At 52.4% G+C, this 70,150-nt stretch overlaps 1 protein-coding gene across 3 annotated transcripts; it reads left to right on the top strand.

The window, feature by feature from the left end:
- The first annotated feature begins 6,802 nt into the window (after positions 1-6,802).
- On the top strand, positions 6,803-32,352 carry TRIM29 (tripartite motif containing 29). Of its 3 annotated transcripts, none has more exons than XM_081153194.1 (10): positions 6,803-7,773; positions 16,517-16,612; positions 17,298-17,531; positions 18,139-18,337; positions 20,827-20,934; positions 23,294-23,386; positions 25,422-25,517; positions 26,889-26,990; positions 28,394-28,470; positions 31,210-32,335. In XM_081153194.1, exons 1-10 carry the CDS (start codon positions 6,958-6,960, stop codon positions 31,270-31,272), a joined length of 1,884 nt encoding a protein of 627 aa, XP_081009320.1. In that variant the 5' UTR covers positions 6,803-6,957; the 3' UTR covers positions 31,273-32,335. The 3 variants fall into 3 exon arrangements, with proteins under 3 accessions (XP_081009320.1, XP_081009321.1, XP_081009322.1); XM_081153195.1 differs by having other exon boundaries at positions 26,892-26,990; XM_081153196.1 differs by lacking the exon at positions 26,889-26,990 and having other exon boundaries at positions 31,210-32,352.
- Positions 32,353-70,150: the final 37,798 nt, after the last annotated feature.

Raw genomic sequence — 70,150 nt, forward strand, 5'->3', positions numbered from 1 at the left:
TATCTGATTGAATCTCGAGGTGCTGCAGCACTGCCTGACACACAAAGCTACCATCACACGTCCCTTATGGGTGCTGACGGGCAGCCCCAGGAGTCAGCCTGACCTACTGGATATGTTCCCCAGAGGCCTAGGTCAGGGTCAGGAAAGTGCCAGGCCAGGGGCTGCAGAGCCTCTGCTGACCTCTCCTAGAAGATGTCCTGGGTCAGGGTTGTCCCACCAGATCCAGATCTGATTACTGTTCGCTGGGGAGGCTCCACCTTTCTTCTGTTTACTGAGAGTTAGGGTTCAGACCTCATGCCTTTCTGGAGGCAGGAAGCTTGGAGAGATCAGAGGGCACCCCTTAGAAGAAGCGTATGAGAACTGTTGCTTGAATCTGGAGGGACCCAGGAGGATGAGAGCCCTTGAGGGTGGAGACTGTGTCTATCTTCTCTGTAGCCAAGGGCTGGGACTGTGGCCCACTGGAGATTTGCTAAAAATGTTTGTTCCTCTCCTTTCCATTGCCCTCCCAGGCAGGTGCCTAAAACCTTCTAGGCAGGTAGAAATCAGTCCTGTTTTAAAAGTTCTTCCAAGAAGGGAATTTAGCAGGAACAGAACTTCTCAATTTAGAGAGTTCTTTTTAATATGTAATTGAAACCCCTCTAATTTCAGGATAAACTCTGTAATATTAGAATAACAGAAATGAGAAAATTGGACTTCAGAAATTTTATTATTGCTATAAGGTTTTGAACCACCATGGCCTTCTTGCTGCTGTCCATATCTAGAAGCACATCAAATAGGCAAAAATACCCAGAAGTCAAAAGAACCATTTAAGTGTTAAGATTGGGCCAGAGCCCTCCCCTCCCCTTTGCAGGACCAAAGCCTCAGTTCCCCAACTCCAGCTCCATCATTTACAGTGTTTAACTCAGACCCAAAGAAGACCTTACTGCAGTGAAGTGTCCTAAAGCTTAAACTGGAGAAGGGATGGGGGGGGGGGGGAGAAGGGATCTTTTTCTTTACAAGTATTTTATTTAAGCTTTAAAAATACATTTTGCTGAATCTTAAAAGTAAGGAAAGATTCCTTTTTGTTTTTTTTTTTTAAGGCTGAGAAAGATTTCATTGTATACCACTTCTTTTTTATCCAATTGTTTATTGATGGACACTGAGGTTGCTTCCGTATCTTGGATATTGTAAACAATGCTGCAATGAACATAGGGTGCATATATCTTTTTGATGTAGTGTTTTGGATTTCTTTGGATAAATACCCAAAAGTAGGGTTGCTGGGTCATATGCAGTTGTATTTTTAATTTTTTGAGGAAACTGTATACTGTTTTCCACAGTGGCTGCACCAATCTGCAATCCCACCAATGGCGCACAGGAATATAACCCGTGTTTTGAACCCTGCACCCGGTAGGTCGCTTGTCTCCATTTTGTACAATTCCTTTCCTGGAGTTTTGTCCTGTCTTTCCTTTGGGACTTGCTTCTTTGTCTCCTCATTTCGGCAGCCTCCCTGTGTGTTTCTGTGTATTAGCTGGAGCTGCCACACCTCCCAGGATTGGCGGGGTGGTCGTGCGGGGCCAGCGGTGCAGTTTCCCTGGTCACCCGAGCTGGATGCTCCAGGGATATCCCTTATGTGGGTTGTGTGCCCTTCTGTTATAGTTGAGCCTTGATTGCTGTTGGCACATCAGTGGGTGGGACTGACCCTCATATTGACTGGCTGTGAGGATTGCCTGTGGACAAGCTATTGTGTGTGGGCTGACCCCACAGAGCAGGATTTGCTTCAGCGGGCTCTCGTGCCCACCGAATTCATCCTTTGTGAGTAGCATTTGTGGAGCTAATTTGGTGGTTGTATTGGTTCTGAGGCCTGTTGGGAGGGTCTCTGATGCAGGCCCAGGTCAGTCTCTGCCTGTGCCTTACCTAGGGGCCCCTGGTAGGAGCTATGAAGTGGTTGGTAGCTGCTGTGCTGGCCTTGGAGGGCCCTGGGAAAGGCTATGCTAGGAACTGAGGCTGGCTGACACTAGTGCCAGGCTTGAGGACACTTAGCAAGAGGTATGGGTCATGCCAAGGCCAGCTGCTGCTTGTTGGGGGTTTGTAGACCTTTGAGAGATTTTAGGAAAGACCACAGTGCAGGCAAGATCTGTGGCTTATGTGGAACAGCCACTGAAAATGCTTGGACCAGGCAGGTGAGTTGGGTGGGGCCAGGTCTTAAGGGATCAGCAGGGCGGGGGCGAGCGGCGTTAACCAGGTTAATGGAGACTCAGGTTTGGCCCCTGCCTGCACCTGCTGGCTGTGTGGGGGAGGGCTCAACAAAGGGACAAGGGTGCCAGCCAGCCAGGACTTCAGTCCTGCCCCTCCAGCCCTTGCCCTGAAGCCAGAGGATTTGGTTTCTGTCCGTGTGTCCCTGGCACTTTTTGAGCTGCTGCCCCTTCACTGGAGCCTATGGCCAGTGTTTGGGAGCGAGTGAGCCTATGCTCGGGCCCTTTAAGAGAGGCCTGGGTCGACTGCAGCCCTCCCATCACCTGGGAGGAATCCGCAGGGTTTTCACAGCCAGGTAATGTGGAACTCCTCCTCTCGGCTCCGGTGCTCCAGGCTGGGGAGCCTGGTGTGGTGTGGGGCTGGAGCCTTGCTCTGAAGTGGAGACATCCCTCCTGATTCCTCGCTGCCAGGGGTGGAGCGGTTTCCAGCCTCCATCCCTCCTGCCAGTCTCGACATGGTGTCTTGTGTATCCTTAGTTTGGGGAACTCTGTCCAGCTAGACCGTGGGTGGTTCTCAGTGATGGTTGTTCTATAATTTAGTTGAAATTTGATGTGGGCATGGAGGAGGTAAGCACTGCACTTACTCTGCCGTCTTCACCCCAAGTCTAACCTCTTTGCAAGTCTGTTAAAAGACATTTGTAAATGTAGTCCAGCTAGGAGGCACGGGGTGGACTGGCAGCTGTGCCCCCAACCCTAGATTCCAAGGAAGCTAAGGCGTTTTCTCTTTTCAAGGGGTTTCCTCTTTCATCTGAAGGTGATTGGTGGGAGAATCACCAGGCCACAGCAGAGGGTGGGTGAGGCTACTGCACCTGCCGGGTCAGGAGGGAACTGCTTTCAGGTGCTTCAGGAGAGAAGCCTGGGAGGAGGCTTGAGGTTGGCTGACAGGTGGGCGGCTAGCCGGCAGGCAAGCCTCATCTAAAGAGGAAGAATTCACCCAGATCCATAAGGATCCTTCTCTTCAAGTCACACTGCCAGATCTCCTCACCTCCTAAACCTTGCAAGGGATGGGGCAGGGACTACAGTAAGTCAAACCCACCATCACCTTGGGTAGGGAGCAGTGCTGCAGGAGGAAGGCTTAAAGCTGCACTAGGAGAACAGGATGAGATAGAAGGTGAGTGACTGAGGGGTCCCTGGGATCCCTTTCTTTCAAGGCCTTTAAAATTGACGAGGTTCCTCTGCTTCCAGGCACCATCCCCCTCCCAGCCACAGTGCTGGATGGATGGCCTTTGGGGTCTTTTTGCCAGTTAGTGTGTGACACATAGGCTCTGCAGATCATCAGGGAATGTCCTTTTGTGGAACCTGTGCAACTGGATTTGGGGTTGGAGAGGGCCAGGCCCAAGTTGATGGGATTGAGCGTAGTTAGGCCCTTGGATGGCCACAAGTGGCAGGGCTGGAGCAAGCTGCCTGGAGGAGCCCTTGGAGCAACCACTTTCCCATAGATGGTCCTCAGTGCCCTCAGTATTAGAGCAGGTAGAAACCTTGCTCTTCGGTTCAGCCCCAGGGCTGTGAGGCTGCAGCCATCCTCAAAGAACAATTATTCTGTGGCTTCCCCTGAGAGGGTCTTCTCAGGCCTTGCGCTCTGAGGATCCCTAGGAGCTCTACCATCCACCGGGCATTTGGAAGGATCAGTGTGCCCCCAAGGGAGGAAGGGGTCTGGGACCCCTGCCCCGGAAGATCAAAGACCAGTGAACCAGCGTTCAACCAAATAAATATCTGCTGAGTCAAATCCCAGGTCACCTTTGTCTGGCTGGGGAGGATGCTTCTGTGCCTGGGAAGGGAGCCCTGCTCAGCCTGGCTGGAGGGAGAGGCCTCTCTCAGCCTGCCCCGGGCTCTTTCTCCTCTAGGCAGCCCAAGCCCCTCACATAGGGGTCTCTCCTTCACTGTTCACGCCAAATTCAAATAATTGACTCACTGGTTTGTTTTCCCACTGGACTGTGAGCTCTCCAGCTCATTCATGCCTGTGCGATCTGTCCCTTGTTTAGAGCCTGGCACACAGTAAATCTGTGTCAACAAGTAATCACACAACAATATTGAGTGGTCTGAGCTCAATGCCTCTGAGTGGGACAGGCAGGGATGCTAGAGGGGTTCAAAGGAAGGTGCCCTCACGGCCGGCTTGGGTCAGAGGGACAGCCTTGTGGAAGACCAAGATTCGCCTTGATTTTGCTGCCTTGAAATCACTTAAACCTGTTTTCCTCCCTCAGGACAACTGAGGGCAGCGTTTTCCAGAATCCATATGTCTGTTCTCCCCCTACAATCTATTAATCTACCTCAGTTACCCGCCAGTCTTCTGTGATATGCTGGAGCTGGCTCCCAGTGGCTCCAGAGAGCCAATTGTGTGCATCTCTTCCCCACACATCTTGCATTGGCAGCTTGAAGTTGGCACGCTACAAACCAGTGCTTTTTCACCCTGGAAGAGCCAGTTGCTAAACTTGTATCAGCACACTCACCTCCTGCTACCTATTCATCTCCTTCCATCCTTTCTCTTCCCTCCTCTTAACTCTCACCTTCCCACTTATTTCTTCCTCTCTCCATTCTTGCCTTTTCTCATCCTTTTTTCAGTTATTTTTCCATTTGCCAACTATGTACTCACCATCCATCCATCCATCCATCCATCTGTCCATCCGTCCATTTGTCCATCTATCATTTCTCATGTCTATTATCTATCCATTTCCCCACTCAGATTCATCTACCTTTTATTTATTTCTCCCACCCACCCTTCCACCCATCCACAAGTGTTTCCTGAGTATCTGCTCTGTGTCGGCCTACTCCCAAGGCTCAGACTCGTTCCCCAGACCTCTGGAAGACAGGTGCATGATCTCTGAGGATTTGCAGAGGCCCCCCAGTGCAGCACCTCGGGCTCAGCCAGCATTGACACTGGATCCATAACCAGGACCCTTTGGTTTCCCTCTTCTGCTCCTCCTTGGCTTCCCTGCTCTTTTCTCCTTATAGCCTGTTCTCACAGGTTTGGGGAGACACTATCAGAAGAGGGGGCATACCCCTACCCAGCAGACCAGCACAGCACTGCTCTTCCTCTCCCTCTCCCTCCATGCCCAGTGGAACTGTGCCTGGGTTTTGGAGAAAGTGTTCCCCACCCTAGGAGGCCCCATGAGCTCTTGGCCAACTTACCAGTAAGTTCAAACAAGAGGTGGCTCCTGTGGGGTCTGAGAACAGAGGCATCAGGTAAGAGGGAATTCCCATTATTAAGCCAGCACTCTCCACCCCAACACCACCCCACACCTCTTAAAACTCTGGCTGATTTGTGAACTGCTTGTCTCTGCTGTTGTTCCCAAGGATGTTATTGCAAAAGATTAGCTGCTTAGCCTGGTGAGCCAAAGGGGTGGAGACTCGAGCTTGACCTGGATTCAAGGGGAGGGAGGGAAACCCACTCTCCTCCATGCACACCACCCAGAACCTGCCACCCCAGCCATACCCATCTTCTGTCTGTCCCACCCAGCCCAGCCTGGGAGAGGCACAGTTATGTACTCGATGGGGGAGGCTCCCAGGACCATGGCCATGGGTCATGGCTTTGAAATGACCAGGTGGCATATCCTGGCAAGTGTTCCTGCAGGTGGTCCAAAAGGGGCCTTGGCTGGAGTAGTTTTTCTCACTTTCTTCCTGAACTCTGTACTTAATGATAATCACACTTGAACACTCACTTCTGAAATAATCTTATTTCCACACTTCACTGGCCTCCTTTTGGAGGCCTGGCTCAGAGAAGGTGGGCAGATTTTTCTTTCAGTCACGAGCAAACCTACTGTGGAGACAGATGAGAATTAAGTGTTTGGGCCCAGCCACCTGGCCTGGCATTGCTTGCATTCCCCTCATTACTGTTTTTCTGTCTTTTAGATCCAAGCAAGTTCTGACCTGCTCTTATAGAAATAATGTAAGGTCTGTATGCATCTTGTTAGGGCCACTGGGACAGCCATGATTTTCAGAAGCCATATCCCATTGAGATATTTAGGTGGCTCTATGACACCTTAGCTGGAGAAAGAACTTGAGCATCTCAAAGGCCTCGGGTTCAAATGTCGGTTCTCTCAGTTGGCTTAGGTCAGTGAGTTATCTTCTTAGAGCTTCAGTTTTCTTATCTATTAAATGGGGATCATCGAACAGGTTGTTGTATTGATGATGTACGGAGGACAGAGCCTGGAAGTTGGCAAGGTGAGTTAAATAATTGGTAGCCGCTTTGTTCCAAATCCTAAAATCCCTGGAACCCATTCCTTAAGATGAGAAACTTCACTGTCCCAGGCAGGGAGTCTCTCTCCTGAAACTCAGGCCCACAGATCACAAGGCTGTTTGGCTTGTACGACCCAATTAATAGCCCTCTATCCTGTGGGCCTCTTTGGACACCTAAGCTTTTGCCCCACCTGTGAGGACAAAGGCTCCCCACTTTCCTGATGAGAAAAAAGGTGCATCAAAAGGAAGCAGCCCAACTGGTTGCTGAGCTGTAGAAAATGATTAAACTGGGGGAGAAAAAAACGCTTCTTTAAAAAATGAGGTTAGGTATGAATGTGCAGGGTGTGGCCCCGTATAATTAGCGGCTCTGCTGGGAAGGCTGCCTAGTGTCAGGCTCGCGCCGGCTGTCCCTCCCCTCTGCGCCGCCTCCTCCCTGCGCCCACAGGTGTGTCCCAGGCCGGCAGCTGCCTGTCCCACTCCTAGCTCAGACGGCCACCGGAGAGGTCACCACCCTGCAGCCCAGGGAGCCGAGACAGCCAGCCCAGTGCCTGCCATGGAAGCCGCAGATGCCCCCCAGAGCAACGGGGCTGGCCCTGAAGCCAGGGAAGCTGGTAGCCCTCCAGGCCCCGCAAGCAGCCTGGAGAACGGGGCCAAGGCTGACGGCAGAGAGGCCCAGACCACCAACGGGCATGCTGGGGAGGTAGCTGAGGGCAAGAGCCTGGGCGGCGGCGCGAAACTGGCTGAGGGGAAGAGCTCCCTGTTCCTGGGGGGCGACTGGCGGCGGCCCATCATCCAGTTTGTGGAGTCCGTGGACGACAAGGGCCCCAACTACTTCAGCATGGACTCCGGGGAAGGCAGGAGGTCCCCCTACGCCGGCCTCCAGCTGGGGGCTGCCAAGAAGCCACCCGTCACCTTTGCGGAGAAGGGGGAGCTGCGCAAGACCGTCTTCTCGGAGCCCCGGAGGCCCGCCGCGCCCGTGCCCGCGCCCGCTCCGGAGCCCGGCGACAGCCGCAGGGCCAGCTACCCCCGGGCGGACCTGGGCCCCCTCCTGCGGGCCAGGCCAGGCTCTGAGGAGGTCCTGTGCGACTCCTGCATCGGCAACAAGCAGAAGGCTGTCAAGTCCTGCCTGGTGTGCCAGGCCTCCTTCTGCGAGCTGCACCTCAAGCCCCACCTGGAGGGCGCTGCCTTCCGTGATCACCAGCTGCTGGAGCCCATCGGGGACTTCGAGGCCCGCAAGTGCCCCCTGCATGGCAAGACGATGGAGCTCTTCTGCCAGACGGACCAGACCTGCATCTGCTACCTTTGCATGTTCCAGGAGCACAAGAATCACAGCACCGTGACCGTGGAGGAGGCCAAGGCGGAGAAGGAGGTAACTTACGGGGCCTCTGCAGGCCCCCAGGCCTTCCCGCCCTCACGGGTGTCGCCCCACCTGATCTCCACTGGGGGTTTCTAAGATTTGGGGCTTAAATCTCCTCTGTCTCTGACTCTCCTTTGCCCCTGCACACCTCCAGGCTGGGGTCAGAAGCAGCTCCCCAATCCTACAAGGCCTCAGGAGATGAGCAAATAGAGGCTCAGAAAAGATTGGGAGCTTGGCGGGGATCTGGGGATAAATTCAAGTCAGATCAGAGAATCAGCTGGGCTCTGTGACTGGGCTGTTTCTTCTTTTTTTATTTAAGGGAGAGAGAATTCTTAAATTCTCTCTAAGCAGGACTGGCCCCTGGGGAATGGGTCATGGGTGAGGAGGGAATTTGGACCTTTAAATGTCCTTTATTTCTGGCTTTAGAGTTTACATTTGCAGACGGTGACTTCTTGGTGCTCTGCCTGATCCCCTCAGCCCATCTCTTGCCTCCCTCGCTGGCCTCCCTTACTTCCTCCCAGTTGGGCCTGTGCGCCCTGTGTGTGGTTGCATGTGTAACGTGCCCGTGCCTATAGGTGGACTGGTAGTAAGGGTTGGCGTCTGTGTGTGGGTAGGTATCCATACATGTGTGCATGTTTTATGTGCATGCGGGTGCCTGTGTGCATACGTGGGTGTTTGCATACATTGGTGTATGTGATGTGTGCATGTGTTTGCATGAGTTCCGCTTGTGATTGCACCTGTGCTTCTATGGGCAGAGCAGAGGCGTGTGAGGCTTGTGAGTGTGTAAACTTAGAGAAGGTTCTCTGGTTTAAGGCTCAGCTTCAGCAGGGGCTCCTTGCCCCGCAGATGCTGGGCCTGCTCTGCAGCAGCCACACAGCTTCCTGCCATGGGCGCCTCCTGCTGGGGGCACCTCCTGGTGGTCACAGCAGGGGCTGGCTCTCCTCAGAGCTCCTTCACCCCTTAGGACCCCTCCATGCCCAGCCTCCCTGGCCAGGTTGACTACTCTCTCCCCACACCCCTTGCCCATACCCCTGGGCAGGGAGGGACACACGAGATGGGAAATCCTCAAAGATGCTTTCCAGAAGCCTCATTTGGCCCAGGAAGAAAGTGTTCCCAGTCCCCCCTACTTTCCCACCCCAGCCTGACTTCAAGCTTCACATGGGAGACAGAGATGGGACAGGGCCATGGAACCCATCTTCAGGCTCTTACTTGGGAAATAGAACAGAATAAGGGGCTTCATCTTCATCCAGGGCAACCAAAATATTGCAGACCCTCTGACTGGGGTTAGGAGACCTGACTGAGTTCTGTTCTGGTTTTGACTCTAATCAGCTGTGGCCGGCTCCCTTCCACTCTCTCAGTCTTGGTTTTCCTATATGTGAAACCAAGGGCTTGGACTAGATTGGTTTTCAAATTACCCCATGGAGTCCTAGGAGTGTTGAAAATGTCTTCAGGCCTTGGGACAAGGAGGGAGGAAGGTGCTGCCAAGAAGCCAAGGCTCCAGGCTCCCCCCACATCTACTACACGCAGCACACACTCTTATTGATCAGTTTTATATGCAGGGCTTGGCCCTAAATCTCATCTGAAACAAAGGTGTCACCACTGAAGAAAAGCCCTGGCGCCCTGAGGACAGAATGGTCCCAGGCAGCTCTCCCTGGAAGCACCAGGAGTTCAGAGTTCACGTTCTGGTCCTGGGGCCTCTGGAGCACTCAGAGGTGCAGTCTTGGTCCTGGAGGGCTCATGGTGTAGGTCAGGAGGCAGAGCTCAAACACACCAACAAGTCTGGGGAGCATCTGCCCAGCTACACAGCAGCTGCTGTAGGTGAACATCAAGTTACAGATCACAGAGTGAGTGCCAATCTCGTCCTCTCCTCTTCTCCTTGCAGGTGAGGAACAGGCCAGAGAAAGGAGGGGGTCTGTCCAAGCCTGTAGAGTTTGGGGAACAATCCCCATAAGTTCTCTTCCAGGATTTGAAAGCAACTTAGAAGAAAAGCTTTGCGGGGGTAGGATTCAGGCTACGTGTGCTTCATGGGAGCTTCAGGGAAAGTGTCTAATCCCCTGAAGTGACTTTGATGGTGTGAGCTTCATGTAGCGTGTGTGCAGTCAAGTCATGTGTGTGTGTGGTGTGCCAGCAGGCATGGGGTAGGCAGGAAGGCATGGTGGCCACCAGCCAGGAGACTGAGGGGGAGCAGAGCAGCTTGTCTAGGCCTGACTCTGCTGAAACCTCAGACGGGGGGGACATTGGCACAGAGTGGAGTTAATGAATCAAAATGAAGCACATCAATCCTGGCATCTTTCGGAAGCATCCCCTTCAGACCCAAACACCAGCCCCCACACAGCTTTTTACAAGGACTCTGCCCAGAACCTGTTATACAGGCTGGCTGGTGAAAGCCCAGGTGAGGTCATCTCAGACTGATCTCAGGCTAGCTCCAGGAGGCTGTAGACAGCACAGCTGTGGGCGTTCACAGGCTGGGCCTCAGCTCTATCCACAGACTCCGAGCAGAGGCAGTGCTGGGCAGGCACACTTGGTATGGCAACATGACAGTCCTGGGGGACCAGAGTCAGAATGCTTTCAGTTCCACTCTAAATGTCATAGGGGTCACACAGATACCCACCACCTCTGCCTCTGGACACTCCCAGGCTAGGTGGGGCTGATGGGATTACAGTGTGCATGTGCATCTTTCCTGTGTCTCAATGCCCTTCCTTCTGTCTATCCCAAGTCCCACTGGCTCTGGGGCAGCCTACCTGGCTTCTGCACCCACCTGTTTTGGGCCCGGTGGGGCTCTGGGTTGGCAGCACAGTGGGCTTGTGCAGAGGAGCACTCAGCTGGCGTCACTCTGGAGGCATGAGCTCCGAGGTCCTCAGAGCAGACCAGACTCCGCATCTCAGGGCCTCAGCACCTTGGCCACTCTTCCAACTCAGTCATTCGGCTCAGTTTGTTTCCCTCACCATGCCTCATAGCTTTGCTTCTCACCTCATTGCCCAATTCTTACGTGAAGGCTGAGCTGCCAGGCTGCTAGGCATGGGCAGTCACAGGTCTCAGCCGGGAACACTGAGGTGGAGGCGAGAGCTCTCTGGGTAGGTAATGGTGACTGGGCTTCAGGAAGAGAAGCCAGGCTCAAGGCCTGGGGCGTGATGGAGGGGCTGGGACCACTGTCCAGGAGATCTTGGGGGAACTCCTGCTCTGGGACAGGGTGGGTAAGAAAAGGAGGTAGGGTAATCTCTGTGGGTGCTGAGGGGGAAACTACAAAATAAAAGAGGTTTAGAGACAGGAGGCAGGGAGGAAAGTAACAGGCAAAAGGGCAGGGACACACCAGTCTTTATGGAGCACATCTACGTGCCAGGCACCGGCCTTGGCACTTACATGGTTACTCCTGACAACAGTCCCACCTGGTGGGGGTTACTGCACTGATTTTATAGACAAAGAAATAGGCTTGCCTTGGCCAGTGTTGCTCAGTGGTAGAGCATCAGCACACACACCTAAGGGTCCTGTGTTCAATTCCTGTGCATGTGTGGGAATTGGTGTGTCCCTCTCACATCAATGTTTTTCCCTCTCTCTTTCCCCCTCCCTCTCTTCCACACTCTCTAAAAATCAATGGAAAAAATATCCTCCAGTGAGGATCAACAAAACAAAACAAAAAAGAAATAGGCCCAGAGATGTCAAGAGACTTGCCCAGTGCTACAGTCCTGGGGAGTGGCAGTGCTGGGCCTGACCCCAGTGGGCTGCAGCCCAGGCTGCTTCCTCCCCACTTTAAGCTTTGTTTTTGTAGGACTGGCGGGCTCTCCTCGGCGTCGGGAGTCCAGTGGCTTCTAAATGCCGGCCTCTGACCTGAATTGCCTGAGGAGTCGTTAAGACAGATTCCTGGGCTTTGCCTCAAGAGGTTCTGAGTCAGGGGGTCAGAGCCTGGGGTCTTTATTTTTAAGATTCCCATAAACATTCTAATATGTTGCCAGGCTGGGAATCAGGGATCTAGTTCAATTTTGCCAGGAGGAAACCAAGGCCCGGGGAAGTGGGGTGACTTGCTCAAGGACCAAAGCTGGTCATCTAGAGATGACCTGGGGGGTGTTCTTCCCACCCCACCTGCACCCTCCCCTGTCCTAACACTGAGGAAGCAGAGGGAAGGGTGAGCCCCAGTCAAGAAGACTAATGATGGGCCATTGACACGTGAGTGGAAATGGGGAGCTCTATCTAGCATTTCAGATTCTTATCCAGATAATTAACCATTTGTCTGACAGTACAAATTTGGCAATTAACTGGTTCATTTGGCAAATGTCACAGCCAATGTCCCGTGTGGTTAATTCGGCCAGAGGAAGACTATGGCCTGATCTCCACTCTCCCTTCCCTGAGGGCAGTGTTCAGGTGTGTCTGCTCCTGGAGGCCCCATCCAGGCTGAGGTGCCACCAGCTGCTGTGCCACTCTGCTCTCAAGGAAACCTCTGCTCCCCAGGCTGGGAAGATTTCAAGGCCAGGTGGCCTCTGCAGGCCCATCCCAGGCATCAGAGCAAGAGGCAGCTGGAGGGTGTGGAAGGGGGAACGAAGGAGGCGTCGAGGGCAGGCCTGGGCAGGGCAGAGGATGAAAGGGGGTAGGAGGGAGTGGGGGAGGGGTACCGGGGAGCCCTGGGGAGAGGGGCCGCAGACGTCTGGGACTTTGATCACCTACCGAGGGGCGAGGGAGGGAGGAGAGAGAAAGCCGGGGCCTTGGCAACAAGGAGGGGAGAAAAGGGCAGGCAAGAGAGAGCAGGGCCACCACACTGCCCACCCCTGAGGTGCAAACGCCTGGTGGGCTGAGGTAGCAGGGGTGAAGGGGAGACCACGCCCTGGAAGACACGGACACTAGCCTAGAGGTTAAGAGGTCACGCAATAGCCACCGGCCTGGCTCAGTGGTTGAGCATCGACCCATAAACCAGGAGATCACAGTTCGATTCTGTCCGGGCTCGATCCCCAGCAGGGAGCGTGCAGGAGGCAGCCGATCAATGGCTCTCATCATTGGTGTTTCTCTCTCGCTTTCCCTTTCCTTTCCTCTCTCTGAAATCAATAAAAACTTTTTTTTTTAAGAGAGCACAGGACGGACTCTGAGTGTTGTTGCCTCTTGGCTTTGCCACTTTCCAGCTGTGAGAACCCAGGCGAACTGCACCAGCTTTCTAGGCCTTGGTTTCTGCATCTTTAAAATGGAGACGACGCCACTTGCCTTCATGACGGGCTTGCAGATTAAGGAAGGGAGAGATGCCTGGCATGCAGTAGGTGCTCAGTAATACATTTAGGGTCCCTTCTTCCCAGTGTCGCAGGAGAACCCAGTGTCTTTGGAGCCTCCTATGTTATCCTGTTTTCCACATCCTGCCTTTCACAGAAGGGGTATTGACAAGAGGTAAACAGATCTGAATACATCTCCAGAGGTCTCACGAACCCTCCTCATCCCAGAGGTGTGAAAGGATTGTTCTAGCAGCAGTTTGCAGTAAGGGAGCAGTAAGGTCCCTTCCAAGGTCCCACTGTGTCCTGCGAGTCTGCCCTTCCAGGATGTGCTGGGAGCAAAGCCCTCCCAGCCCATGTCCAAAGAAACAGGACTAGTCCTACACAACGGATTCTCTGCCCACTGCTGCAGACCGTATGTCCCTACCTTTGACTCTGCCCTCACATGGTTCTGGCCCCTCTCCTCCTCCCCTGGTCACTGGCAGACGCCTCTCCACCCCTCAGCTAGCCGCGCAGTCCTCCTGTCTCCCTTGTTCACAGAATGGGCTCCCAGGGGCTGACTCCCTCTGCCCTTGGCCTAGGCTTTCTAAAAATTTTCTAAGCCTCATTGGATTCTCCTTCCTCTGTGCTCAGTGCCTTTTTCCTTCCTCTTGGCCAGTGGATCCTGCTCATCTGGGTAAGACCTTTCCTTCACCTGCAGGCTCATCCCCCATCACTCCCAGGAGGCCCCCCGAGCACCTCTGCTTACTCCAGACACTGGACTCCGGGCCTTTACCTTCTCTGGTCAAATCTCCCACTCACAGGTGGTTAGTCCACCCTCACCCCCCTTTCCTACCTCCACTTGGTTTCCCCAATACCCTCCAAGCTTCAATTATCCACGATGAGAGCCTCTATTTTGCATCTTTCATCTAGTCTTGACCTCCCCGGCCTTTCTGTGCACACTTCACTATGTATCCTGTGTACACACTATAGCCGGACCCCAAACAACGACACACACTGTGCTCACCACTAAACGAGATTTGAGCTGCTCTCACTGGCCCACTCTCCTCTCTTGCCTGTGCCCTGCTGGCTTGCCTGGCACTCTGCACTCACCCGCCAAGCCTGGTCCATGGAAGGTGCCGCAGTAGTGACACCGCGACCACCAGCCAGCTCTTTCTCTGTGCCAAGCACCTTCTGAAAGCTTCACTTTCCTGGTCCCAGCTAATCCAATGACCTCCCTGAGAGGCAGGTGGAGTGAATGAGGCACAGAGAATCGCGGAGGCCACCTGCCTGGAGGAGATGGTGACAGGATGGTGATTAGATTCCCTGTCCTGTGCTCTGGGCGGGCTCCTGGATCCCCCACTCATTTTGTTGAAGGGCTATCCTTCCCCTACCCCCCAGGCACGAGGGGGAGTGTGCACTGCATGCGCTTTTACCCTCCGCTTTCCTCTCTGTCAGACCTTCTTTGGGGGATGGTAGGTGGGGGAGAGAAACTCAAGTGCTGGTTCTTCCATTCCGCAGCCAGGTGAGGAAGTCACAGCTGCAGCGGGGGAGGCCTCAGCTGTCCCATCAAACCGAGGCCAAGCAAGAGATCTCTAGGGGTGGAGAAGCTGGGACAGAACCACTGTCCAGCCTCTGGTCCCTTCCTCACAGCTCAGAGCTACCTTTCAGGCCCAGACTTCTTGGGGCCTCACAGGCCACTGGCTCTGCCAGCCTCTGTTCTGGGCCCCCGAGCTCCGCGTGCTCAGAGCGTGGGAGGGCTGGGCCTCTGCTGCCCACTGTGGGCTCTGTCTCCCACTGCGGAGCCTGCTGGCAGCTGGCCTCTCCTCCGCCCTTCCCCAGGGACCAGGCCAACCCCGCCCCCCTTTGTTCTCTTCTCCCAATGCCCATTTTCTACCGCTGGTGACACCGCTTTCCGTGGTGTGGGGTTTCTGGCCCATTGCTGGTAGGTGGTGAGGGCGATGCTTTCTGAGAAGAACCTAGTCTCCCGGCTGGAAAGCCCAGAAGTGTGGGTGGGGCTGGGGAGGGGAAGCAGGGGCTCCTGTTGGGGGCTCTGCAGCCCCTGCCCCAGCTCGTGCCCACCTTCTCCACTCGCTCCACAGCTCTCCGGGCACCTTTCCCAGACAATCCAGGGCCACTCTCTCCACCATCAAGCCACTTCCCTGGGTGTCTGCAGCAGCTCCCCAGCAGCACCCGCCAGGCTAGGTGAAGTGGTGAGAAGGTGTGACGTGTGGTGAGGTGTGTGCCCAGCTGCCCAGCACCCCTTGCCAACCGAGCTTTCGTTCCTGGTTGTGGCTTCCTCAGCCTGACTTTTGTGGGTTCCTAGCAGAGATGGCTGGTGAAAGGACTGGGCTCTGCATTTAAAGCCCCATGTAGCAGGGAGACCGGTCGCCCCAAGGCTCTCTCAGATGCCTGCTCTCTCTGCCTGCCAGGTGGAGACCACCCACCTGTCTTCCAAGCTGGAAGGTGCTTTGAGAGCATCAATGGGGAGCCCAGCAGAACCAAAGAGATACCCCTTTGTTTGCCTGAATTGGATTGGCCTTAACTCATGCCTCCCCAGCCTTCCTGTGTACACTTTGACTCTGTTGTAGCTGCTTTTCAGAGTAAGACATTTTTCCAAAGGGAAGGCAAGTATGGGTATGAGAGTTCATGCCCCAGCACATTCCTGACAATTCCTCTCCCCAACTCGCCCAGACCTCAACAGCCTGTGCTCTCCCCCTGGTCAGGGGTTCCTAGCCTGCCTGTCCTTCTCTCATCCACCCATCACTGCCTCATTCGCTAGCTTCTTTCCTGCCCTGAATCAAGTTTCTGTCCTGTCCAAACTTCAGACTACATTCCCCCCTTTTTAAAATATATCTTTATCGATTTGAGAGAAAGGAAGGGAGAGAGAGAAACATCAACGATAAGAGAGTCATTGATTGACTGCCTCCTGCATGCCCCCGGCTGGGGATGGAGCCCGCCACCTGGGCATGTGCCCTGACCAGGAATCGAACCACAATCTCCTGGATCTTAGGCTGACGCTCAACCGCTGAGCCACGCCCGGCTGGGCTACATTCCCTTTTCCATAAACAGGTTTACAGCTGTGCCTGCCCAGACAGAGTCCCCGCCAGCAGCAAACCTGGCTCCAACTTGCAACGCAGCCCTGTGTCATGCCATAGAAATGTTCCACACTGTTTCTGCCAGGGGACACTCCCTGGGCTGGGCTGGGCCGGGCTGGGCTGGGTCCCCTCCCTCCCCTTAGCAAGAAAGGGCAGGAGCTTTCGTCCCCCTTCCCAATGGCCCCAGGTAAGGAGTGGGAACTCGGTAAATGGGCCTCCCTCCTGCTCACAGTGGGTGGAAGGGCCTTGCAGAGGTTGAGCCTTGGAAATATGTGGCTGGGATGTCCAACCCCAGGGGTCCAAGTTTACAGTGAGATGGTGTTTTTGGGTCCTTGGCAACTGGCGTGGTGCCTGTCCTGTCTGAGGTCCCGACGAGTGCTTGTTGAATGAAGGACTGAATGGGAGAGTGAGCCCTGTCAAGCTTGCTCCCCGGATGGGCTCCCTGATTCTTCCCCTCCTTCCCCGACTTCTCCAACCCCGGTCTCTTCCCTGCAGACCGAGCTGTCACTGCAGAAGGAGCAGCTGCAGCTCAAGATCATTGAGATTGAGGATGAAGCTGAGAAGTGGCAGAAGGAGAAGGACCGCATCAAGGTAGGCGGCCCCTTCCTGGGGCCCTGCGTGAGGTCTCAGGCACACACTTAGATCCCACACTTGTCTTTTTCTGGGTTCTCCCACTCGCTTTGGCAGTCTTACCAATTCCTCTTCTAAGTCAGCCAGGCATCCAGGTGGGATCTCATTTTACGTCCCGCCAGGACATAAAGGCTCTAGGACAGCCTGCCTCCCAGGGTCCTCACTGTCTGCTCGGCACACCCGACACCCAGCCACTGAACACTCGCCATTTCCCCTTGACTTTGCCAGTGTGGCCAGGTGCATGTCTGCATGGCTTATCATTGCAAACCATGATCTGAAGTTATTGACCTATGACTCTGGCCACATAATCACACATCAGTTCACTTTCTGAGTGATGTTTGGTCCTGGTTGAGGTCTCGGTGAGCACCCTGACTTCTGAGCAGCAGAGTTGCCCAAGGGTAGGGTGACGGCGGGAGGGGCCACAGACAAGTAGGGAAAGGTGGGCTGTAAAACACCTGGTTATCTCTATCAAAAATGGCATTTCCCAAGGATTCCCTGAGTGGGATTCTTGGCCGCACCGGCTTTCTGGGCTGGAAAAGCCTGACTCTGTGTTGGAAACTAAAGGTACAAAGGGCATAATCCAAAAACGGGAGGAGGTTTCCACATTACTGACCCCCCTTCCCCTGTCCCCTCGCTCCGGACCTAGAGTTTCACCACCAACGAGAAGGCCATCTTGGAGCAGAGCTTCCGCGACCTGGTGCGGGACCTGGAGAAGCAGAAGGAGGAGGTGCGGGCCGGCCTGGAGCAGCGGGAGCAGGACGCTGTGGGCCAGGTGAAGGTGATCGTGGATGCCCTGGAGCAGAGGGCCAAGGTGCTGCACGAGGACAAGCAGACCCGGGAGCAGCTGCACAGCATCAGCGACTCGGTGCTGTTTCTACAGGTGGCAGCCCTCTCTCGGTCCTCGGTCCTCTTGCCCCTTTCTCAGCCCCTCACCCTGCACCCTTCCTCCCATGCATCTGTCGTTCACCCATCCACGCCCCACTCCCTCTCTCCATGCAATGTTTCTATCCAAGCCATTCCTGCCCAGTGCAGAGATGGCACACAAATGTCACCTGGCACCAACTCCAAGAGAGGCACTGAAGTGCTCCAGGCACAGCAGGAAGGGTTCTGTGGTTGATCAGTGGTGCCTGTGTGGCTAAGGGATGGTGGCAGATAAGGGTGCATATTTGTTCTCCTCTGTCTTGTCCGTTTGTCTATCTATCCTTCTGTCTGCTAGAGGGTTTTGGATACTGCTGTATGCCTCGTACTCTTATTGGGTGTCATGGTTTTTGTCCCCATGGTGCTGCATGTAACTGGGAAGATGAGACCTGCACAAGCAGAGAACAGTATACACACATCTGATTAAGTGTCAGGACGTGGTTTGGGAGATGAGTGCCTGTGGAGGCTCTGAGAAGGACAAGCAGGCTGGAGTGACAGCCCCCACAGAGAAGGGTCCCCAGAACTTCTAAAGACCCCAGAGATGAATGCCTTCTTTCCTTTCTTGGTAGGAATTTGGTGCATTGATGAGCAATTACTCCCTCCCCCCGCCCCTGCCCACCTATCACGTTCTGCTGGAGGGGGAGGGCCTAGGGCAGTCGCTCGGCAACTTCAAGGATGACCTCCTCAACGTGTGCATGCGTCACGTTGAGAAGATGTGCCAGGCAGACCTGAGCCGCAGCTTCATCGAAAGGAGCCACGTGGAGAACGGTAGGCCCCTTTGTCGGGTGGGGAGAGCCTGAGGCATGGGCATTTGTCTCCGGGTCAGTCCTCGCTGCCTGGTGCGGGCTGTCATTGTTCCCAGCCGCCCGTTGCACCTCAGGTGCTGGTAGTAGGATTCAGAGACTGTAGCCCCTCACTGAGCTTGCTGCCAACGTTAGGCAGCCTTTACAAGGGGCCTCCAGGGCAGGGGCATCTGGGCAGGCGGTGCCCAGGTGTCTCTTCTCTGTGGCCACCCATCAAACTCAGGGATTGGTCTCATTCAGATCTGCATCTGATTACCAGGCCCAATCCAGCAGCTGTGTGGATGCTGCCACTTGTAAGGGCCAGGTTCCAAGCTGGTGGCTTTGCAGACTCCAGTAGGTGTGACCTCAACTGCATTTGTGCTTGGAGAGAGAGCTTGCCTGCCAGCAGGACTTTGCTGAGTGGAGTTGAGCTCAGAGGCTCGTTCTGGCTTGGTGGGCCAGGCTGGGGACCGTGGAACACAGCATGGCTTGGTGACTCACCAGCTCTCCTGAAGTCAGCTTCCCTTCTGAGTCATGCTCCACCCAACAGAGGCTAGCTGAATAATCTCACAGAAAGCCTCTGAACCTGAGAAACTACCCTCTTGAGTCCTTTCCCACCAATCCCAGCCCTGCCCCTTTAGGTCCTGAAGCCTGGACACTTTCCCCAAAGCCCCACCCGCTGCCTAAGCCCAACACAAGCCTGATTAGTGAATTCTGGCTCCAAACACACCAAAGGAGGTGAGCCCTGTCTTTGGTCTCCAGGGGAAGCATAGGACTCATTGGGGATAAAAGTGTGCGAAAGTGCCAGGGTTCAGCAGGGCATCTGTATATCTTGGTGATGGTGACATCACACAGTGTCCCTGTGAAACTGGGGGACATTCAGTCACACCTGAGGACTGATAAGCTGTTGCAGCAAGACAAGCACTTGGCTTAAGCAGTAGTCGGGTCCTGAAATCCTCCTTCTAATGACAGTGATGACGATGCCAATGGTGAGGGTGAGGTGCTGGCTCTGTGTGAGCTCTCCACTCAGTGTCTTGTGTTCCCTGTGGGTTGTGTTGCATTCTACAGACCAGGAGGCTGAGGCTCAGAGAAGCAGCTTTTCAAAGGACACACAGCTAAACAGGGCAGCAGTTGGGTTTCACACTCTGCTACTCAGTCTCCCATCTCATCTCATCTCATCTCATCTGAGAAGTGCTGCTGATGGCCATGCAGACGGGTGGGGAGTGTGATGATTGCCGCCCCTGGGGTACAAACCTAGTGGAGGAGCCTCTCAGCTGAGGGTGGCCCTGACTGGGTCCAGGTGGCCTGTGAGGCTTCCAGTGCCCCCGCCTGCCATCCTCCCACTGCCCCTTTCTAGGCCACGACTGTGTTGGCTGTGGCCTCTGCAGGTGTGGCCCTGTGCCCTACGCACTGTGCGTAGGAGGTGCTCCCAGGAGCAGGGATGGGCGCTTCTGACGTTAGCGGCCCATACCCGTGCCTGGGGCCCTGCGCCTCCACGTTGGTTTTGTTGCTGCTACATTGTTGTTGGGCATGTGTTTGGCTGTAGGAAGCAGGAGACCTTGGGGTGACCGTCCCCTCCTCTCTGAGGCCAGCCCGCCCACCAGGCCAGGGTCTTCTCATTCTACTGTCAAACGCCCGGGGGCTGCGGACACCAGGCCAACTTCTTCCTGGGTTTGGGAAAGGGAAGGAAGGGGCTGAGCCAACACCTAGGGGCACATTTATTTCTCAAGGAGTGCCTACTGTGTGCCAGGCCTGCTGGGCACAGGTGATGGAGCTGAAGGATGAGGGCCTGAGCCACCCATTCCTCCTCTTGCCCAGGACAGAGGTGGAGAGAGGGCAGTGGAAAAGCAGGAGATGGGGAAGCAGTGCGAGAAGGGAATGGGGAGGAGGGCGGCCGGGAAGGGAAGCACTGAGCCTGCACTTGTTTGGGTTTTGAGGTCTGAGGGGGGTAGGGAGGGGAGGAGTCAGTGCTCATTCTGAGCAGCTCACTCCTCTCCGCACACCTCTGCTCAACCCCTGGCCCTGGGGACCAACGCCAGGACATCGTTCCATCCCTGCGAGCTGCCAGCAGTGTCTGGGACAGAGCTAGGAGGTGGGGCTGGGCTCAAACCCACCTCTGTCATATTGGGCTAGGCCTTAGTTCCCTCAGCTAACGCATGGGGAAGGACCTTTGCAGCAGTGCAGGGGCTGACATACATACCAAATAAGAAATGGATACAGGAGGACCTTATAAACTGCAAGTGCTGTGCACATGACCTTACTTACAAGGTCTGTCCAAGGGAGGGTGGAGGCTCACCCAGAGCTCAGGAGCAGAGGGGATGCTGGGCAGGTTGTTACTTCCTCTGAGGCCAGGGGCCCTGCCTCTCCCTGGGACAGGGGTGGCTGGGGGCTGACTCAGCAAAGCCCAGGGTGCCCCCAGGGGCCAGCTTCTCCTCCCCACAGCCCCTGCTGACCGACTTTGCTCCCCCGACCCAGGGGCCGACCATCGCTATATGAACAGCTACACCAACAGCTACCCGAGCGGGCACGAGTGGAGCACGCCCGACGCGATGAAGCGGTACTCCATGTACCTCACACCCAAGGGTAAGGAGGTGCCTTGCTGCCCTGTGGGAAGATGGGCAGGTCCCCCAGGTGAGGTGACTGCTCAGCTTGCCTGGGACGGTCCCAGCCCGCACCAGCAGTCCTGCCCTGAGCACTTACAGGGCCTCCTCCCTCTGAGAGCGCCCTGGCTTAGGCGACATGCTCCGCAGGGGCTTCCTTCCCCTGGACACAGTCGCCCCCACCCTCCCTCTTCTCCAGCCCATACCCTTCCTTCGCCTTTCCAGCAGGTCTCCTGGCTGCTAGTGTCACCCACTCCCCCCTGCCAGACCCAGCTGTGTCTGGTGCCTGCTTAGGTTTTGTAGTCTTGTGAGAGGGTTGACTCCCCCAGGGCAGAGACTGAGGGCTGCTCTCCTGTTTCCTCGCCACCCCCTCCCTGTGTGGGCAGGCACCATGCAGCCTGCCCTTGCCCTCGTCCTCGCCCTGCAGCCTTCCTTCAGGCCCTGGGGAGGCCCAGCCTGCAGGGGAGGCAGCCTGGGTGAGGTACAGACCAGTTCTGGCCTGTCCTTGCCCTGTGGTAGCCTGTCACATTCTTTGGCAGCAACAACAAACCCCAACAATGCCCTTTACATAAGGTGGGCGTACCTGGCCTCCAGCCTCAGACGGCGGGGGTGTGCAGGCTTGTGAGAGGAGGGGAGTCTGGAGAAGAATTCCGCATGGGGAGAGGGCGGAGAGGAGCCTGGAGAAGGCGCAGGGGCCTGGGAGAGGAAAGCCTCAGGGCTCAGCACTGACTCACACACCTGGGACACTGGTACAATGGGTGGGGCGTAGGGGCTTGGGAGGGATGAGCTCAGTGGACAGGAACCTCTGCTGCCCCGCCCAGTTTGAAAACAATACCTAGATTTCTGGTGGAGGCCTGGCTGGCAGCAGGCACCTGATCCCCCACCCCCACATTCCTGGTGTGGGTCTGCCAGTCCTGCCCTCTGCCCTCTGCCCTCTGCAAGTGCTGGCCTTCGGACTTAGTTCTGTGAGACCTACACTGAGCAGCCACCCCAGCAACCCTCGGGAGGCCCTCTCTCTTCTAGCTCAGTCCTCTGAGGACCATCCCCAGATGGGGCATCAAGCCCCCAGAGTTGTCCCTGCTTTGCTCCTGGTTCTGTGGGTGTTGAGGAGAGTGCAGCTCCATGCAGACTGGGAGGAAGGTGGATAGTGATGAGGGCTGGAGGGAAGAGCGGGGGCTCACCAGGATGCCACCCTGAGAACCTTGGACTGTCACTGCCCCTCAGTACCCCTGTCTGAGAAGAGAGGAGGTTGGCTCCAATGCCGGGAGGGCTTCCAGCTCTGCCACTGTGAGTCAGGCAGTGACATTTGTAGGCGGAAGAAACAGGCTCCTGCAGTGTCCCTGCCCCTGCACTGGGGGCAGGGAGGCGGAGGGAATTTGCCCTCCAGGAGGTCCCAGGCTCAAGGTAGAGGCAAAGGAAGGGCCAAGGAGAGTCAGCAAAACCAGGAAACAAGGCCACCAAGGGGCCACCAGCTTAAGTCTGGGAGCTTTGGGGCAGTGGGATTGGTCAGTAAGGCTTCCTAGGAGAGCTGAGTCTCCAGGAGCCCGGAGAGAGGGCAGTGTGCTCAGCTCAGGGGTATGGCTGCATTGGCAGAGGGTGCTGGGTGGGGGAATGAGGAGCTGCAGATGCAAAGGTCTAGAGAAAGGACTGGCCAGTGCTGGGCCAGGTGGGCTGAACTGGGAGGGCACTGGTCTGCTGGAGGAAGGAGCCCACAGAAGGACCCTGACATGCACAGGGTATGTGTTTCCTGGTCTATGAAGTGGGGTTATGTGTCCCCCCCACTCTGCCATCCTCTCAAGATTGATATAAGAGACCAAATTTGGGGGTGACAGGCACATCTGCAGTTAAGGCTCCTGTCCCTGGGGGGAAGCCACTGGGTCATGTCCATGTACCAGCTCATCAAGGCCCTCCCTGGGCCAAGGGCCCAATGCCTGTGTCTGGTGCCTCATGGTCTCCATGGCCCTCCTTCCTCACAGGAGCCCACTGCCCAGACTCTGGGACTCAGTCACATGGGCCTGGCTGGGGAGAGTGACAGCACAGGCTCTGGTGACCCTCCGAACCCCAGGTGAGGTAGTGACGTGCGTCAGTCTGTCCCGGACTGTCCAGGGTTATACCTGGTGCTCTTGGCATAATTATAAGCAGCACCCTTAGCTCTCAAAAGCATCCTGACTTGGGTGGTAAATTAAGTGATCACCTTATTCTAGACCGAAATGAGCTGTCACAGTGGTGGAATATGGGTCCTGGGACAGGCACTGGGAACCCCTTCAAGTCAGAGGCCCCAGGCTTCCGACTGAGGCAGACCCACCTTCTGCACTGATACCCACACCTCCTTTGCTTCACAGTGGGGACCAGGACGTCATACCAGCCAGTGTCCCCTGGCCGCCTCTCCAAGGAGATCAACCAGAAGAACTTCAATAATCTCTATGGCACCAAAGGTAGGGGGTGGCTCAGCTTCAGGTGGGCAGTGCCGTGTGGCAGGAGGAGGGAGCTGGGCCATGGGCAGGGGGCTGGGCTTCCCAGGGTGGGGTGAATGTGGGGATCTGGGGTGGTCTGTAAGCTCAGAAATGGATGGGGGGTCCTACCGAGCTTAAAGGGTGTGTGTACATGTGCACATGTGCGACACTGTTGATGGGTCTGCAGGAAAGGCAGAGGGCACTGCAGAAACCCCTGAGTCCAGGGGACCCTCTCCTTGAGGGAGGAGTGGGGAGCTGGAGCCTGGGGCTAGGTGTGGAGATTCCTTTGGCGGGTACAGGGGTGAGGAGCCATTACTGACCTGTGTCCTTCCGCTTCACAAAGTTGCCTAGTGCTCAAGACAAACGAGTGTAGCTGTAGAGGGAAAAGGTGGCAGGACATGGAACGGGCCCACCCCTGGAAATCAGGGAGGTGTTACTGCCATGTGAGGCAAGTGAGGGACAAGCCCGAAGACCCAGAAGAGATGAAATGGGAGCGGAGACCTGTCTTCCCCAGCGAGAGCTGCCATGTGCAGTCTCTGCCCCGCGTACAGGGTTTCCATCATGCCCAGGGCAGGCCATGTGCTCAGTGAGCCCAGGCTCCGGGGGGCCCTGGTCCCACCCTGGGGGCTCCTTGGTGCTAACCAGCCATGTGCGGAGAGGGAGGAGACTGAGCCAGCTCCACCAGAGCCCCCACCTCGGACACAGAACTGGAAGGTCTGAAGAGGCAAAGAAGGGAGTGATGGGGGTACCCTTCAGTGAGGACAAGGCCTGGAGATCTGGAAGGTCAGGGGCACCCATGTGCAGGGCAATGCCAGGCCTGTGTCCAGGATTAGATTCACATTGTACCATCATATGCATGGCAGACTGATCTGTGTGAGGCAAAGCTGGGCCTGTCCTACTCACTGCTGCGGCCCCAGGCCCAGAAGAAAGGGCTTAGGAAACATTTGTTGAAAGGAGTGGACAAATGGGTGAGGGAATGAAAAGGCAGGCACAGGGGCCCTCAGAGCCTTGGGGGCATGTGCTCGCTGAGGTCCATGCTGCAGAGACTTCCTGGGGACCCTGTGGGAGGGGCTTCACCCTGGAGCAGGTGGGCAGCCCCAGCCGCCCCTGACTGTGGAGCCCCAACGTCAGCCCCAGCCCACCCTGCAGACGCCTGTGGGAGAAGCTGTTCAGGACTGGGGACTCTACATGAAGTGAGCTTCATAAGGCCTCCTGGGCCTGGTGGAGGGAAGGGCCCGAGAAAGGTGAAGCATCCATGGGACCCTGAGTGCCACCCCCCACTGCTCGAATGCCCTAGTGGTGACCTCACACCCTCCCCACTGCCTCCTTTCCTCAAGACCTAGGGACCTTGGTGAACAGAATTCCAGGGGTTGTATCAGCTGCCCCTGTCCTCAAGTTCATCACGTGTTTATATTTATTTGTTCTCTTGCTCATTCATTCATCTGTCAACCATACAACAAACACCTCTGGGCACCAGACTCTGAGCCAGGCACAGGTGTGAGAGCCCCACGGAGCCCAGTGTGGGAGGCAATCGAGCATGCAGCTGCAGCCCAGGGCAGGCGTGTGGGTGAGGTGGGCGTGGGCTGAAGTACACACAGACTTGCGGAAATGACAGGGAAGCTGACACCTGAAGACCCAACACATGAAATTGCTAAGGGTGTGGGTGCATTTAGAATATCCTGGGCAGAGGACCTGGTCCATGCAAAAAGCCCAGGGCAAGAGAGAGTGTGCTGTGTGCAAGGGACTCAGAGGGGGCAGCCTGGCGGGCCGCTGAGCGATGGAGGGAGAGGAAAGAGGAGACGCAGGGAGTGGAGCCTGTGGCCAGGGTGGTGGCAGCAGCCCCCGAAAGGCTATGGGCCATGCTTTATTGGCTTTGGACCTTCATCTGAGAACAGTGCACCTTTAGGTAGGTCAGGGACATGGCAACATTTTATAGTTCGGAAGGACAGCTTCCCTGGCAAGAGGCGTTATCCTGCTCGCGACCCTGAGGGATGACGCCTGTCCTCTGCCTGGCCAGGTAACTACACGTCCCGGGTGTGGGAGTTCTCCTCCACTGTGCAGAGCCCCGACGACCTGCCCGCGGTCCAAGGCAGCTCCTCCTTCTCCCTGAAAGGTGAGCTCTGCAACCCTCGCCCATCTTTGCCTTTCCTGTCACCCACCAAGCCCCGCATCTGTCCCTGCTCCTTCACTCACAAGTTCCTCACCTTCAAGGGAACAGAGCCCTGACTGAGAGCTGGAGAGCTGCCACCATCCATGTCTTCACTGTCAAGGCCACAGCATTTTCAGAACCTGTGTAATCACACTGCTCCTTAGGGACACGCTGTGATAACTGGCCTCCATGTCAGGGAGATGGGGACATGCCACGCTCTCTACAACCCCCACCCCAGACATCCCCAGGGTGCTGTGGCCAGGCTGGCTCCCGGTGGTCCTACTGCAGAAAGCCTATCTAACTTTGCTCACTCAGTGACTCCGGCCTCAGCGGACTCCCTAGAGTCCTGCATCAACATTTCAAAGAGCCAGAGTCCAGTGAGCTCCTTTGGGAAAAGTGGCCCGAGGTGATCTCTAGGGCCTCCACGTCGGATTCTGTTCCCCAGAACTCTCAGACAAGGCTGAGGAGCCAATGCCTCCTGTCTCCTGGGGTTGAGCCATTTTGAGGGGGAGGCTTGAGCCAAACCCCAGCTCACATTTGGACCCAGGACCTCATGTCTCTTTGGATATGTCCAGGTGACAGCCCCGGTGAGCTGTGTGGATTAACCCAGCCTGTCTTCTGGCACCCAAGCTATCTGGCCTGGAAGAAAAGATGGGCATCTGGGTGGGCTTAGGGAGGGGACGAGGCATTGCAGGGCAGACAGGCACCCAAGCAGCAGCCCCTGAAGGTGGCTTTATCACCCAGCTGTCCCTTCCCAGTGGGATCCCAGCCTATGCTTGGGGCAGAGAGTTTTGGAATGATCAGCAAGGTGCAGGAGAAGGGAATAGGACTCGGGATCCCAGCCTACAGGAACCCCTGGGAAACTCTGGGATCTCCTGTAGCCACTCTGGCTCCTAATAGGCCCCTCCCTGCTCTATGGTCAAGCCCAAATCAAGGCCACCCAGCAGGTGTGATATGTTAGTGCTCCTCAGTGTGTCCCCATCAATCTGCAGAGCCTCTGCTGTGGGCTTTACCTTAGGAGAACCCCTCCTCAAATATGCCATGTCCTTCAGGAATAGCCCAGGGACATCTGCAGTCACTGTCATGCAGATCAGCTCACCAGACCCACTGGGAGTGGCCTTGGTGGGGTTCTGGGCAGGGCTGCATGGGTGCAAGGAGCACACCACCTGTGAGGACCACCCCCACCTATTCCCCCAGCTCTAGGGGATGCAGAGGACATGCTCTGAGTGTCCAGCTAGGGCTGAGCAAGGGCTGTGGAATGGCAGGGTGAGATGTGACTCCCCTTGGCCCCTCCTGAAACCAACACCCTGCTGTTAATGCCTTTCTCTCTCCCAGCAGGTGCTGGGAGATTCCCCTCTCAGTTCACCACCTTGGGACAGGCCACCACAGAGCTTCCCAAACCATTGGACACCAATGGGCTGTTTAAAAATAATTCTGGTACCTGTTAATTTCCCATCCCTCCCCTTTCTCTCCCCACTGGGGCAGGTGGAACAGCCTGTGGGGCCTCTCCTAGGGTATCCTGGTCCCTCCTCCCAGAGCTCTCTGGAAGAGAGGTGAATGCCCCATTGTCATCCTTGCTGCCCCTGCCCTTTACTTCTACCTGCTGCATAAGGCTGGCCTCCCAGACCCTCCACACAGCCCCATCCTTACCTCTCTTGTGGCTTGTGTGGTTGTCTTCCTGGGAATGGAGAAGTGAGACCTGAATTCCCTCCTGCTTAGGGTCAGTAGGAACCTCTCTTTCCAAGGCTGTCCCATCGCCAGTTACAGGAAGAGACCTGGGTTTTCTGCTTTGTTTCTGCCCCCTTGCCAAGTGACAAGCCAGGGAAGGGCCAGCTGGCTGGCATCCTGGCAGTGCTGCAGGTGTCTGCATCTGACCAGCTTAAAGTTCCTAGAGCAGGCCAGGCCAGGGCTCTAGGTGTCCCCAGCCAGGGACAGATCCTGTTGATTGATTGATTTTTTTAAAACTTGTTTTGACCTTGGATCCCACACTTTTTAAAAAAAATCCTCACCTGAGGATATGTTTATTGATTTTTAGACAGAGGGGAAGAGAGAGAAAAAGAGAGACGTTGATCAGCTGCCTCCCGCATGTGCCCCAGCCAGGAATCGAACCTGCCACCCTTAGGTGCATGGGACAATGCTCCAATCAGCCGAGCCACCATCCGACCCTATTGATTTCTTGAGTTCCTCTGCATCAAGGTTGCAGCCTTTTCTTTCCAAGGCGCCACTCCTGTCCCCGCAGGTGGATGGCTGACACTGAGTGCTCTGCACAGTCCTGTGGACACAGACCTCCCTGGGGAGCCCCACCCTGCACCAGTGCCCAGTGCTCCAGGCCCCTGGGCCACAGCCACATGCAGATCACTGGCCCTCGCGGAGCCCATCCTCCTGCTCTGAAGTGGGGGAGAGGCAGCAGACTGGGCAGGAGGAACGTGAGGGTGGGGTTTGGAGTCCAGCAAAACCTGGGTTCAAATCCTGTTGATGAGCTGTGCAGCTCGGGGCAAACTGCTGAGCTCACAGAAGTAGTGTGGAGGCCCAGTGAGACATGTGCTAAGTCCCAGCACAGTGCTCGGCACGACCTGGATTTGGGGGTGACACTCCCCTGCTGCCTGGCCCAACCCACCTCGCCTGCTCCTCCTCTTTCTGTCTGCCTTGGGCCACCTCCCTTTGTCCAGCCTCCCCAGATTTCCCATGGAGGGACCTGGGTGCTGCATGCCTCTTCAGGGTGGCAATACTTGGTAATGGGATGGATGGAGCTTGGTGATCACTTTGGGGATGGCAGCTACGCCCTGGGGGCTCTGACCGCCTGCCATGCTTTCTCTGACCAGAGCCTCCTATCTCCTCAGGATATCCCTCCCTCATGAGGAGTCAGAATCCCAAGGTCCAGCCCCAGACTTGGAAATCCGGCAAGCAGAATCTGCTGGTGAGTGAGGAGTCACTAGGAGAGCCTGCCTGGGCACAGGCGTGTCCAGATGGGGTGCTAAATGGGGCTCCCCAGGGACCACCAGTCATCACGTGCCCAGAGCCTACTGGAGGACGGTGACATCTCTGGGATGTGGGGCAGTAGGAGGAGGCAGCAGTGGCCTGAATACCTGCACACAGCAAAGGGTAGTAGAAACCCAGGGCTAACAGGCAGGGGGCCTGGGTCAGCATGTCCTTCTGAGCCTCAGTTTTCTAATCTATAAAATGGGCAGCCCTGGTTTTTTATTTGGCAGATGGTTGCAGGGCACCTATGCTTGTTGAATGGTGGCTTGGTTGCTGCCAGCTCTGGGAGTGGGAAATGCTCAGTCCAGGGACAGGCATCCTAGAGACGAGCCCCATATCCTCGGGGGCAGTGCAGGGGTGAGGGGTGGTAGTGTGCTGAGGCAGAGTCTACAAAGTTAGGAATAGATGTATTTGGGTTTTGGTAGCCAATGACGCTGAGCCAGGGCCACTGCGGAGCCAGGAGCATAGCCGGGAAGTTCAGCCTCCTGCTGCCTAAGGGCTCCTCCGGGGCTCTGCTTCCTCATGTTTATAATGTGGTGCCAAGAGGGGTTGTCCTAGCACCTGGTTGTCCTGCCACTGCGGACCCTGCCTGGCCCCAGCGGCAGGGCTGCCTTCACCGCTGGGCCTCCACCTCCGCGAAGGCTTCTCTCACGAAGGCCAGGCCAGGCCTGCTGACGGAGGCCAGCCAGCTGCCCCGGGATGTGGGCGGCGTCCGCTGCGGACTGGGCTGCGACCCCTGCCTTTGCGTTTGGAGCTGAGCCCAGGGAGGGCTTTGATCTGGGCCATAAGGAGCGACTGAGGCTGGTTCGGTCGGAGATCTTCAACTTTCTGGCAACTGGAACCACGTGAATGTGTATGTGATTTAGAACTGGGCCCAGGGTCACTGCAGCAGCAGGACTGCAAAAAGAAGGCATATGGAGAAAATAGCAGCTTTCTGTTGCTGGGCTCCCCCCATACTCTCCCACATCCCAGAGCCTGCATCTCATGGAGAAGACTCGGCACTGCCTGAGATACCTGGTACAGCAGGGCTCTGGTGTCTGCAGCTGGGGGAAGAGAGGCAGATAGTAACATGCCAAGAGGCCAGTGGGAGTCAGTCTGCCTGGGGTCTGGCCCAACCCTCTCACCAACTTGCTATGTGACCCCATGTGCCTCAGTTTCCCCATCTGTAACACGAGTCAGAAGGCTGGGATAATTTCACAGCTCTTCCCACATCTCTCATACTGTGACTGTGAACCAGGGAGGGAACAGGGATGGGTGGGGCAGAGGGAGAGCACCCTGCCAGATGCCATGGGGCTCTCTGTTTCTGCCCAACCACCACTCAGACTCCTAAAAAGACAGCACTGTTCAGTGACTTGCAATCCGTTTTATTGACCTGGCATTCCTGAGAAAGACTGTGGCTTTTGCCAGCCAGTTCTGTTCCCTTTGCTTTATTAAATGCTTTGGGGTCCAGGCTGGTACCTGGGGTCAGGGGACCTGGTTCAGACTCTGCCACTAAGTAGCTGTGTGACTTTGCCTGTGTTATTCCTGCCCTGGGCCTCCCTTTCTTCCTGTGTTTATTAGGTAATGCCACTAAGGTCTAAGCTAAGGACTCAGCCCTGCATTCCACAGGCCCCCAGTCCTGCTGTGGACCAGACATAGGCAAGAGCTACTAGTAGATACAAGTTTCTAGGCCAGCAAGGCCAGGGACAAGGGCTGGCACCCTTGGTGTCTCCTGCATCAGGATCAGTGGGGTGTTTGCTGGCTCAGTCTCTGACCCCACTTAGGGACAAAGCCACTCCTGGGGACTCTCTGGGGCCCACAGTGCTTGCTTGGGCCGTCAGCAGCTAACTCGGGCTTTTCCATCCCAGCCTGGAGGGCAGCTTCTCAGGGCTGTGGCGCAGTGCCTGGGAGAGAGGGGAGTGCTGATCTGTGAGACTGCTGTAGAATGTAACACGGAGCTGGCAGGAGAGTTGCCACTCGCTCTGCCCTGAGAGGCACTCCCTGAATCCTGATGAGGAGCCAGGATGAGGGAGGAGGAAGGGCTGAGAGGAGGCCCATGGTTTGTGTTGGGCAGGACAGCTGCATGCCTTCTCTTCACCCCTCTGTCAGGGAGATTTATGCAGGAGAGCAGAAGCAAACGCTTGAAGACCTTGAGACCCAGAAGCTGTTTGGAGAAATGCGTGGGGACGGTGGGTAGACTCTGGAACCCAACCTCTGGGCCCGGAGTCCAGGCTCCTCTGCTTACCAGCTGAGTGGCCTCGGGCAAGTTGCTTGGCCTCTCTGGGCCTTGGTCTGTTCATCTATAAAGTGGGTATAATAGCAGTAACCCACTTAATTAGGTGGTTGTAGAGTCCACCTGCATGAGCAGCACTGCGTAGGAGAAGGTGCTGTGTGAGTGGGAGTTGATGGTGCTGGCAGGGCCTTCCTGGGCCTCGGAGAGAAACTTTGATGAGGGGGCTGAGGCTCAAGCTGACCAACCAAATGACAGAAACGAACTCTAATTAGAATTTGGACCTGGAGGCTCTGATAACATTAGGGCCCAATCCTGATCACAGGGTAGATAAAGCTGGCAGGTTAGGCCACAGGCCCGTAGAATTGTTGGGGTTCAGACCACTGCTGCTTCCCGGAGGAGGTTAGGGTAAGGTGGGCCTGGCTAGTAAGCTCCACTGCCCTCCCTAACTCCTCTTGTTCCCTACAGTCTCACTACCGGCCATTCTACGTCAACAAAGGCAGTGGGATTGGGTCCAACGAGGCCCCGTGAGTCCCAGGCAGGCGGGAATGAGGCGGTGCCGCCCCTGCCCTCCCAGCTGACCCTGCTGCTCTTGCTACTGTTCTCATCTGCGTTGGAGGAAGACTGGTCCTGTGCCTGCTGTCCCCCAGCCCTCTGCAGCCTCTCAGGGCTGCCCTGGCCTCGCCCCACCTTCCCCATTAGCCACTCCATCCAGGCCACTCTCCTGTGAGAAGCTTCTAATGGTCACTATCTCTGCTGTGCTCAGAAGCCAAGCATTACAGGGGTGGGAGACCAAGGGCTTCTCTCCCCCAACCCACTACCTTTCTCTTCAGTGGGACCACCGGGGCTAGCAAGGGATGCCCACCTCTCTTGCCCACGTCCTTGCTGTCTTCAGGCCTGTTGGCCATTTCTCTCCAAGGACCCTTAGCCCGTGATGCAGTCAGTAGGTGCCCGGCCACGACAGCTGCTCATTTCCCATCTTCATGAGCCCATAAGGGAGCCTGGCTGTTTGTGCTCTGCCCTGGGCTGCCTACCAATGCCCAGCCTGCAGCCCACGGCCTCCACAGGGAAGCTTCCCAGTGTCTTGGAAGCATCCTTCCCAGTCTTGGGTCTCACCACATCCACCGAATCAGCAGCCCCTGAGGACTGCCCTCCTGCTGGCGGGTGCCTTAGCAAAACGTCACTTCCTTTCCCTGCTGAGATGAGAAGTTCCCGTGGCACCAGTGAAAGTCCTACTGGTCCAGCTGCCCTGAGGGAAATATCACTTACCTATAGCATCTCACTCGTTTTATGATTTTGAATTCCCCTGAAAGTGAGCATGGCAGTGAGAGTGTGGCTGGGCTGGTAACCACAGTGCTATTTAATGAGGTGCCTTTTGCACTGCCCCACCTCCACCCCTGCCCAGCACAGCCCCCCTCTGCCTGCCCTCTGTAGCGTGTTGTCATGGGGCTCAGGGCCTGGAGAGGAGACCACGCCAGGAGCAGCAAGGTGGGGCATTCTTCTCAGCCCCTCCAGGCCATGGGGCTGTGAGAGCTGGGCCTCCATGCAGGGGAGGGAGAGGGAGGCTCTGCTCAGCTCCCCAATAAACCGCCGATCACCTGCTTCTCTCTCACTGAACGTGTGTTGTCCCTCCGAGTCACCAGGGGGGCCGGCTGCAGCTCCTCCAAATACACTTTCCACACAGACAAGTGGAAAGCGGCAACCATCTTCCCTCTTTCCTCCAAAAGAGGCTCCTTTGGGTCTCCATTCTACCCCTCCCACCCCCACCCGAGTCCCTGGGGAGCAGTGCAGGAGAGTGGACCTTTCTGAGGCAGGCCTTGGTTAACTGAGCAGAAGGATGGACAGTGGCGGGGGTCCTGGGGTTTCCTGACTACCCCAAGGGCTGTGAGTGCTCAGACCCCCTGGCCAACCTACTCCCGTCTCCAGAAAGGAACAGGGTCCAGTAGTGTCCACTCAGGCTAGAGAGCAGACTAACCAGAGGCTTCAGACCTAAGAGCCTTCTCAGTATTGGGGGGACTCCCTGGCCCCAGGGCTGGCAGGAGAGCCGGGATCCCGAGGGCAGCGTCATACTGGGCTTGGGGCATGGAGGAAGAAAATGAGAAATTCCAGTCCCTGGGAGCCCAGAGAGGCCTGGAGGGACAGTCAGGGAAGGCTTCCTGGAAGAGGTAAGCAAGACAAGAGGAATATGACTGAATAGGGAGGGAAGAAAGTGCAGGAAAACCATATCCTTCCCCCTGGTGTGGCCAGTACCCTCCAGGCCCCTCCATTCTCATGTCCTTCCTTGCTCTGCTCCCTGGCAGAGGCCAGACGACACCAGGGAGCAGCCCCTCTATCTCCCCCATGAAAGTACCTACATGGTTTCACTGCTGGCTCCTCGTGGAGGGGAAACACCCTCTCTCCTCCCTTACCTGCCCCACCGGCTTCCCAGAAAGGGGAGGGAGGAATGGATAAGAGAGGGAGACAGAGGGGAAAGAAGCAGGAGTGAGGAGAGGAAGGCGAGGGGCTGTCTGTGGACGACCTAAGGTACTGTCGGGAAGGAGGGACGCCCCTGGTGGGACTGGGATGCTTTGCCACCCCAGTGCCCTCCCTTGGGAGCTGGGAGCACAATGTTTCTGGGGTTCATTGCTCTCTGAAGCCCCTGCCACAGTGCTGGTTCCAAGAACGATGCCCTCTGAGGAGTGCTCCCCACCCAGCAGGCCCAGCCCCGTGGGCACCCAGTGTCCTGCAGCCTTCCCGAGCTGCTGTGGGGCCTGCAGTCCCTGTGGCTGTGATGGTGAGGAGGGCCACACTCCGGGCCTCCAGGGATGCCCAGATTTTCTGAAAGGGGTCCTTGCTGCGCACATTTTGGGTCCTTTCACAAGTCCATCAGCTCCAGAGGAGGAGAAATGGATGGTGACCCAGGTTTGGCTGAGTTCCCCAGGCTGAAAGCCCTGGGGCATCCCGGTCCCTGCCTACCCCAGGCCTGGACCTCCCCAGGAGTGCCCATCTGCGGCGTGGAGGCGGGAAGGTAAAAAGACAAAGCAGCAGCACCCGGAGGCCCTGGGCCCTCTGCCGGGGCCCCCATGCAGGCGTCCGCAAGCATCCCTTTCTGCCTGTCAGTCCCCATCAGTTCCGTTAATGCTGGAGCTGTGATTATAAAGCAGTCGGGAATCCTTTGTTTCCACTTTTTAGAATGCCCCCTCCTCAGCGTGAGTGAAACGTCAGGGAAGGGGCACGGCGGGGGCGAGAGGCACCTTTCCCCTGGGGGGGGGGGGAAGGAGAGGAGTACACTCCACGCCCATCGCATCCCCTTCAGCCCAGCAAAGCCTGGTCCGTGCTTACCTGCGTCATGGCCTCACCCAGCTCCGGGCTGTAGGTGATTCCAGGAGTGCCCTGGACAGCCCGCTGGCAGATGGGAGGAGACCCACTGGGGTCAGGTTGGAGGAGGGAAGCAGAGCTGAGGCTCAGCAGGGGGCCCTGGCCAGGTAGTTGGCAACTCTCTTTCTGGCTCTGTCACTTGGGCTGTGTGAGCTGGACAAGCTGCTCGCCCTCTCTGAGCCTGACCTGCCCCATCTACAAAGTGACGTGTTCTCCCTGGGTCACCCCTGAGGCCCTTTCCCAGCTCTAGCAGTCTGTGGGGTAAAGACTACAGTGAGGGTGGTTGGAAGGGACTAGAAAATTGAGCTTGGTCCCAGGTTGGGGCTCCCTGATCAGGACGGGATTGAGAGCCAGGTGGATTGGACTCCCAAGTCTCTGAGGTTCCACCTACCCAGCCCCACTGCCTCACTCACTGTCGGGAGCCTGGGCCCTCTCCAAGCTCTGCTCTGGACCTGGGTCATCAAGGCCACCACGAGATGGACTCTGTATCAGCAGTTATTCCGTCTAGTTTCTTAGAACTGTGCAGGAATGTGGACAGGGCTGCAGGCTAGAAGCAGTTAACTTGGGGAAAGATGGTGGAAGCAGAGGCTGAAATAAGCGAAGGGGACCTGGGGAGATGCCCAATGAGGGCATCTAGGGTACTTCATCCTCTGGGCTTCCCAGGTGGAGTGCAGAGCTCGGAGCGTGGCTGCCTGAGCTGGAACCCTGACTGGATCACTCACAGGCATGTGACCCTGGGCAGGCTCCTCGGCCTGTCAGAGGGTAACGGCATCTCGAAGGAAGACTGGGAAAAACAAGTGTGTGCCAAGTACCTGGCACAGGAAGCACTCCAAAGCTGAGGTATGGCAATATAAATCCTGTTTTCCAATCGTCGTCAACAACGACAACGTCTCTACCTGGGACCAAGTCTGGCTCTTCCATCTTGTTAACCTTCTGCACTGGACAGGAGGGACCTGGCGGGGCGGCGGGGTAGTTTCCCATCTCTTTTCCAGCCGGGAACAGCCCTGGGGCTCCCTGCAGTTCTGAGATGTGGCCAGAAGGTGACAGAATTTCCCTGCAGTTATCAGGCACTAAGCCTCCCCTTGCCCCTGGTGAGGACTGGCCACACCCCTTCCACAGGGACGGCCTTCTTCCCTCCTCCTGCACGGACTCAATGGGCCTTGCTGTCCTAAGCCGTGGGCCGTGTGGCTACAGGATGACAGGTCCCCAGTTGAGCAGGAACAAGGGGCTTGCTGCTCACCTCAAACTCTGCCCAACCTGGCATGGAGGCTGCGGGCAGCTGCGGGGCGAGTCCCCTCCATGCTGGCACTGCTGCCCCTGAGCTCCCTCTGTGGGCCAGAAGGTGGGCCCGAGGGAGAAGGCTGAGTGGGCATGGCAGGCTCCTCCTGCAGCCTCTGAAGGCAGGGGGCTCTGGACAAGGCCGACGCAAGCCAGGGGTGAGATGGACAGGCAGGGTCCGGAACCCAAGGTACTGAGGCGCTGAAAACTGCAGAGTCCCTTGACTTCTGTTATACTCAGAGCTCCTACCTGGGGAACAGGGACGTTTGTACCTTCCTTCTGATTGGCATAGTACAGAGCACAGAACGGTAACTGGGCCCGAGGAAGGGGTGGGTGCCTGAAGGCAGAGGTGTGGGCCCAGTGCCTGCCCCGACCTCATTTTCCCACCAAACCCTCTGATCGCCTCCCAAGAGTGGCCCAGCAGTTTTATGCTTCTGAGTACTGACTATTCAGTTTAAAAGTAAACTGCATCTCAGCCACAGAAATGAGAGATAAACACTAACTGCTGGGTGGATGTGCCAACTCCTGTTTCCTAACCCATCACCTCACCAAGGCTGAGGCTGCGAAGGGGCAGGGAAAGAAAAAGGAGCTGGGTCAGGACCCTGGGAACCACTAGAGCCTCTTCAAGAGGATGTGGCGGTACAGGGTGGGCAGAAAGCCTCCCTAGGGGTGAGAGTGATATACTGAGTCCCCAAGGCTCTCCATGAGGACAGGAGCCAGGGCAGGAAAAGGGGGAGGAGGTCTTTGGCTGCTCATGGTAATTAAAAAATTAATCCCAAGTGGGCTGATAATTTGTGTGTGTCCCCCCCCCCCCCCCCGATCTCTGAGGTTGGTTCCATCCTCATGTTAAGACCCTTCATGGGGCTGAATTGATGGGCTGCAGACCTCGTGACTGATTGGCAACTGGCAGAAGGTGGATCTAGCAGCAGAAGGCATGGCCTTGCAGAGCCCCCACTGAGAGGAATCCGGATTATTCCCTGGGGTGGGGGTCTGTGGCGGAGAACTGCCTGGAGGGGACTGGGTGAGAAGGCCTGAAGCCCAAGGCTGGGTCCATGGTGCAGGCTCGGGTGAGACAGAGGAGCAGGGTTCATGGAAGGGCAGGACCGGAGAGGGCTTTTCATTCATTCCCAAAAATTCGTGTCCTGCATGCCAGGATCCAGGCATGTGGAACTCGGGAGGAACAGGCTGCTGCTTTTCGCGGGACCTGTAGCCGGTCCGGAAGCGGAGGCCAAAGTCACCAGCGAGCCCCTGGGCTGGTCTAGAGGAAGAGAGGACTGTTCGGAGCAGGGCGACGGTGCGAGAAAAAGGGGGTGGGGTGGGGTGTCTCCCAGGTGTGTTGAAGTGGTGAGACTTGGGGTGAGGAGGCCCGAGCGGAGGGGCCTGCCCTGGAGAGGGAGTGGCAGACAGCAGCAAGCTGGGGTCTGGTCACACAGCCGCTCCTAAGGATTTGACTGTAAAGGCGGCAGCCGCCCTGCAGGGGGATGTGATCGGACCGGCTCTGAGGAGGGGCTCTGGGCTGGCGAAGGGGAGGGTGCCAGAAGACAAGTGGTGATGGAAGGGGCTGGACTGGGCGTGGTGAGCACACAACACGGCACAGACGATGTGTTACGGGATGTACACCTGAAACCTGTATAATTTTATTAAGCAACGTCACCCAATAAAGCCAATAAATAATAATAATTATTTTTTTAATGAATTGGGTGAAGGAGAGTGAAAGTCCAGGAGGAAACACTGCAGACATGGACCATATGGGCAGCCGTGGCGGGTGAACTGCCGGCCAGGTCCTTGGTGGAGGGCAAGCAAACACCCAAGGAGAGGAGCTTGGCCACGTGGCACTTTGGGAAACGGCTAAGAGCAGAAGGTCCACAGGCAGGGGAGAGGAGGGAGAGGAGGGAGAGGAAGGGGGCGCTGACCTGCCAGACTGGAGGAGGGACTTCTGTCAGGGGCGGGGCGTGAGAGCGGGGAGGGCTCGGCTGGATGGCACAACCCCAGAGACTGCGCCTGGCTGTCCCGCCCCCATTGGAGGCAGAGCCCTGACTCGGCCAGTTAGCAGCTGGGTTGATAGAATTTATGTATTCTTCCTGGTCCTTGGTTTTCTCATATGTGAAATGGGGCTATTAACAAAGATCACTTGGATTAAATAAAAGGAAGCAAATAAAGTGCCGGGCACCTTGTGTCACTGGATAAATAGGTGCTCAGTGAATGGTGTAGAGACCAGGACAGAGCGTGGCCCTTTACCTCCCTTTGCCCTTCTGTTCTGACCCCTGCTTTTGCTGCTGATGGTGGCAGAGCCTGGGGAAGGGCCTGCTCATCCCTCAAGACTACCTGGCTTCAGCTTCTGGCGGTCGGCTGAGCCTGGGCCCTCCTTCCCTTCACGAGCACGCAGCCTCAGATTGTCCAGGCTGCGTCTGCAAGGGAGCCAAGCTCAATGCAGATGGAGGCCCATGTTCCTTCCAGCACGTAGCGTGGTCGGTCGGGATAATTAAGTTACACATTCCATCCTGCTTAAACCAATAAACTTCTATGCCCTTTCTCCACTGAGCCCGAGTCTTCCTGCTGGCCCAGCCAGAGATGTCATCTTGGCCCAGGGAAGGCGGTGATGGTCCTCATTGCTGTCCTGTGGGTTTGGCCCAAGGCTTTGAGGCCCTGTGTCCACAGTTCTGAGCATGTTGGTCCAGTTCAGCCACAGAGGCCATCTCAAGATGCCCAAATAACCTCACACCCCTCTGGGGCAAAGGGGCACCTGGGAGTCCATTCTTACAGCCCCAGACCCACAGGCTCCCTGCTCTGAAGCTGCAGGCCTGGGCACATGAGGACATCCTCTGTGCAGCGATAAGATACCATCTCCAAGAAAGTGGTGAAGCGAAGACGGTGAGGGGAGAATACGTGAATTGTGTTCTGCTGCTTTAAGAAAGAGGGGAGCTCAGCCAGCGTGGCTCAGCGGTTGAGCATCGACTTAGGATCCAGGTGATTGGGGTTCAATTCCCGGTCAGGGCACATGCCCGGGTTGCGGGCTCGATCCCCAGTCCGGGGCATGCAGGAGGCAGCCGATCAATGACTCTCATCATTGATGTTTCTTCCTCTTTCTCCCTCTCCCTTCCTGTCTCTGAAATCAATAAGACATATTTATTTAAAAAAAGGGGGGAACAAGAAAATGCCAGGTGTCCATTTTCCCCGTGCCATTGGCAGAAGTCGTGCTCGGTCCCCTGTGATTTACTCTTGCCGTAATTAAACTGCATCACACTGCTGTCCCTGACACACCTGAAATGCTCCCAGGTGAATGAGGCACGGCAGGGACCCGAGCTGGCTAATCCCGGAGCTGCAAGGTCGGTCCTGTGCCTGTCCTGTGCCTGTCCCAAGTTTCTCTTGCTTTAAGCCCACTTTATTTCGTGACAGGCCCACAGTTCACTTGCTGTTGTGGTCACTCACTCACTCATTCACTCGTCACCCAAGTGTGCATCTATGAGGCACAAGTGGTAGGCACAGAAATAAAAGATGCTAAACACACAGTGAGGCTCTTTTAACTCCCCTCTGCCCACCTGCCTTGAGAGCTTTCTGTGGTGCTGACCGCAGACCACCCCACTCATGGCGGAGCTGGGCTGGGAGCAAGAGGGCTGGTCTCAGTCGTTACCAGACGTAGAATAACGCTCTTTTTAAATTTCTTTTTTCAATTACAGTTCACATTCAATATTATTTTGTACCAGTTTCAGGTGTACAGCATAGTGGTTAGACAAACATCTACTTTACAAAGTGGTCCCCCTGATATTTTCAGCACCCACCTGGTGGGTGAAGGGGACCAGGGGCTATGCTTCCTGGGGACAGAAGTGGGGCTCCCACCTCGTCTGGAAGGCTGGCAGCGGGACTCAGGTGCGCTCCCCTCACACGGGGGTGGGAGAAGGCTCATGCATGGAGTTCCCCACCCCGTAAGGCTGTCCAGGCCTCACAGCCTGAGAGTGAGTTTCATGGCCTCTGGTTCGGCCATCCTTGGGTCAGTTCCAAACAATATCACTTGAAGAGCAAACCACACACGGAGTGCTCAGGTTACTAGAATGAGCATCTCCCCATGTGTATGCCCATCCGTCAGCCAACTGCAGGCCTTCCAGCTTTTGCCTGGGTCCTGTTCCTGCATTAACCTGACCTGGTAGCTGCCAGGGTTTGTAAAGCTGGTATCCATGGCTCCCACATCACCATCAGCATCTCCCTCTGAAGACCTCAGTCCCTGATCCCTCTGCCCCTACTGATAAACTCATGCACAAGCCCCGCCCTGCCTATGAACCCCAAGGCCAAGTCTGGGATAGTCCACCCTCCACTGGTATATCCAGCCCTTTTACTGGATGTAGGGGACCTGCTGTGTACCAGGGTGGGAGTCAGCAGTGCTACCCAAGTGCCTTGGCATCAGGAGCCTGTAGGGGGCAGAACCAGGGCAGGGATTATGATGAGGGGTAGGCAATTTTTACTCAATGAAAGAATTTTGCAGTAACTAGAAGTATCCAGCAGGAGATCAGACTGCTTTGTGAGATACTGAGGTCCTCGTCAGTGAAGGCATTCATTCATTTATTCACTCAACACATTAACCATCTGCCTTGGGAAGAGATCACACCCCTGTGGGTCAGCTCCAGAGCCCTGCGGAGGTGGGGTCACTCCCATCTCTGCCACAGGACCCACTTCAGCATGCCCCCATGCCTCGGCTGCAAAATAGGAACACTGATAGCTTCCTACTTACCTTGGTGGGAAAGTCGTATGGATGCTGGGCCTCATGCTGGCACCAGCTGGACACAGGGAACCTGCATGTGTTATTTCCCAGGTACTATTACTTGTATTCTTTAATGAGTCAAGTCAGTCCTCCACTACTCAGTGTCTGAGTGGGGGTTGAACCCAAGTTGGTCTCATTCCAGAGCCCTGGTCCTCTGCCTGGACCATAAGGCTAGGCCCAGTTAGGTGTTCAAATCTGAGGCTGAGGGACTAGTATCTAGAATATATAAAGAACACTTACAACTCAATAATAAAAAGACAATTCATTATAAAAATGGGCAAAGAATCTGGATATATATTTCTCCAAGGAAGATATACACATAACCAATAAGCAAATAAGATTCTCAACATCATTAGTCATCAGAGAAATTCAAATCAAAACCATAATGATATTCGATGTCACGCCAAGTAGGACAGTGACAAGCAAAGAGACAGACAATAGCAAGTGTTGTCGAGGATGTGGGGAACTTGGAACCCGCACACATTTCTGGTAGGAATATAAAATGGTTCAACACTTTGCAAAACAGTCTGGCATTTCCTCAAATGGAATTACCATACAACCCAGCAATTCCACTCATAAGTAAATACGCAAAAGAAATGAAAGCATATGCTCCTGTTGCAGAACTGGAGACGTTCGCCTTACGGAAAGACCAAGCGGCACTCAGAGGCTGGGGGTTCAGGAGGTTTATTTTACACCAGTGGGCCCAGAGGAGTCCAGCTCCAAAGTCTGAGCCCCTTCTATAGGAAAGTTAACAGTTTATAAAGGTTCAGAGTTTAAAACAGAACAAAGAGCCTTTCTGAACTCAGTCACAACAGGCTAGTCTTGTCTCTACTCGGATACTCTTAGTTGAACCTGCCTGAGCACACAGGATAGGGTTGGTGCACAGGGGGTGACCTGAAAGCAACTGAAAGACAACAGAGAGGAGGAAGGAGGGGGAGGAACAATGCAGTTTTAACTCATTCCACTCTTTGAACAGAGAAACCAGCAGCCGGGTGCTTCTCAGAAAAAGAGCTAAAGGGGGGGTTTTAATTTTATTCTCTATCATTCCCCACTTTGATGCCCCTGAGATTATATGCTTCAGAGGGCATCATCAATACTGCCCAGGGGCCGGTATCCCCGCAAGGCTAAGATTTTAGCCACAGTCAGGGGGGGACTGTATTCTCGATGAACCTCACCAGGAGGTTGAGGAGGCAGGTATTAGTGTGCCCATTTTACAGATTAAGACACAGAGAGGCCATGTGTCTTAGTGAGAAACATTGCTGAGAGGGTGGAGCCGGGCTCTGCCTCCAGTGATGCCTCCTCCCCTCCTCCCCTCCCGCCTGGCGCCTGGCGGTGCCCCGGCTGGCACTCTGCATGGCACCGTCAACTCTACTTTCACTTTACCTCCGGGACAAGCATCAGCATGAGGAGGAAGCGTGTCACCTGCCTCATCCCACAGGTTAGAAAACCGAGACTCAGGAACAGGTTTCTGAATGTCACTCAGAGCACTCAACCTCCTGCTGGTGTTAACGCAGGGCCTTCTGGACTAAGACACAGCAGGTCAAAGGACTCTCGGTGGGTAGGTGCTGAGGATGGAAGACGCAGTGCAGGCTGGGGGATGGCTCTATGCCAGGCAGAATGTGGGCGCTCCTGGCATCCCCTTCAGTGGACCCTTGCTCAAGACTGGAGGTTTCTCCACCCACGGAATATAAATAGGAAGAGCTAACAGGATTAACTGCACGTGGACTCAGCTGGACAAAACCAAATCACAGAACCCAGGCTAAATTCTACCACCCTGCAGGGGTGAGCACGGCAGGAGGAGACTTTGCATGATCCCCACGTGGGCAAAAATGTCTAGGGGACCTTGGAAGAGGGTCGGGGACCAGGGCACTGGGAAGCTGTCAGGGAGATAGGCAGTCTCTAAGGCCTATTGTAGCAGGTAGGTGGGTATATTTTGAAAGGCTGAGGCAGCTGCTATGCCCTGAGGAAGAGGGAGAGGCCCCCAAATACTCCTGTGACAGCACCCCCACGGCCAGCCCTGCCTGAGGAGAAGGTATTATTCCAGGAGACTCGACCCCAGGACAGTTACACAGAGAAGAAAAGCTGGGTCTTCGGGTAGGTCTGCCTCTTGATCTGGCATCTGGGCCTGATTCTGGCACCCATGGTGAAGGAAGGGAGGGGAACACTTGACCAGATAACCACATTCAGTCCACACTCTGACTATTATAACCCCACTTTACAACTGAGGAAACTGAGGCAAAGTTAGTTTTCACATCAGTCGGAATGCAGAGCCCACGCTCTTGCACTGCGTCAGCTTCCTCCAATTCATAGCTTTGGCGAGAAGCGAATCTTCTGTCCTGGGCCTGCTTTGGGTTCAGGTCAGCTCCAAGCCCAAGGTCAGATCAAAAGCCTCTTAACTCCCCAGGGTCTAGATTCCTGCTTTCCCCACCTCCACCCACGACACCCATCACCTTGGTGATGTCCTCTGACTGGGGATGTTAGTAGCTTTGGGCTTGGAAGTCCTTGAAAGGGGATTCTGTCCCTGGAGCAGGCATGTTCCAGAACTCCCTGTGATTTTTTAATTAGTACTGTTAGAAATGACAATAACTACCCCACTGTTTATCTAGGCACCTTTGCCTGGGTCCTTGGTGCCCCTGGGGACACAACCAGTCTCCATACAGGACCTAAGAGAAGGGGACAGTGCTCCCCATTTAGCAGTGGAGTAAACTGAGGCCCTCAGCAGAACCAAGGGCTGCTCGAGTCCCCCAGCCCAGGGGAAGGTTCTGGGCTTAAATCTGGGATTTCGGAGTCTTCGCCCTTCCCTGTGAGGGCTCCCAGGCCACTCATGAGAGTGATTGATTTATGGGAGGAATCTGTAGAGTGAGTTCTGTGTCAGCGCCCCTCCCCTCCTGCCTTCCCCCGGGTCCCAGCCACCCTCTCTCTGCGCTTCTCACCCCTCTTCCTCCCAAGGCTTTCACTCACCTTCCACTGGTTCCCTCCCCAGCCTACCCAAAGCCAGGCTGGGCCTGGTTGCGGTTCCTTTCTTTGAATGAAGCAGCTAACACTGAGCTGTCACTAGCAGCTGGGAAACTGATGGTGGGGCAGGCAGGGTGGGGAAAGCGCAGAAGGAGGAGCTCCCCCAGGCCCAGGTGATCCCCGGAGTGAGGCCCTGAATGGAAAAGGCAGAGAGGGGACCTGGAGGCAGCTAAGTTACTTGCTTGTGCTCAGTGACCTGTTCAATGGCAGAACCAACTCTGAGCCTCAGGCTGAGGGACTCCGAGGACCCTGTGTGCCCCACCCCAGGTGGTTAGAGTCCGGACACCAGGGCAGAGGGCAGAGCTGCCTCGCTTGGGCCACACAGGCCCTGGTGCTTTGCACCAGTTGAGGTGTGAGCTGCAGCCACACAGATTCTAAGTCCTGCTGGGAAGGAAAGTTTGGGGGAGAGCTTCTGGACTGGGAGTGGGGGTTCAGGAGGCTGGAAGCAGACACTGGAGCCTTCTTGCCAAGCTTTAATCAGGGCCAGTGAGGCAGGAGACCAAACAGGACCTGAGGGGGTGTTGCCCAAACAAAGGGGCAGGTCATGAAATTGTTAACAACAACAACAAACAGCCAAATATTAAAGAAAATGGAAACTCAGAGAGGCTGTTTAACTTGCCCAATGGATTCAAAAAAGACAGCTCTGAGCTGGGTGGGCTGTCACTCCAACTACTCCCTGGCTTCTCCTGCTGCGCGGGCCCCTCCCAGCATCTGGAACCTCAGGAGGCCTGCTCTGCCCTCAGCTGCTGAGTTAGGCCAAGTTCAGAGTGAGCACACCAAGGCCACCACTCGGCAACTCCCTGCCTGTCTGGGACCAGGGTGGGCCTGGGGCGGCTGGGAGGGCCTGCCACAGCCACCATAACTCATTTCTGGGACCCAGGGAGTCAGCTGCGCCCTTTGGATGCAGTAGAAGAAGGAACTTGGGGAGCTGAAACAGGACTCTGAGGACTTAAGGGGACAAAGTAACTTTCCTAAGAAAGAGCAGATACCAAGTGTGAGATGCACCTGTGACCGTGGGGCTCCCAGCTCCTGCCTCTCGGCCCCTGCCTTGGCTCTTTCCTGAGTTCTGAGATGATGAAACACCACTGCCCTTGGCCAGCAGGGCCAGGCACGCACCTGACTCCCTGTGACCGGAATCACCGTACGACAACTAACAAGCCCGGTGGGGAAGCTGCACTGACAGTTCCTCCATCCCATAAACGAGCTTGTTATTTGCATTAATTGGTGCGTGATTTGCATCTAATTTGTTAATCAGCTGCAGCCTCTGCAGCTTGATGTGGCCGCTCTCTGTAGCCCTCATTGTGAAAGGCGGGCCCAGGGTTGGGGCACCGGTGGCGGGGATGCGGGTGTGGGCGTGAGTGTCCCTCGCACACAACCTCTCCACCCCCACTGCCCTCGGATGAAACTTCGCTGGCTCTCTGGAATTTCCATAACCCTCCCCTCACTCATACCAGACACGCTCCCCTGAGGCCGTCCTTGTTCTAGGGCATCAGCTGTCTAAGCCTCAGTTTCCCCATTTTTTGGTGGAGTTGGAAAGTGTGTGGTCCCTGTGCAAGTGCTGAGTTCAGTGGTGCTAGAGCTGGCTGGTGCTGGCCCACAGGAGTCGGTTGTTAAATTTTCAGTGGTTTTGCAAGCTTGTTGATAAACCCAGTATTTTAAAAATTAAATTATATAAACTTACAATTAAATAAGTTATATTAACCTCGAAGGTAAGACAATCTCAAAACTTATTACTTCCTAATTATTTCACTATTACCCATGCTCTTGAGGTTATTTGCATGGATTGCGTCTGTATGTTAGAAATACTATTTGATGGCTCACTGCTAAGCATCTCTTCCCAAACCCACACTCGGTGATGTCACCTTAAAGCCATTAGGGTGAGGGCATTCACAGCATGAAAACTAGCAAATGCTGAAAGTCAGGACTTTATTTATGGTTTTGTTATTTGTTTAGACTTAAAATATGATGGAGAACATCTTAATAAGGCAGATTAAACTTAAAGGTATATTTTATGCACAGTTATTACGTTGTAAATAGCACAAAATTTGAGGAAACACTCTCGCAGTAACTGAAAACTATTATCTGATGCAGCAAAGGAGTTGCTCACATCATTGACGGGCAGAAGACGTTCCAACAAACATCTCTGTTATTTCATGTTCTTCTGACCCGTTGATGTAAATGCAAATGTTAACCAACATTCGAGTGGGAACTACACTCATTTGTCAATTGCAACTGTAGGTTGACAACAGATATAAGAGTTCTGCAAAAATCAACAGAATAATCATTCTGTTAGAACCAATTAGCTACCCACAATTTATAATAAAGGATAGTGTATATTTTATTATTATTCACAAAATATATGCAACATGGCCTTTATGTCAGTAAATTACACACACACACACATTTTTCTGGAGAGCCAGTTGTTAAACATTTACTAGCACATCACTTACTATACTTATGGGAGAGACTGTGACTCCCTTCCTTTGTGCCCCCCACCCCAGCTCTAGCATTTATAGGGTGTCATCACCCTTAAATGGCAGCTCCAGGTGGTGGGGAAAGTGACAGAAGCTGGACTCCTCCTCCTCAGCCGGTCTGTAGGGCCTGGCACCTTTAGGAGGTGTCCCGGGCAGAGAGAAGAACCAAAGGCCCTGAGAGTTGCCTGCCCTGCTCCCCGGGGGTTTCTTCACTGATTGCTTGACTCCGTCTGGAATCTGACCACCATCATCTCTGGCCTGGATTCTGACAGGAGCCTCTCAACTGGTCTCCAGGTTTCTATCCCTGGCCCCTCTGCAGTCTCTTCTTAATAGAAAGCCACAGAAATCCTTTTTGAACCTAAATCAGATCACACCATTCCTGCCGAGAGTCCCCCTGGCTTGCCTTTCAAGTCTCTACAGGGCCCCCCCAGGGACATCGCCTCCCGCGGCCTCGCTTCCATCTCCTGCTGCCCTTTCTTCACTCTTGCTGCCCAACCACCCTGTCTCTTTGCAGTTCCTTGTGCTCACCAGACATCTCTCCTTTTAAGGCCTTTGCATGAGCTGTTTCCTGTCTGGAATACTGTCCTTCCAGATACCTGATAGGCTCTCCACTTCACCTCCTCCAAGTCCGCGTGAACCTCCGCTCCCCACTGAGGCGTCCCGGTTCGCCTGTTCCACACGGTTACTTCCCGCCCACCTTCATACACCTGGTCTTCCTTACCCTGATCAGTTTCTTTTTTTTCCCATAGTATTTCTCATCTTATAAGATACTATCTAATTTCCTTATTACATTTGCAATAGAAATTGAGTGTCATGAGGGCAGGGATCTTGGTTTCATTCACTGCTATACCCATATTGTAAAAAGCGTCCACCGTATCCTCACTATCCCCCCACCCCTTCCACGTCTCCACAAGGTAGGTGTCAATATATATTTTATTTTGAAGACATGCTTTGTGAGAGGAAGGAGAACTGAGGAGGAGTCAGTGCAAAAGAGCAGAAAACACATTCTTTCTGCACTGACGCCAGGCTGGGAGGGGCGCCTGCCTCAGCTAGGCCTGGCTTTCCACTATTCCCCCCAGCCAGGGCCTGTCTGGGGCCCTAGGTTAGTCAGCATTCCCCAGAGACGCAGAACTAGTAGGTATAAACATAGACAAGTAGGTATACAACGAGAGTTATTCTAAGGCTCACATGATTATGGAGGCGGACAAGTCCCAAGGTCTGCAGTGGGCACACTGGGGACACAGGACAGCCCGCGGAGCAGCGCAGCCCGAGTCCAGAGGCAGCAGACACAGGTCCCAGCTCAGCAGCCAGGCAGCAGGAGTTTGCTCTTGCTCAGCCTTTTAATTTCCTGAGCTTTCCAGTGTAAAGATGCCCCCCCCAAAGAGGGCCGTCTGTTTAACTGGTGCCCCGATTCAGATTTACTCCGTCCAGAAACTCCCTTCCAGACGCACCCAGAACATGTTCAACCAAATGTCTGGGCACCTTGTTGCCCCATGAAGTCGACACATAAAATAAATTACCTTCGGGGGCTGGCTGTTGACCTGTCCCTGCCCTCACGGTGCAGGGGGAGAGCAGGACACTCAGCCACAAGCTTCCCCAAGAGGGCAGTGCTGTCGCGAAGGCCTGTGAGCGCCACCCTCTCACGCTCCTCGGGGACTAGAACACGGGTAACGAGGAGAGGGAAGGTGGCTCAGCACAGCCTTTGCGGCCTTGGCCAGCCTCTGTTTCCTCATCTGTATATGCACCTGATGCAGTATCACTCATCCCGCAGCCGGGAGCTACGTGAAGAATTGCTTTGTCAAGTAGAAGGCGTTTCGCAAGCCCAAGGTCCTCGCTGGGTACGACATCTCACTCCCACTCAACCCTGCACGTTCCCATCCCTGCCGAGGGAGAAGTTAAAGTTGCCTTCTTAGATACTCGGTTTCTCGTGCCCAAGGAAAAGGCACAGACAGGGTGAGGGTGGCAGCAGACACGCCTGAGGCAGGCCCCCAGCTAGGGCCTGCACCCCGAGCCCTGGGAGAACCGCCGGGCTGCTGGTTTCTCTACTCAACGGCATTGCCCGTGGGGAGGGCGCAGGTCACAGTTCTGAATGTGGCAGATCAGATGTAATGTCAGGGAAGCTTCCTGTCTGGGGACCGTGAATGAAGAGGTGTGCCCCAGGTGCGCTTTGGACAGGTGTGTCTGGAAGCAGGTGGGTGAGTGGGAGACAGCGCCTGTCTTCCCAAAGAATGGGTGCCCTCTGTGTTCTCACTGGTGTTTCCACCACCCTTAGCAGATGCCTTTCCCCTGCCCTGTATGCTGGGACCTGAAACAAGAAGGCACTTTCCTTTGCCCAGGCTTTCTTTTTGGCTCCTCCATTCAGTTACTAGCAGACAAAGTTCAGGTAGAAAACTGACCTGCTGGATTGTTGTTCTCCGTTCAACTCTGACATCTATTCGGCAAGGTGGAGCGTGGGTGCCTTTGTGATGATAATGGGTGCTGAGAGGCCCCAGCATCCCCAGTGGAGGGGCCTATCAGGGAGACAGAGGGCTGATGGGAAACTTGCATTGGGTGGGGAAAAGTAAATGCCCAGGAGAAAGGCAGGCAGGCAGCCTCTGCCCTCCTGTACTCTACCGACAGCAGGGAGTGAGACACGCTTGCCCGAGCCCTCTGGGACTGCCACACGCTGATGCCCATCCTTGGTTACTCTCTGCAATGTAGCTTCAGGTCAGGGGTGAATGTGGAGCTGTTTGGTTTCATGACACAGTGGTGGCGGAACTGACTCATCCATTCATCGTTCATTCATTCACTCATCCACTAGATACTCACTGAGTGCCTGCTCTGTGCTCCGTGCTGGCACTCGTTCAGATGTGGGGGTCCAGGGACACACAGCGTGGGCTGGGTCTCCTGTCACCGAGTGTGCAGTCTGGTTGGGGAGACAACTGCATACATGTGAGCGAGTGCAAACGGAAAAGTCAGACAGAATTGGGCCTAGGCCTTGGATATGTCACCTACTAGCTCTGTGACCTTGGGCAAGTTACTTAACTGCTCTGAATCTCAGATTCTCACCTTTAAAGTCAGGATAATAATAATAGTGATTTCATAGGGTTGTGAGTATTACTTTAAAAAAGTACATAAAGTACACAGTAGAGTTCTTGGCTCATAGTAGATATATCCATGTTCACAAGTGTGCATCTTTGGTATTGTTACTGTTAATATTACATATCCAGAAACGGAAGCAGGAAAAACCCCTGGTTTTAGTAAAGTGACACCCTGGAAGAGGCGGCTATTCCGCATCACAACGTTTAGTTGGGAAAGCAACATTTCAGCGAAGTCCTTGAGTGTTTATCAACAAAGGCTCTAAAGACTGACTTGTTTTTTCCATTCCTAGGATCAGGTAGTTATTTGAGTTGGATGAACAACTGGTTGTTCTGATTAGATGAATCACTTGTTCTGGGGATATAATGACCTAACCTAAGAAGGGTCATAATTTTATCCAAAGTCCTGGGTGCTTTCTCTTTCATGATGAACCATCTGGCCTAGTTTCATCTTAATTTTGTAACTGTTAAAAATACGTGACCGAGTAGTGAAAACACACATGCACACACCCACACACATCACACCACACATCACACACGCAACACACGCACATCACACACACACATCACACACACATCACACACACACACATCACACACACACACATCGCACACACATCACACACAGACATCACACACACACACATCACACCACACCACACACACATCACACACACCACACACGCACACACCACACACACAGAAGCCAAGCCAATTCATGATTATCTTTGCTGAGTTGGGACCAAGAGAACCCAAACTTTATATTTTGCCAACAGCTTTTACCTCTTCTGAACCATTTTTTCCCCTCACAGCAGAAGCCAAAGAGCCCAATGGCATAGCCTGAGTTTGGTCCCTTTCCTTCCCGCCATCGGGCAAGGCTCTGGCTGTGGGCACACCGCTCCGCTGACCAGGAGAGACAGCGCCAGCTCGCCTGGCCTAGAGAAAGAGGAGCCAGTAGGTGCTGCGGGAGGAGGCAGAGGGTGCCAGCTGCTGGTGGCTTTGGCTCTATCTCCAGATAGAGAATCAGTTGGAGAATTAGCACAGCAGTGCCAGTCTGGCTTCTTGGTGCTGCCCACAGAAACATATTTCTTTCTAGGCAGAGAACTTGGCACGTCTCAGAGGCAAGTTTATGTGAAGTGGGGTAAAGAGAAAGAGACCCCCAGCATGATGATCACCCCATCATCTGGGGGTCCCTTATATTCTTTCTGCCTGATATGTGGGAAACCCACATTCCCTGAGTGCTATCTGCAGGCGTAATAAATGGCACTTCTGAGCTCTTGGAAATTGGTAAGCTGGTGAAATCTTGGGGATTTCTCTTCATGCTCTGTGAGCCTGGTCTCCCACACTCACCCCTAGCCCTTGACAAAGTCCATAAGGACCTTGGTTCCCTTGTCCAGGAGACAGACTGCTGAGCCGGGCTCCTCTGATCCATGGGCTGACAGATGAACAGCACATGTGGAGCCAGAGACCAGGGCTACAGGGTCAGAACTGCGTTGTACAAGCCATGGGACACTGACAAGTTGCCTCACTTCCCCGAGTGTCGGTATCCAATGGCCCCACCTACTGTTGTGAGGACTGAATGCAGTCATGCAGAGAAAGCAAAGGACCTGATGGACCTGGACCACGTGTGAGGCCTTGGGTGGGGCTCTCACACAGTCCTCCCTCTAGGCTGACTCCCTGCAGCAATCCCCACCTCCCATCTTATTAGAACGCTACTAACCTGTCAGGAACAGCAAGATGTCCATCCTGGGGGAACCCCACTCTCTCCTGCATACTGACACTCTCAGCTGCTCCAAAGCCTATCCCCAGGCAGGCACAGGCTCCATGAGAAGGGAGAGCAGGGCCAACCACAGAAAAAGATTAGGGATTCTATATTTCTTTCTTCGTTTCCTGTTCTGAGATGAGCAAAGCAGCCAGATTTATTTATTTTTAGTTTTTAAACATTTATTTATTGAATTTACTGGGGTCACATTGGTTAATAAAATTCTATAGGTTTCAGGTGTACAATTCTATAATACATCACTTGTATATTGTATTGTGCTCACTCATTTATTTTCAACAAGTGCATCTACATTATGAATTGTATTGGGGATGAAACTGTTACATTAAATCAAAGCTAATTCTGACTTCTGTTCAGGGCACCATAAATAATCAACTCCAAGGTAACATGATAAACTGAAGTTGCCCAAGTTAGGCTAATAAGGATGATTAAACTCTTTTATTTAAAAAAACACACATGTCTTTATTGATGTCAGAGAGAGGAAGGGAGAGGGAGAGAGAGATGGAAACATCAATGATGAGAGAGTCATTGATCGGCTGCCCCCGCATGTCCCTGACTGGGGATCGAGCCAGCAACTGAGGCATGTGCCCTGACCGGGAATCAAACAGGACCTCCTGGATCCTAGGTCGATGCTCAACTTCTGAGCCACGCCAGCTGGACAGAGTGATTTAACTCTGAATTCTACCTTCCTAGAGGAAAACAACCGGTTATCATTTACATGTCTGTTGAACCCTGGGATTTGCAGTTTTCAGAAGCTGCGATTAAATATAAATAACACCAGTTTTTAAAGCCATGTGAGCCCTTTGGAGCACATTCCATTCTCTTTTCTGGGGCTCAGCCCCTGTGGTTGCAGTTCAGGCTTGGTGACCCAGGCAGCAGAGATGGAAGGATGGGTGGGACGCCACAGGCCTGTGCATTTGCATTTGCCCTGGAAATGCAAAGGGGTTTTCTAGTTCTAACAAAGACAATTAATCAATTTTGCATTGGCCTTCCTGGTAAGGGTGCCAGGAAGCCCTGCTGAGCTTTAGAAGTGTGTGTCCCTCCATCCCCCAGCAATGACTTGGGAGGAACTGGAATTTAGGTTTGGGTCCCAGTTCTCCACCTTTTCTGCTGGCATGCTGTGGGTCTGAGTCCATTGCATTACATTCCTGTGCTTTGTTGTCCCTCCACAGGCTCAGGGACCTTTCATAGGATGCCACTCCATTCCCTAGTTTAGCTCAAGAAGGGGCAAAAAGACCCGTGTGGTTTTCTGCTCCATGCTTAGCCACCTCCTGCTGGAGAGATGCTCACTTCCTGATGTCTGCTGAGGCCCGGGCAGTCGTGATCAACCTGACAGGTCCGCTCAGAGGTTATGCTGCTGGCTGAGGGGCCGTTGTTGATCCCAGTTTCAATTTCATCGTCATGACAACCCGCACAGGTCTGTGTCGAAGCCAACGCCTGGTCCGGTTCACCCTGCCTAGCAGGTAAGGGTGCATCTCTCCGCTCTCGCTAGGGCTGTTCCTTTCTCTCCTCCATGGTTCAGGGTGTTCTGATTTTCTCTACCACTTACCCAGGAAGTGTCTTTGGAAAGTGTCTTATTTCAAGAGAATTTGGCCCAGAGTAAACGTAACATTGCTCAGCCAGGATTTGCTTCCCCTTGTCGGCATTCTTGCAGCCTCCTCACCTCAGTGGGATCCTGGGACTGCCTTGACTCCAGTGGGCTGGGCTGGGGGTCCCAGGGAAGCCTCCCGAGGGTTCTGCTCCCACAGGGTGCTGCACTGTGCCTCAGATGCACAACCCGCCTTAATGTGTCTTCCCAGCTAAGAGGTGCCCCCGCCTTGAAAATTTCAAGAGCCAGATGGTGGTGTTTATGTTTTGCTCTAGTGCTCTGAGAAGTCCTTGTGTCTGTGCGCGGCTCTGTAGACACCAGCTCTGGATGTTAACGTCAGCGAGACCTGAAAGAACTGCCTTGGCAGACAGTGGGTCTGTGTCTGTTGAATTCATCTTTCGGGTCTCTCCTGCCTCGTGATTCTGGAAGCTTGCATTCCTCTGGCTTGGGGAACAGGCTCGGCTCTAACAGGGGCTGCTCTTCCGCTGCCTGGCGAGGAGGCTGTGAGGGGCTGGGGAGCTCACTGGGTAACTGGGTAAGAGGCTCCAGAGGAAAGCTGTTCCGAAGGCTAGAGACCCACTGCTGCGGCAACGCTGAGGTTGGCCCACGTGTCTTGGCCCCTCGTTGCCATGTGGGTGAAGTTGAGCTTGTCGGTGGGAGAGGGTGGGAGGCAGGTAGGGAAGTCAGGAGCCAGGTGCTGAGCCGAGCAAGCTGGGGAGAGGCGCCCTCAGGTGAGGTAACTGGATTTGGGGCCCAGGCGGATAGCTTTTTGACCTAGGAGCCTGTACTCTGACCTCCATCATCTTTATTCATCCCACAAGTTGTTTTGGAGTGTTTGCTATGTGCCAGGCACTATTCTAGGGCCTCACAAGTGAGTAGTGGGTGAAACAGAAAAACAACCCAACCCTAATAGACTTTACTTTCCATTGTTGGTCAAGGGAAGGGCGGGCAGATAACAAGCTGGTCATTTAAACGCTTAGAGTGTCCAGCGGTGGACTTTATATAAAGTCCACATCAGGGACAGGGCGTCGGACTGTGGGGGTGTTGCAATTTAAAACTGGGTGGTCAGAGCAGAACTTCCTGAGAAGATGATGCTTCCTACAAGAACTAAGGGAACGTGGGCTGGAACCATGCGACGCCAGGAGGCCAGGCCCAGGAGCAGGAGGCGGCCGCAGGGCCGGGACGGTGACCTCAGGGTGTGAGACCCAGGAAGGAGCAGGGAGTCAGGCCACGCTGGGCTCGGCAGTCACTGTAGGGCTTTCTTGGTGTGATGGGGCCATATGGAGACTCGGTAGTGGAGGGATATACTCTGTAGGCCCTTGTGAGATCCTTCTGGCTGTTGTGTTGAGAGCATATTGAATTTTAGACCTTATCCACTTAGAGCAGGTCCTCTTTCTGTCCTCTGCTGGACTGGAGAAGGTGTATGTTATTAGCAGATTATCTAAACTCTACTAGGGTTGAAATGTTTCTAGGAAACATTGAGTTGAATGTGTTACAAATTTGTACCAATGAGCAAAGTTACAGAGAGGCCAACTTGAACCAGTCTAGGTATGAGCTCTACTTCATCTGCTCATGCTAGGGTTGGGGCACCAGCCATGGCCAGTTCTGACCCCAGGATCCTGCCCTGGTCATATTCTCCTGAGCCCCTGCGACTGTGCTTTGTGCCTCGTGCCCCAGCCGTCTCCTGTAACTGGCAGAGCGCCTCCACTGCACCACGCTCAGGGCTGCCACTCACCAGGCAGGCCGATGCTACTGCTCCTCTTCTGAATTTGAAGAATCAGACTGAAATCACCCTTGTCCAACTCAGATCTGCTCCAAGTACAGGCACCCTTTGACTTTATTTTTTTATTTTTAAATACGTTTTTATTGATTTTAGAGAGAGAGAAAGGGAGAGGGAGAGAGAGAAAAACATTGATGAGAGATGCATTGATCAGTTGCTTCCTGTTGAACCAGCAATCTTGGCACGTGCACTGACCAGAAATGGAACTGGTGACCTTTTGGTGGCGCATGGGGTGACACCCAACCAACTGAACCACACCGGCCAAGGCTAGCTCTTTGACTTTAGACTGACTTCCATGCCCACTTGGAGCATCTCAACCCCAGAAAGTGTCAACATCTATTGTCTCCCTGGTTCCCTTCATAGTTTAAACCTAAGAGTCTTGGGACTTACGCATCAGAGCAATGAGTGCTCTCATCACTTCTCCATGATCCAGAAAAACAGGACTATTCAGCATCCTACTTTCTAAGAGAAAGGACTGGTCAGCCACATGAGGTAGAACATTTCAGTCTCCATGGGTGGCCCAGCACCTTGGCCTTGTGGATCTCAGTGCTGTGAGAGGGTCAAGCCCATCCTTCTCTAACATTTAGTGCATCTGTGTGCCATCATCTGTTGGTGTCCAGGGAATGGGCATTCACTCCTGCTGCACAGAGAGGGTCTAGAGATGTCCCTAGGGATGTTCCACAGCACTGACAACAGGGCTTTGTAAGTTATTGAACGAAGGGAGATCTGAGCTTGCACAGTAAACGAAGTGGGTTAGGAAAGGACCCAAATTACACAGAGGAAGACCCCACTGCTGTCCCAAGTGGCCAAATACCTCCTCCTGATTGGATAAGCTTCTTATTAAAAAATGGAATTGGAAGCAATTCCCTTCAAACAAGATTTCAAGTGCAGGAGTGCATTTGGAAGCTCCCTCTTCTCGCCCTGTACAGGTTACACCCCCGCGTGGCGGCAGGGGAGGTAGGTCGCGACCAGCCTCCCGACAGGGTGTACAATGCCCCTTCCTCAGCGACTTTCTAGGCTACTTCCTTGGGGACATGGTCACCTAAACTGTGTAAAATGGGGCTCCACCAAAATTCTCATTTTTCCATGGGCTGAACCCTGAATTGACATGGAACCCGGGACTCCTCAGACTTCTGCTCTTCCGTTCCATCCCCTAAACTTGAGCCCTGCTGTGCTCCCTACGCATTGACCAGCCTGCGGCCCTCCCCTCTAGACCACTTTCCACAGGAAGCTGCTTTCACTGTTAGGAAACCCCAGCACGCTGTCTGCCTACGCCCCTGCTCTCCCCAAGTCTGCTTCCCCTGGAAGAAGGAGAGGTGCCCCAGCCAGGACAGTGATAACTTTAATCCTATTAAAGCCAATTCCACAATGCAAGCCTCCTTTTGAGACTTGATTGAGGTGAGTTTAGGTCAAAAAAGAGAAGGTTTTGTTCTACCCCACAGTCAGTACTCATCCGCACAGCTTGGGGTTGGGGTCAGAGGAGCAACACCTGGCCCCGCCCTTCAGGAAACAAATAGAAAATAAAGACAAAATGTGTGGCCCGCCCTGAAGCAAATGTGTGCACTAGTGTCTGGGACAAAGGAGGGGCCCATTTAACTCAGGGTGGGGGCAGGGTCACGGAGGCCGGGGATTGGGGAAGAAACGGACTCTCGATCTGGGCTTCAAAGGCTGAGTAATAAACCCATGGGAATAAAATTATGGAAATAAAAAAAAATCTCTTAGAGAGATTACTCTCAGGAATTGCAAATAGATTGTGATAGTAATTACAGAATGTATGGAAATACCATGGGGAGATGCTTGGACTTGGCATCTGCGTGTGGCTGGGGGGCAAGCAATGTCTGCTTCCGACGAAAGACCACAACCTTGTTAGATCAACTAAAAGGGACCTCTGGGGTCTCCTCTCTCTTATGCACAAACCCTTTCCCAGTGTGCAAATGAATCAAGACACATGGATCCGATTTCCCTCAGAAACTATGCTGGCTTAGAACCCAGAGAGGAAAACCCCCAAGGGTCCCGCTTGTTTTCACCTCTGCCCGCACGCTCCCAGAAGCTGGTTCTAGCTCCTTCACCCTCTGGAGAGAGATGTTTGCATGTTTGGGTGGGAGGAGGGAGAGAAGTCCTCAGGATGAACTGATCAAGCCCAGGCCCAGTGAACTCCAGGAAAAACTGGGATTGGGCATTTTAACCACTGAAAAGGGCCCGTGTCTTGCTCCCCAGACACAAAGATGTAGCCTGGGTGGGAAACAGATGCTACAGATGCTGGGATCCTTGATGTGCAAAGAAAATGGGAGAGGACCTTTGTTCCCCTTTTGTCTCTTCAGGTCTTTCGTTTGGGGCCCGATTACCAAGGTGGTGTGCAGGATGGGGCTAGCCTAGAAAATGCCCCCCAAAGGGACTCGGGCTCTGCGGGGGCCCTCAGGTGTACATTGGGGGGATCTTTGAGAAATCCAAGCTCAGCCCATACTTAGTCTTTCATTGAAGGTCTGCAGAGTGACACTGCAAGCGGCCTGTGGTACAACAAAAAAGAAGCCTGTGGTCTTTGTTGCTGATTCCTGGCAAAGAGCTCCTAAAACCCTTGGAATCTGCTGAATGTTAAGTGTCTTTTGCCTGCTAATTGATGACTGTTGTGTGGGGTGCGGTGGGGGAGCTAGATAGCTTCAGATAGGGGCTCGTTGACAGAAAGATAAAACCATAATTATTAACAGCTTAGGGTTTTCAGCCCCATCCTGATGCCCCCAGGGAGAGGGGCTAGAGACTGAGTTCAATCACCAATGACCAATGATTTAATCAATTGTGCCTATGTAACAAAACCTCCATAAGAACCCCTAACTCATCAGGCTTAGGCAGTCGATTGATGTGTCTGGAAGGTGGCACACTGGAGCGGGCATTGAAGCTCTGCCACCGCTCACCCCATGCATACCTATGCATCTTTCATTTGGCAGTTGCTCAGTTGTATCCTTTATACTGAATTTGTAAACATAAATAAAGTGTTTTTATGAGTTCTGTGAGTTGCTCTATGGAATTATTGCACCTGAAAGGGCGTTGCTAGTTTGTAGTCTATCAGAGGTACAGGTGGCCCCAGGACTTACTACTAGCCTCTGACGTGCGGCAGTTTTGTGGGACTGAGCCCTTAAACCTGTGGGGTCTGATAATAACTCTGGGTAGTTAGTGTCAGAACAGGACTGAACACAGCTGGTGTCAGAGAATTGGAGAGCAAGTTGTGCTATGGCAAAGCCACACACATTCGGTATCAGAAAGAAGACACTGCATTGTCAGAGGCCCAGCTTTCCCAGGCCCTGTGTGCCCAGACTGATATGACATGGGATAATAGTTAAGAAAACGACTGGTCAGGGTCACAGGAAGGGTGTCCAGGAGAGGCCCTCTGATGTGGTGACAGTCGAAGTAAACCATCGCAGAGAAGAAGCCATTGCATGCAGACCCAGGCTGAAAAGGTCACAGGCAATGGGACAGCGAGAGCAAAAGCTCCGAGGAAGACATGAGCTTGGTTTGAGGAACACACACATTAGGCCACGATGCCTGGGATTCTGTGAGTTGGGGGATGGTGGGGCTGTGTTGGAGAGGTGGCTTCATCAGTCATGGGTGAGCTTACAGTGTGCTGGAGTAGACTCTGGGAGACAGGCTGGCGGGTCACTGCAGTTGGCCAGGCATGTGGCTATGAGGGGTGACCTGGGACTTGTTAGCAGAAATGGAGAGAAGATTTGGAATCATTTGAGAGGTAAGACAGACAGGCTTACTGAAGGACTGAAGATGAAGGCTGAGGAAGGTGGACAATTATGGGTGACATGGATATCTCAGACCAGTTGGAACATTTGGGTAAATGGAATTATCCCTGATTTAAAGGAAGAGACAGAGGGTCGGAGGAGCTAACTTGCCACAGTCATATCCTTACGTGGTAAGCAGAGTAACACCTTCCCTCCAAAGACGTCCAAACCCTAAGTGCCAGAGACTGTAGATCAGCTGGCCTTGAGAATCGAGTGATCCTGGATTCCTGAGTGGCCCAGGGTCATTACAAGAATCCTCATAAGTGAAAATATGAGTCAGGAGAGTTAGGGTCAGACTCAGAGAGATATTTGAAGAGGCCGTGCTGCTAGCTTTGGAGATGGAGAAAGGGACCAAAGACAAGGAATGCAGGCAGCTTCTACAAAGTGGAAAGGAAGGAAACTTTCCTCTAGAGCCTCCCGCTCCTCCCCAAAAATCCAGCCCTGCCAAAACCTTGAGCTTAGCTTGGGAGACCCATTTTGGACTTCTGATCTCCAGAGCTGTAATATGATACAACTATTACTTCAAACCACTTGATTTGTAATAATTTGTTACAGCAGCAATAGGAAATTAATGCATATATTTGTTCCAATAAAGCATTCAATAAATATTTATTGAGGGTAGCATGCCAGCTTGGAGATGGGTTCTTGCCCAGGCAGATGGGCCCCTGCCTCATGGAATTCAGGGGCTGTCTTACTTCCCCAGTTAGCACCCTTGGGAGGCAAGATCAGCGTCTTATCTTCTTTCTTGCCTCCTGCAGCGACGGCAAGTGGCTGAGTGCAGAAGCTGCTCAGTGCGCGCTTCCGCGCTGCGGGAGCCGCGAGCTCTGCGAAAGCGGGAACGGTGCTGCTTTATTAGCTGCACCATCCTGAGCAAGTTGCTTCTTGTCTTCTGCCTCAGTTTCCTCATCTGTATAACAAAGGTGATACTGGTGTGCACACTGGGGATTGTCGGGGGAATCGAACATGTTAGTTAATGCTGAAGTGCCTGGTTCCCGGTGAGTTCTGGTTAAATGCTGCCCTTGTTATTCCTTCCTGTCTCTCCCCAAAGTGCTCAGGACAATCACAGAAACTCTCCTTCATGCTCCCTTCCTGACCTGTGCTGGGGGCAGTGTCGGAAGCCGACGTGCTGCGAGCGGGCTCTAACAGCCTGTCCTTGCTCTGCAGGAGCTGAGAAGGCTCGGCGAACACCCTCCGTCGGCCCAGAGTTCGTGCCATAACCTTTCCTTATTTATCAACAACACCCTGGAAGCTGTCAGAGCGGGCATTGGTTTGGTCTCATCTCCCTTTTCAGTCGAGAAAACTGGCACTCAGAGGAGTCCATCAGGGCGTTTCAGGTGGCACTGATGGAGCCTGGCCTGAGCCCTCAGTGCTGTTTCCACATGCCTGACGCATCCCTCAAGCAGCCAGGTCCCTCGGTGATGTCCACGGGGCTGTCCGGCAGCTTAGGAGCAGCTTCTCCGGGGAGCCTGTGGTCTGCGACTGCTGGCTTTTGGTTGAGCCCAGGCTCCCTCCATCTGGGAGAGGGCTGTGTCTAGCAGAGTTGAGAGGTGGCCTCCAGCCCACCACCCTGCCCTTGCACACCTCTGAGATTCTGATGTGATTTGGAACTAATTAGCTATTTATTTCAGTGAACTAATATGTTCTCTTTGGGTTTTTGTTTTGTTTTGATTTAAATCATTTTTATTTTTGAATTGCAGTTGACATACATTATTATATTAAATTTCAAGTATACATCCCAGTGATTAGACATGATATAACTTACTGGGTGATTACCCTGATAAATCTAGTGCCCATCTGACACCTTACATAGTTATTAGAACATTATTGACTCTGTTCTCTATGCTGTACTTTACATCCCCATGACTATCACTACTAATCTGTACTTCTCAACCCCTTCACTTTTCACCCATCCCCCAACCCCCCTCCCATCTGTATCTGTGAGTCTGTTTCTGTTCTGCTTGTTCTCTTATTTTGATTTTTAGATTCAATTGTTGAAAGATATGTATTTGTTGCCATTTTATTATTCATATTTTTTATCTTTGTTTTTTTCTTCTTAAAGAAGACCCTTGAACATTTCATGTAACACTTCACGCCTGTGAAGCTCTTTATCTGACCTTCAGTTCTAAATAACAGCTTTGCTGGGTAGAGCAATCTTGGTTGTAGTTCCATGTTTTTCATCACTTTGAATATTTCTTGCCCCTCCCCTCTGGCCTGCAAGGTTCCTGTTGAGAATCAGCGGACAGTCACATGGGAGCTCCCTTGTAGGTAACTAACTGCTTTTCTCTTGCTGCTTTTCAGATTTTCTCTCTGTCTTTAATCTTTGGCATTTTAATTATGTTGTGTCTTGCTGTGGGCCTCTTTGGGTTCCTCTTGTTTGGGACTCTGCACTTCTTGGATTTGTAAGTCTATTTCCTCCACCAGGTTAGAGAAGTTTTCTTTTCTCTTCTCCTGGCTCTCTCTCTCCTTCTGGCACCCTCATGATGCAAATGTTTTTACGCATGAGGTTGTCCCAGTGACTCCCTACACTACCTTCATTTTTTTAATTAAAAAATTTTAATGTTCACATTATTCCCCCTCATTCCCCCCCTTTTGCCCACCTCCACGTAGCCCTGCCTCCCTCTCTTTTGGCCTTCACCACACTATTGTCCATGTACTTTGGGACATGCATATTTGTGCTTTGGCTAATCTCTTCACCTTCTTTGTCCAATCACCCTCGAACCCTCCCCTCAGACACCCACTAGTCTGTTCCATGTGTTCATGCTTCTGGTTCCATTTTGCTCGTCAGTTTATTTTGTTTATTAGTTTACACGTATAAGTGAGATCATGTGGTACTTGTCCTTTCCTCCCCCCCTAATTATTTACTTTTAATCCTTACCCACGGAAATTTTTTCCATTGCTTTTCAGAGTGAGTAGAAGGGAGAGAGAGAGAGAGAAACATCTATGTGAGAGACACACATCGATTGGTTGCCTCCTGCTAGCCTTGGCTGGAACGGAACCTGGGACCCTTCAGTCCACAGGCCAACACTCTAACTTCTGAGCCAAACCAGACAGGGCTGGTACTTGTCTTTCTCTGACTGGCTTATTTCACTTAGCATATTACTTTCTAGTTCCCTCCATGCCGTCCCAAAGGATAAAACATACTTCTTTTTTATAGCTGCCTAGTATTCCATGGTGTGAATGTCCCACAGTTTTTTATCCACTCATCTGCTGATGGGCACGTGGGCTGTTTCCAGATCTTAGCTATTGTAAACTGCGCTGCTATGAACATAGGGGAGCATATATTCTTTCCGGTTGGTGTTTGGGGTTTCTTAGGATATACTCCTAGAAGTGGAATCACTGGGTCAAAAGGCAGCTCCACTTTTAATTTTTTGAGGAAACTCCACACTGTTTTCCACAGTGGCTGCACCCGTCTGCATTTTCACCAGCAGGCTACTAGGGTCCCCAGCACTTGTAACCATTCTGACAGGTGTGAAGTGATACCTCATTGTGGTTTTAATTTGCATCTCTGATGATTAGCGACGTTGAGCATTTTCTCATATGTCTCTTTTCCATCTGTATGTTCTCTCTGGAGAAGTGTCTATTCAGGTCCTTTGCCCATTTTTTAATTGGATTGTTTGTCTTTCTGGTGTTGAGTTGTATAAATTTGCTAGATATTTTGGAAATTAAACCCTTGTAGGAGGTATCATTGGCATATATGTTCTCCCATTCAGTGGGTTCTCTTTTAATTTTGTTGATGGTTTCTTTTGCTGTGCAGAAGCTTTTTAGCTTGATTTAGTCTCATTTGTTTATCTTTTCCTGAGTTTTCTTAGCTCTCGGAGACATATCAGCAAAAATATTGCTATGAGAGATATTTGAGATTTTGTTTTCTTCTAGGATTTTTATGGTTTCATGACTTACATTTAAGTATTTTATCCATTCTAAATTTATTCTTGTGTATGGTGTAAGTTGGTGGTTTGGTTTTATTTTATTTTTTTTGCATGTACCTGTCCAATTTTCCAAACATTTATTGAAGACACTATCTTTACTCCATTTTATGCTCTTGCCTCTGTTGTCAAATATTAATTGATCATATGGTGTGGGTTGATTTCTGGGCTCTCTGTTCTGTTCCACTGATCTATATGCCCATTCTCATTTTGGTACCAGGCTGTTTTGGTTACAGTGGCCTTGTAGCATAGTTTGATGTCTGACATTGTGACACCTCCAAATTTGTTCTTCTTTCTCAAGATTACTGTAGATATTCAGGGTCCTTTGTGGTTCCAGTTAAATTTTTGGAGATTTTTTTCTAGTTCTGTGAAATATGCCATTGGTATTTTAATAGTAATTGCATTGAATCTATAGATTCATTTGGATAGTGCGGACATTTTAATGATGTTAATTCTTCCAGTCCATGAGCATGGCATCTTATTGTACTTGCTTGTACCTTCCTTAATTTCTATCTTCAGGTCTTTTAACTCCTTGGTTAAATTTATTCCCAGGTACCTTGTTTTGTTTTGTTTTTTTCGTCGCAATAGTAAATGGGGTTGTTTTCTTAGTTTCTCTTTCTGATAGTTCATTATTGGTGCATAAAAATGCCATAGATTTCTGGATATTGATTTTATGCCCTGCAGCTTTTCTGAATTCATGTATTAGATCAAGTAGTTTTTTGGTGGAGCCTTTAGGTTTTCTATATATACTATCATGTCATCTGCAAATAATGACAGTTTTACTTCTTCCTTTCCAGTCTGGATGCCTTTTATTTCTTCTTCTCTCTGCTCACTATGGTTAGAACTTCTGGTACTATGTTGAATAACAGTGATGAGAGTGGACACCCCTGTCATGTTCCTGATCTTAAGGGAAACATTTTTAGTTTTTGACCATTGAGTATGATGGTGGCTGTAGGTCTGTCATATGTGGCCTTTATTATGTTGAGGTATGATCCCTTTATTCCCACTTTGCTGAGAGTTTTTATCAGAAATGGGTGCTGGATTTTGTCAAATGCTTTTTCTTCATCTATTGATATGATCATATGATTTTTGTCCTTCCTTTTGTTTATGTGTTGTATCACGTTTATTGATTTGTGGATATTGTGCCAACCTTGCATCCCCAGAATAAATCACACTTGGTCATGGTGTATGATCTTTTTAATATATCGCTGGATCTGATTTGCGAATATTTTGTTGAGGATTTTAGGATCTATGTTCATCAGAGATATTACCTGTAATTTTCTTTCTTAGTAGTGTCTTCATCTGGTTTTGGAATTGATGCTGGTCTCAAAAAAAAAGAGCTTGGGAGTTTTCCTTCACCTTGGATTTTTTGCAGTAGTTTGAGAAGTGTTGGTGTTAGTTCCTCTTTGAACGTTTGGTAAAACTCTTCTGTGAAACCTCTAGGTCCCAGACTTTTGTTTGTTGGGAGTTTTTTTTATTACTGCTCCAATTTCATTCATTGTTACTGGTCTACTCAGATTTTCTGATTCTTCCTGATTCAGTTTTGGAAGATTGTTTCTAGGAATTTGTCCATTTCATCCAGGTTGTCCAGCTTGGTGGCAAATAGTTGTTTGTAATATTTCCTCACAACCCTTTGTATTTCTGATGGGTCAGTTGTTACTTCACCTCTTTCATTTCTGATTCTGTTTATTGGGTTCCTCTCTCTGTTTCTTTCTTTTTTTTTCGTTGCATTTCTTCTTTTTAATATATCGTTATTGATTTCAGAGAGAGAAAAGGAGAGGGGGAGAGAGAGATAGAAACATCAATGATGAGAGAGCCATTGATTGGCTGCCTCCTGTACGCTCCCAACTGGGCTTGTGCCCTGACTGGGAATTGAACCACGATCTCCTGGATCCTAGGTCGATGCTCAATTGCTGAGCCATGCCCGGGGGGGATCTCCTTGTTTCTTGATGAGTCTGGTTAGTGGTTCATCAATCTTGTTTATCTTTTCAAAGAACCAGCTTTGGCTTCATTATCTTTTGTATTTTTGTGGTTTTTTTTAGTTTCTATGTTATTTATTTCTGCTCTGATCTTTATTATTTTCTTCCTTCTGCTTATTCTAGGCTTTTCCTGTTGTTCTTTTTGCAATTCTTTAAGTTGTAGGGTTAGACTGTTTACCAGAAATTTTCTTGTTTTTTGAGGTAGACCTGTAGTGCTATGAACTTCGCTCTGAAGACTGCTTTCACTGTGTCCCATATGGCTTTGTGTGTTCATTTTCATTTGTTTGCAGGAAGTTTTAGATTTCTTCCTTGATCTCATTGGTAACCCATTCATTGTTTAATAACATGCTATTTAGTCTCCATATGTCTGAATGTTTTTTGAGATTTTTATCATTGTTGATTTCTAGTTTCATGTCATTGTGGTCGCAATAGATGCTTAATATGATTTCAATCTTCTTGAATTTGTTAAGACTTATTTTGTGTCCCAACATGTGGTCTATCTTTGAGAATGTCCCATGTACACTTGAGAAGAATGTATATTCTGAAGCTTTGGGGTAAAATGTTCTGAAAATATCAATTAAATCCATCTGACCTAATGTGTCATTTAAGGTTGCTGTTTTCTTGTTGATATTCGTTTGGAAGATCTATCAGTGATGTCAGTGGGGTGTTAAACTTTCCTACTATGACTGAATTGCTGTTGACCTCTCCCTTATAGTCCTCTAAGAGGTTTTAAAAATATATATTTAGGTGCTCCTATATTGGGTACAAATATGTTTAGAAGGGTTATATCCTCTTGTTGGATCAATATCTTTAGTATTATGTAGTGACTTTCTTTGTCTCTTTTATGGACTTTATTTTGAAGTCTATTTTGTCAGATCTAAGTATTGCTACCCCAGCTTTGTTTTCATTTCCATTTTCATGGAAAAATATTTTCCGCACTTGTATGAGCATATTGGCTTTGGAAGGATAAATAAAAATAAAAATAAGAAACAGCTTAGCTGGCCCAGGACCTCAGCTAGTTGGAACATTCTCCCAAAATGCCAAGGTTGCAGATTTGATCCCAGATCAGGGCACATACAAGAATCAACCAATGAATAAGAGGAAAACAAATTTATCTCTCTCTCTCTCAAAATCAATCAATAAAAATTTTTTAAAAGAAACAGTTCAATTCACCTTGTTGAAAATAAGGGAAGAGACTTCTTTCTGCTCTCCCTTTTCTTTCACTGTCTTTTTCAAATATACATAATTTTTTAAATGACTAAATAAGTCTTTTGCCAGTCTCACAACTGTTTCTCAATAACCTGGGAGCCGTGTCTTTGAAATGTAAACATTGTCGACATAAGAAATGTCCAAACCTGTGGAGAATTTTTATGAGTTTACTTGAGACAAACTGACAACAATTTCCCAGAAGAAAAATCTCAACAGATTGAGAAATGCTCTGGAGAATGGCAGTTTGGCAGTTTATATTATATTAAAATCAAAAGAGGAGGCATGTAGAGGGTTAAATAAAATTCATCGGTGGGAGATTAGGAAAGCAGGAGAAGTAAAGCAGGGACATCTCTGAGACTGGATGGAGACTAAAATGAAGAGAAAAATACTCCTTTTACATTAGTAGGCACAGGATAGTTAACAATTAACATTTACAGCAGCTAGAGATGGTATTTGGGAGGCAAGATAAAAATGAGGGGCTCTGGGTCTGGTGGGAAACTGTGCCCTGGGAGTCTGGAAAAGTCCACATTGACATTCCAGCGGTGAGTTATCCTAGATGCAAAAAAGACACTAGACAGGCTCAGTTACGGTAAAGATTCACCTTTGTCAAGGAAGATACCAGCCTAGGACACGACTACCCTCCATGGCTGGCTTTTCCCTAGGAAGTTTTCATTTCAGCCCTGCTGGCTTGTCTCAGCAGTTGAGCATCGATTGACCAATGATCCAGGAGACTGCAGTCTGATTCTGGGTCAGGGCACAGGCCCTGGTTTCAGACTCCACCCCCAGTAGGGGGTGTGCAGGAGGCAGCCGATCAGTGACTCTCTCATCATTGATGTTTCTCTCTCTCTCTCTCCCTCTCCCTTCCTCTCTCTGAAATCAATAAAGACATCTTTTTTAAAAAACATTTAATTTACGACTTTCCTGTATGGTTACTTTAGGTCTCTGAGTTTGCAAGGCCACCATGCAGGCCTCCCCTGAGCTTGTTGGGTTTAATTGTGGCCTGTTTGTCACTCACCAAATCAAGTGAATTAAGGCCCTCTTTTCCGGCTCCTGTGACTTTGGTGGGTGCCTTACTCCCATTTGCAACACTACCTTTTGTCACAAGTTATAAGGAGTTTGCTTTTGCTCTGATAGAGCCAATAAGCTAGTGTAGATCATCACCCCGCTACCTGGCAACGGCAGGGTGAACAGCGTGTGACACCTGGTGCTCTTGAGATCTCCTGGGGGAAGTCCCTGTTTATCATGACGGATAAACAAGGGGCATGCATGCTATGGGCAAGCATCAGCATTGGCACGTGGATTATCTTGAGCAGCAGATGCAGGAAAAGCTGTAAATGCAAAGCACAGTTTCCTTTCTGTCAAAGAAATCCATACTGATAAAGGAAGTTTTATTTGTGTAAGTGCCTCCCTCTCCTGTAGCAGGAAAAGCAGACTCTTCAAACGGCGCATATGAAGGAGAAGACATTGGCCCCAGGGGAGCTGGACACCACCCTATGAACTGGAAGGTTGCTGGCTCCTCCCGGCTGGGGCACGTACGGGAGGCAACTATGGATGTTTCTCTCTCACATTGATTCTCTCTCTCCTCCCTTCCTTTCTCTCTCAAAAAACAAATCAATAAAAAAATCTAAAAAAAAAGGACCAGGGATCGACTTAATCTGCGTAACACAATTTACTAAACAATCCTTGTTTGCCGCACTTGTACTGGTCTTGTAACCTCTCGCTTCAAGCCTTCAACGTCTCTTCCTTTGTCACGCTGGCCCTAAGAAGGTACTGTGGGGAGAAGTAACCTTCCTCTACCCTCAAGGATTTGGGGGCTGATCTAATAATCAAATAGACATGAGGCAAATCAGCAGGGAAAAATAACCCACTTAATATACACATATGTATGGGAACCCCACACATGGAGAGTCGGAGGCCCCACATGCAGGAGAAGTTCAGGGATATAAGGGGGATCTAGGTATGCAGGACAGTCTGAGCTAAAGCAAGGTGCCTTGGGGGCTTCAAAGGGTCATTGCAGGGTGATAAGAAGAGTAGATGGTTATTTATTTTGAGGCAGGAACCGCAGCCACTTTAGGAGGATTCCCCATCTCAGGTATCAGATTCCCCGCCTGAATGTACATGTGACCTTATCTGACCTCTGTAACCCTGCCCACTATTTTCATGCCAAAAGCAGGCCTGACCTCCGGCCCTATAAAGCTGACCCAAGCCCTTGGGTCGGGGCCCAGCATTTGGAGATGCCTCCTCTGGGACCGCATGCATTAAATAAAGGTATCCTTTCGCCTCCTCTGGTGTACGGCCTGAGTCTTTTCTGTTACAATTTATTTTTTAGAGATTAGGGAAAGGGCCTTTGGAGCTTGGGATGGAAGAAGCTAATGGTAACATGCCTGGGGGTCAGGGAGGGGAGGGGAGGGGAGGGGAGGGGAGGGGAGGGGAGGGGAGGGGAAAGGGAAGGGGAAGGGGAAGGGGAAGGCCACAGTTCCCTCCTCAGAAACTTTCCTGGAAGCTTCACATTCCAAGAGCTGTGTTGATAGATTGTTTATGTCTCATTAAACGAGTCTCATTCTTTTATAAAAGGTCAGTTTAGTTCAACAGTTGTATCTCATTTAGGAGGTGGTAGTGCTGGTGGGCTCCCAAAGTTGAGCCTATGGTGCAAAACATCAGGTATTTAATAAAAGGCATCTTTATGGAAACAAAAGAGAAACTGGTTAGTGACTGTAGCAGACAGTAATCTGAGCCTCTGAGCTCCGGAGGCAGGCAGTCGTGAAGATTTCTAGATGTCTGTCTCAGATCGTCCCCAGGTAGAGTAAAGGCAGGAAGCTACAGCCCTAGTCCATGCTCCTGCTCTGCAGCCTGACTGCCGCAGCACAAAGATTGTCCATGAATGAGCTGCTGTATTAATTTCTTTGAGGTCTATATCAAGTTGTCCAACTTTAGTTTGCATGGCCTTTGAAAAAGGCCGTTTTGGTCCTCAATGAGTCTCTCAAAGGGCGGGAAAATGAAAGTGCTAGTTCAGAGGGTTGCATCCGAATATTTAAGGAAACTAGGAAAATTCAGAATCCAGTCCAGTTTTAGGCATAAATAAACAAAGAAACAAAAACTCAAAAGACAATGAACAATTCTGCAATCTAACATTCACAAAGTTATATTATAGCTTCTACTAAAACACAATTTTTCTCTCTTAAGTCACCGCCCCCTTTCTATGATAGATAGCCAAATTAAGACTATCATAAACTAGATAGTGGCTTGGCCTAATTATTTGTTTAAGCGAAGCAAGAATAGTAATTAACCATATAGGCACTTTTAAATATGCTTCACTGGATTTTTTCACTAGGAATCTTCAGATTAAACTTAAAAGAGACTTTTTTAAAAAATTGATTTCAGAGAGAGGAAAGGAGAGGCAGAGAGATAGAAACATCAATGAGAGAGAGTCATTGATCGGCTGCCTCCTGCATGCCCTCTACTGGGGATCAGGCCTGAAACCTGGGCATGTGCCCTGACCCTGAATCAAACCCTGACCTCCTTGTTCATAGGTTGACACTAAACCACTGAGCCAAGCAGGCCAGGCTTAAAAGGGATTTTTGAGGCCAAAAAAGCCAAGGCAAGTACTTGATATTAGAAGTTGCTTACAATACCTATAGATTTGGGTAAGTTTCTTTCTTCTCAAGGTCCCCAAAATACCCTGAGTTCCTTGCACTTGACAAGAAGTGGCATTCTTTACTCACCTGAGAACTCTGTAAGCAAGGTGCCAGGCTGATACCATTTATTGGCTTCCATAAGTCAACTTTATTCCTTAAAGCTGTATGGTCATATCTGAGTCTATTACCAAACTAAAGAGGTTCATTCACCTGTTGCACATCAAAGCCTGATCAAACATAAACAGGAATTTATAGCAAAGATAGTAAAGGTTTGTTTTTAAGGAAATAGCACCAAGTTCAAAGCCACAAGTGAGTCTGTAGCCACAGCTCTGGCTATCCAATGACCCATACACCCGTGTGTCACTGGGCTGCTTGCATGCCATGGGGCTGGCCCTGCCCTGGCAAGATCTGGGAAGTTTTGCATGTCAGGCGACCTCCAGGTTCTTGGCTTGCCCAGGAATGATTTCGAGGATGAATAGAAGTAAGACTAAAGAATGTCGCATTTAAATAGAGAGAAGGAAAGAGGCCAGGGTGCGGGTGCTGCTGTGAAGGAAGCAGCAAGTACACGTCTGTGTGGACACAGGCCAGCTGGACAGTGAGCTGTGTGCATGGTAGTTATTTCTCTGGATTTTATGTGTTTCCAAGGGTTGTCTCTAAGCTTTGCGGAACCAAATTCTTACTCTACCTTCTTGTTGGGAGAGGCCCTTTTCCCTAACATGGTCCTTTCAAGAAGTGTCCTGGTGTCAGCTTTCATTATAATGATCTGTGGTGGGCAGTTAGACATGAGTAGAGCGAGGATGATGGGCCAGGTACAGAAGGTCAGCAGGGTGGAAAGCCCTGAGTGCCTAGCAAAGGACAATTGTAGGGTGGCCTGGCCCCCAGGGTGGTCTTTCTTCCTCTACCTTGGTGCCAATCAATCAGTGGAGACCTAGACCCTGGACACACCTGGAAAGCCGCTGAATATTCTACTGAGATCCTCCCCTGGGCCCTCCCCTAGAACCTCCTTCCTTAAAACCCTTAGGACAGAGGGCCCAGTGGGCTCTCCCTCCCAGGAGCACGCCCGAGCCTTTTCCTTTCCCTCCCCACCAGGCGCATCACCATTGCTTTCCTCACCCCCAAGATCCTAGGGCCCTTCCTTTTTACCTCTATAACTTGTTTCCTAAACCCATGTCTTCTATGAATTACTTCTAGTTCTGTGATTTTATAAATAAATGCTCTTATAGTTTGAGTCTTGGCTCTGAATTCTTTCCTAGCCAGAACCCAAGTATCGAGGTTTCTCAACCCAGGTCTGGTCTGACTCCACAGGTCTGACATCTGGTGCCATTCTTGCCGCCTACAACAGGTCATGTATGAGCTTTGGGCTCAGTCTCCAGTCAATTTTTTTCTCCATATTGGAATGGTCTGGTTCTAGCCAGGATAAGAAGGAAATTCTCTTTTCTGTCAAAGGGATTAGAATCGGCACCCTGCATAACCGTCCACCTCAGCATCCTCCATTCTGCACTCAGTGCACAGGTGCCAATTGTCCAACCCAAGGGTCCGCTCTGCCTGCGTTTTCTAAATTCGCCAGTGGGTTTCGATTGTGAAGCCTGACCCTAATCAATAGGATGTGGCGCAGTGGCTCTGCCTGCGGGATAAAGCCCAACACACTTCCCGTGGCCGTGCTTGCTCGCCTGCCCTGGCAGCACCGGCAGCACCTGTCTGCAAAAGGCTAGTTTGCCCCGCCGGGTTACCCGGGTTACCGTCAATTTCTTGTGTTTTTATTTGCAGCTCGGTCAAAAC

The sequence above is a fragment of the Miniopterus schreibersii genome, assembly GCF_964146895.1.
Source record: "Miniopterus schreibersii genome assembly, chromosome: 12".
Taxonomy (NCBI): domain Eukaryota; kingdom Metazoa; phylum Chordata; class Mammalia; order Chiroptera; family Miniopteridae; genus Miniopterus; species Miniopterus schreibersii.

Excerpts from the sequence above, each read along its gene's own strand:
- TRIM29 (XM_081153194.1), top strand. The coding sequence starts at position 6,958 with ATGGAAGCCGCAGATGCCCCCCAGAGCAACGGGGCTGGCCCTGAAGCC. Across the intron at positions 7,774-16,516 it reads AGGCCAAGGCGGAGAAGGAG|ACCGAGCTGTCACTGCAGAA; the intron begins GTAACTTACGGG and ends TCTTCCCTGCAG. Across the intron at positions 28,471-31,209 it reads CCGGCAAGCAGAATCTGCTG|TCTCACTACCGGCCATTCTA; the intron begins GTGAGTGAGGAG and ends TGTTCCCTACAG.